The following is a 72,089-nucleotide window of genomic DNA, read 5'->3' on the forward strand; positions in this document are numbered from 1 at the left end:
CATCACAGTCAGAAGGGGAAATGTCCTGTGAAACAAGTTCTCTTGCCCATGTGACTTAGCAAAATTTTAGAAATTCCAGCATGAATAGTTAAATTTCAATTCCTTCAATTTCTTCTGAAGTTTCAACTGGATGTACTAATTTCACTGCCTGCTCTGGCCATTTATACAGCAGAGCTCATCCCATTTCAAGTGGTGTGTCTGCAGGGACAAACACCCTTTTCTTCAAGTTACTCAAACCTATGTAAACCAGTTTCCAAACATGAAGACAACTGGAAAATGAGACAAGTACCACCCAAACATGATCCATCTCACTATCAGAGGACACGTGTATGGTAGATTCTTCACACCTGCATTGGTTTCTTTGGCCACTGAAACCAAGCCTAACCCAGACCATGATTTAGTTATAGGTCATTTAGCTTTAAAATGAGAGGGGAAACTCTCATAGGTAAAACACAGTTTTGTAAAACACAGGATCCAATCAGCTAGCTCAGAACTGTGCAGGCCTAGCCACAAATTCTTACACTTCCTGGCCTTCCATAGCCTTGGCTGCTATTCTGGATGTTTTCCTTTTGTTGAAGATTCACTTTAGCAGTCAAGTCAGCAAAACAGAACACAGAAGATATAAAATTGCCTTATAATATTTACAAAGAGCAGCCTTACAGATAGGTTTGAATAACTTTTATATTCGTTCAGAAATTTTTGTGAGAATTTCTTTAGAGTCATGGAAGAGGTTTTAAAGTTGCTCTTTTCACTTTGTTGGGTATTTCTTAATGTCTATCATAATATATTAAGGGCATAAACTTTTCAATAGAAAAAAATGCTGAATACTGCAAATCTCATCAGTCAGTTTGACAAAGCACGTGCATGAAGAAATCCACTGGATCCCTACCACAAGGAGTTTGCTCCATATTTTCTGAACACTAATACTCCAAGCTACAAAAGTGACTTCTTTGGAAGCACTGGATGTTTTGTGTTTCCTACTCAAGGAGAGTGTCCATTATCTTTAACATGTTTCAACAGAACAAGTAATTTTCTCTTAAAATGGTCAAGATTGAATGCTTGTTGTAATAAGCTTCAAATTGAATCAGAGTTTTAAAATTTTCCCAGTAAGCTCCTCAGTCTGCCCATTTTTTCCCTTTCTGTGTGACAGCTTCCAGTCTCCATTCCATGCCATGAATACCCAGAGGTCTTCCTCTGCAGAACAAGAGGCCATCGTGATCATTGTCTCTTAATAAAACAAAGTTCAGTGAGGGTGCTCTGGGAATCCTAACTGATTAAACTGTAATCCATTTTCCCCTTGATTCATTCTGACAGGGATAGTAATAATTTTCTCAGTCTTGAGCAAGTCAAACCACACTGGTCAGATGCTCTCAGTCCATTCTGCAATCATCTGCCATTCAGAATCTACTCTTGTACTTTCCAAGATAGGTGAACTGTTTGCTTGCTTGCTAGCTACCTACAATCCAGACTCCTGACTGCACATATCAGTACCACTTTCCTTTCTTTCCCACTGGGATATGATTATACTGGATCACTGATGGTTTTTAATTCCAATAGTCTTGGTTCTCTGCAAGGCTGAAATAGAGAAACACATGGGGTCACAACAAAATATGAAAAAGCACCTGTTTTTTTCTCAAATAAATTCTAGATCTTTAAGCTGGTGTCTCACCTATGAGGAACCTGAGCACATGGTGGTAGGCATAACCTTGGGCTACATGCAGTCCCAAGCTATGATGTAGCAATCTTCCACATTATTCCCACACAGAAAAGGTTAATTTGCTGCATCTTTATGCTGTGTGTTCCACGGAGCACTACTCCATGGGAGCTTATTGGAGGCAGGTACTTCCCATAGAACACACTCCACCAAAAGAAGTAAGTTAACTTTCTCTTAAAGGTAAGAGCCAAGTGCTTTCTAGCAGTTACCTGCTGTGCAGGTGCCTAAGGCAGCCCTGTAAAGGCACAGAAGTACCACATGATGCTCAAGCACTGCTCATGCTGCAACAGCTGTGACCTGGAAAAGAGGTTCTTGTTTCTAGCCTTTTCTGGTATTTAATGTAGATGGAAACTGCATCTTTCAGAATGAGATTTTCCAGGAGAATTTAGCTAAAAGATAGATAATCTAGCAAAATGGAAGATAACTGCAAAATTCCTTGCAAATGGAAGACAAAGTCTCTGGGACTTGAGTGAGCTAGAGGAAATAAATGAATGAGGTAGTGGGGACAGAAGTGAAACACCTACTTAACTGAAACCTCATTTCAGTAGTTTGCTCCAGTTAATTAAGTATTGAGGAAAATGGATGCAGAAAGTACATTTTAAAGCAATCAAGTACTGCCAGAAATCAAGCCAGCAATTTGAAAAGAGAACAACACTGCTCTCTGGCATCTGACAAAATAAGATATTTGACAGGGAACAATGTGTGCAGTACTGGTTAATTGGGAGGCGAGGAGAAGAATAATCATAGCTGCATTACTGAATTTATAGAAGTGTCTCCAGTGTACCACAGGGACGATGTGAATTTGTGGAATCCTCCTGCCTGCTACAGCAAGCCAGCAATCACTTACATTCCCATCAACATTTTTTTCAATGTACCCTAGACAGCAATGCAGAAATAGCAACTGTGGTGGCTGAGCCCAGGAGAATTGCCTTTAAAATGACTGTAAAATCCCCCACTTTCCTCTATTGATGAAGAGATATTAGATAAGAAACAAGTGGGGAAGAATTAACCCTTGGTCTCCTATGCTAAAGCTCATCAGAGCGGGGTACAACCCTTTCCCAGTTATTAGGTATGGAATCTGGCTATTCCAGCATCAGTTCTGCAACAGGTTAGGTTGACTGTGTGTTTTTGCAAAGCATCATCTTTGGAGCAAAGACAAGACCTTAATTTCCCTCTCTTTTACTTCTAAGCTGTAGCCCAACACCATGGGAACTCAACCCATAAACTCAGCTACATTTTGGAAGCTCTTGCAGCACATTCAAGGCTGTATTTTCTTCCCTGCAGCTGGCTCACTCACCTTCCATTTTTAACATGCCATTTTGATCACATTTTAATGATGCTTTCAACACAAGAGTGCTGATTTGTCAAAGAAGTCAGCAATGGGGATGGAGACACCTGAACAAACCAATCATTTGATACCCTTCCCAATCATACTTGGAGCAGTGTAAGGGGATGTGCACTTTGTGGGAGATGATTATTTAGATACTTTGATATAAACCAATATTTTCATGTGTCTCAGCAATAAATTTGCTGGCTTGAAGACAACATCAGGAGCCAGATACCAAACACTTATATAAAAAGAGAAGTAAAAGAGCAGCTAACCAAGTTAAACAAGCAGTGAAGAAAGTAGGAGATCTGGGAATCACAAAATAGATTCTTTCCTCTGTAATTTTTCACAAGAAATTGAAGAGAAGGAAAAATCCCAGAGGATGAAGTATCAGTCTTCTCCATTACTACTTTTAGCCTCCATGATTGGAATCTAAGGCAATTACATTCATCCAAAGTTAAGTTAATCCAAACTATGCTTCCCTCAGAAGAACTAAAATTTTCAGTCCCTCAGCCTGGCAGTGTCTAAAACCACACATAAGTTTAAATATCAACAAGAGTGCTGAAAACAGACTATTTTTCAATTTGAGGTCAAAAGAATACAGAATACTTCCCTTTCTCTATACTGAAAAAAAGGAATTGAAGCAGTCTCTGACCACAATGAATAACTTCCAACTTCCCATTTTGCCTCTAGAAGAAAAAAAATGAGTAGTCAGATGTGGATACGCAGCCTTCATGAAAATGTGAATCTTCCTTCACAAGATCAAATATATTTACACTGTATTTTATGTGGTACTCAGCAGGCCACCTAAATAAAGGAGCCCTGAAATAAAGGAACCTCTGTATCTAGCACAGAGCAGATACTCACTAAGCTTCCATCTGTTTAATTTATGAAGCACAGTAGCAGAAAAGCAAAATACAAAGAGCTGCTGATTTTTCTATGCATCCATCAGACCTTTCACTGAAGTATTTCAACAGCTGTATTGTCAATAGAGATCGTGATTTGTCTGCTGTTAAAAAAGCTTCCAGGAATAAAACCATGCAAAAAGCCAAACAGATTTAGCTGTTACATAGCTACATCCTGTTTTTCTATGTTCCACAGAGTTTTTCTATACTGAAGTGCTTGGGTGTGCATATAAGTATGTCAGAGAACATCCACACACACAGATATATATAATATTTATATATTATATATACATCAATCTATCTATTATATATACATCCATCTATCTACTATATGTACATCTATCTCTGTCTATCTATCTAATCTATTTACAGAGATTATCTCCTATCTCCTGGCCCTGGACTAGTCCATATATCAAACAAGTCCACAACATTGCCTTTGAATAGTGCTTATTGCAGTCTGCTTTCACCACAGTCCACCTTGCATCCACTTGTCAACATCATTAATTTCAAACAGCTGTTTTCAATTGCTGTTTTCTGCAGAAAATTGCTGGCAGCCTTTTGTAATTTATGGCTATTTGGGATAAGATAGCCAAAGCAGAGGGAGGTGGAATGATTTTAAGGGTTAGACAGCTGAAATCTCAAACGGCAAGAACAAGGCACCTGAAACTAATTCTGGGACAAATCAGGAGTGTTCTCCAGCACCTGGGCCACAGGGGCATTGGGGTTTTTTTCCTACAGTGTTTACATTGTTCAGCAATGTTACCCTGTGTAACATTGTGGCATGAGTTGCATGGGGTGTTGCACACCCCATTAGATGTGTGTTGCACTGTTTTCTGTCATCACTTTCAAGATTTTAGGGCCACTATTTGCTTTGTTGTCCAATACACACTTCTGAGACCAGGCATTGACCAGACATTTGGATTCATCACTGGTATTTTTCTTCCTGCTTAAAAGTGTATTAATTTGCATCAACTGTAGGGCACAGCAAGAAAACTAGCTGGATAGTGAGAGTGTGATTCTTCTTTTAGCTCCATCTCTCCCTCCCACTGGCCATCACTGAATAAGCAGACTCCTCCAAGTGGTCCCAGTGAGACGACAAACATAGAACTGGCAGCACTGTCCCCAAGGGTGGAAATGCAGGGCAGTGCAGAGAACTTGTGATCACCCTGCAGCCAAGGGGGCTCCACAAATCAGGGCAGGATCTGATATTTAAATATTTTAAATTCTGACACCTGAGAGATCAGTTCAAGCATTAAGCAGCCCACAAACAAATCCTCTCTTATGTTTTTCTTTCATTACTAGGTAAAAATGAGAAGAACAGTTCAAAGTCTGAAGAAAGAGTTGAACATCACAAACCACCCAGACCCTTCCATCGCCTGTGTGAGAACGTGGCAGAAGGATGCCAGCATTCCTGCAACATGCTTTTAATGTACAGCTCTGGGCATTTCAGGGAGCATGTCCATTTGGGACAGCAAACTAGATTTTACAGCAATCATAATGTAAACCTTGGGTAAAGAGGAAAGTGAAGAAGAGATCAAGCTAATGCACCTTCCTGTGATGTAACACTGTATCACTATGGCAACAACCAGGTTAGCATGCTAAGAACAATAGCAGAGCACCAGAGACATTTTTACAGGGACTTTTACAGTCAGAGTAGAAAGCCACATACAAGTGTCCTTTCATTCATTACAGAGAGGTGACAAAACACATCCTATACAATCCTACTAGGAATCCTGATGAGGCACTCTGATTTTTTGTTCTGCATGTTTGATATACATATAGGTTGGAAATTATGTTCTTGATAGAGCTTTCTTTTGTGGATTGTGACATGAAGTCTCATCAGTTTGCAGGGGAATGTAAAATATGAAGTCCCACTTTCAACAGATTCAGGCATTAATCAAAGACCTCTTTAAAATCTTAACCTACAGCAAAATACATACATACTAGTACTCCAATACATACTAGTTGCTAAAAAATCACCAGACATTGTAACATTTCAAAATGCAAATAACTCACACTTAATGAAATATAAAGACTTATAAAATACAAATGCAGGCATGTAGGAAAATATGTAACAACTGAAGTCTCAATGCATTCTTTTACTGATGATAGTCACTTCTTTCACTATAACATAGTTGTTCAAATTTGTCTGGTTAAGATTAGACAGCTTTCTAAAGATAGATGTTTTTTCCACACTCTTCTCCAAGTGGGACACTTTTCAAGGCATCAGATTAGAATAGAAAAACAGTGATTTGGCTAAATAAAACACCAGTTTTGTTTGGGTTTTTTCTATTATCGGCTACCAAAGCCTCTTCATACCCATGTTTCTATCTCAAGAGACTTAATTTTTTTTTAAATTGCTAATTCCACAAATGATTCCTTTAAGATACAAAACTTGGTCTGAAACAATTTAGCTTTTATGAACTTTGACAGTATCCTGACATAAGCTGAGGTAATAAAATGCATCCTTTAAGATAGGTCCCTTTCAGTTTACAAGGATTGTTTTAATTACCTAACACTTGAGTTAACAAACAACTGGAGATGTTTAAGAAAAAGCCACAAGATCTACAGCTGTGACCCCAAGCCCTGGTATATCTAGTTACTGAAGGATAGTTTTGTGTGGCAAAATTTTGATCTTTTGAATAAAGAAAAATATTTTCATTTGCCTGATTCTGTTACACATATTTGATACAAATGTTGAATTTCTTTCAAGATGTTTTGGTTAGACTGATGAGTAGATCATTTGTTCCCCTAAACTGACTGCATTCTAACAGACAGTACTGTAAGAAAGGCAGAATAATGGTGTGTATGCATATGTAAAAAAGAGAACTCTGCTTTGAGGGTAAAACTAACCATGAAGTAGAAGGTATCATTACATTTTGAAAGTTCAGCTTGCAACCTAAGTATTGTCTCTTAGTTTAAAGAATTTTTTCAAGGTGTAGAAAACATTATTACATGCTTTTGTTGAAAGAAGAAACATCTTTCTGACACAGTAACAACAACAATGTGAAAATGCCTCTCTGCTGTATATCTTGGAGATTTAGGGCACTACTGCTCATGTTCAGGAGCTTGATTTCCCTAATACCTGGCCAGGCCAGGTGAGCATAAGCAATATGAATTATCAGCAAGTCATTTCTGCCTAGTTTCATAATGACTGGTGTTGATGTCACCTTTTTCTATTGTGTTAAATTGGTCTCTGCTGCTGAGCAAGCCCAGTTAGACCTTTGAAATCCACAAGCTGGGGTGAACATTTTTGTAATGAATCCTTCTAAATTCAAGTGCACTGTCATGAACTGGATGGAGTTATTTCTCTTGTATTGAGGATACCAGAATCTTATATGCTATTTCCAGAAAAGTCACTGTCTTTTGATATCTCAAAGATCTTTCCTGAATGAAAAGGAAGTAACTAGAGCATTCCACACACATATTTCTTGACACCTGAATGTTTCCCAACACATCCATTCTCCTTACATCAGGTACAGCTCTTCAATGATTTTCATAGAGACAGACTTGAGGTTCAGCATTGTCAAAGTGAAGAGTAACCTGCAGCAGAGCAGCAGCCAGCCCCTGCTGGCAGAACAAGAACAAAATTGTTATGATAGGGCCCTTTCTGGCCAGGTACAGAGTGCTCACCCCCATCTTGCTGAGGTTTACTGGCTGGCCAAGGGCCAGTTGCCAGATGTGCAGATCAACATACGACCTTCAGCTAGGGAAGTACACTGTCAGATGCTTCGTTTCAGGGAAACAGGCAGTCCTCTCTGGCTTTGTTTGAATCATGTCTCACCCCTATTGCAGTGTTATTTCATCAGGAAGAAGGGATACCAAGACAGAACACTAGCTAGGCCTGTGCACTGGATGCACTTTCTATCTGGTTCTATATTTTAGTGTTGCACTTAGAAAATAAGTCACTGTTTCATTTTGAATCATATAATAGTGTTTGCCACATTTTTCCTAGAAACTGTAATTTTTAGATACTTAAGTAAGTTTATTTTCCATTAGTAAATCAACCATTGGTAGACAATAAAAACGACAACAATTAACTACATGGCACTTTTTCTATATTTTAATTTTTTTAACAGCTTTATAAAAAGAAGTATTTACAGAAAATTCTACAATTACATCTAAAAGGAAGTTGTAGCCAGGTGGGGGTTGGTCTCTTCTCTCAGTTAACCAGCAACAGGACAAGAGGACACAGACTCAAGCTGCACCAGAGGGGGTTTAGGCCATTAGGAAGAAGTTCTTCACAGAAAGAGTGATTGGACATTGGAATGGGCTGCCCAGGGAGGTGGTGGAGTCACCATTCCTGGAGGCATTTAAGAAAAGACTAGATGTGACACTCAGTGCCATGGTCTGGTTGACAAAGTGACATTAGGCCATAGGTTAGACTCAATAACCTCAAAGGTCTTTTCCAACCTAATTGATTCTGTGATTCTATAAAAAGATCAGTTATATCTGTTCACTATTATTTCAAAAGTTTGTGTGACTATTGCTATTAGTAAATACTCACAAGGAAGCTCTGCAGAACCCATATATCGTTATTCATTGGAGAAGAGAAAATGGTGCCCTCCAGATAGTTCTGGTATTTATTTTACAAACTGGTTTTGATCACCAGTTATTCCGAGTAGTGACTAATTCAGATTTACTGCACCTTACAATTTTCTTTTTGCTCATCTTGCTCAGATAATGCTTGTTCATTTAGGGAACTTTTTGCTTTGCGCATCGTGCGACTCTCCCTAGTGTTATCAGAGACAGGTTTTGGGGATTGTTTCTGCAAGCAAAGAGGTGACCTTGGTGTAGAATTCATTGGTGGAAAAGCTTGGGACCGCTGCTCATCATTTTCCTGTAACACAAACAAAAACATCCTTGTTTTACCGGTAATGGAAAACCATATTAGCTTTCCGCCTTGGGTTGAAAGGCTGGCTGCAAAAGACTAAATATTGGGAATTTGCAAAAGACATAGACTTATTGGAAGCATAAAAACATATTTTTAAGGCACTTATCACTCTGAATACACAACACAGTGAGGCTTGATAACTCTTGCTTTGTTGTGGTATGAGATGAAATATCTGCTACACTGCTGGCAAGCTATTTTCCAGGAGCAGAAAACAGCTACACAAGGAACAGACAGTACTATTAAGCTGTTTACTAAAGTACCTGGTAGTGTGTATCAAGAGCTGTATTTAATTTTTTCTCTACATATTCTGCAAATGTAAAGCACAGGTGTCACTTTTTTGCTGACATCTGGGCAGAAACCACTGCTTTCACATTTTGACCGATATGCAGTCAAAGCACTCAATTTAAATTCTACATTAAATTCACACAGAAAAGTGAATAAATTTGCATATGAACATGACAGGCACTTTTTAAGCACCTTGAGAAATTTGCAACAGTTTGAAACTAGGTATTTGAAATAAAGTAGATGCAAGTATCTATCAAAGAGAAGGAAACAAGGTTTACTTCACTTTTAAAACAAGACACACCATTTACTGTATTAATATAAAGCATGGAACAACACGTTTTCATGGTTTCAACAAATGATGAAACGATATGAGCATTTCCTCCAGAAATTCCCAATGTACATCATCTTGAAATAAAACCAATACACATTCAGCAGTGTCTGAGAGAAGAGCACAAATTCCTGGAACTGATGACTTTGGCATATTTACACTTGGGGGGAACAAAACCAACACTGAAATGTTAATAACTGCCATATAGTTGAAGGTGAGGAGTAGCCTGTCCTTGGACCTAGACAATACAAGTTTAGACAAAGAGGAGGAATGTTTGGGAAATCCCTCCTTCAGTTAAATGAGAAAATATTATTACTGATTAATTGTTTCTTGCTATAACCCTGACTATGGTCAGCAAGAGTCTACAACAAGCTTATACCATGCTGGCAGGTGATTACTACACAACTTTCTCTGACTGAGGCTTCCTTTCTTTTTTGCACTACTCAGGTTCTTTACAAGCAACACCATTTGTTTCTAAGGTTATAGGGAAACAGACAGGAGTATAAATAAAATTTATTGGCATCACTTAATGAAACAGTAATAAAACACAGACCTCCAGGCAATGTCTGTAAGAAGCAGCAACTCTTGGCAAGTGGGGTAATTATCACTTGAAACAACATACACAAATTCAGTGGACTCACTTTCACTGCAAAATACCAATTTTCTATTGCTGTATCTCCAAAAAATTATGGGTCTGATCTGATTTGTCTTCCCAATGGTGCTTTCTGGCCTCAAAAGCTATACATCCACTAAACTATGTGGCATTTCCCTTTACTTACTTTTGGTATCTTGCCACATAGTTTATGTACTAATACAAAATAACTGGATTAAAAAAAAAAAAAAAAAAAAAAAAACAACAAAAAAACCCCAAAAAGCGATGTGCAAGATTCTGCTGATTGTCAAGAGAATACTTTTGTGCAACCTGGCAAACTGGAAGGATTTTTATTTACTGACATATTTCTGTGTAGCCCTCATACAAAGAGCTACCAATAACTACTCTTTTATTGCTCAACTTGAGATAACATGGTTACAAACTTTGGAGGAGGTTTTGGACAACAAAGGTTCATTTCTGTCCTAAAGTTGGAACAATTTTCTATAATCTGCAAAGTATTTGCATCATCTTAGAAAGAACACATTGCTCTGATGTACTGTGAAGCATTCAGCAATGTGTCTATTACTGAAAACACAAAGCTAATGTAAACTTCAGTCACTAACCTTTTTTTAATAAGAGTCCACTTTCAAAACATAACTGTGTAGTATTTATTTGTTTTGATAGCATCAAAATCTGGTAAGCATGACCAAGCTGGTCTAGTGGAAGGTGTCCCTGTCTGTGGCAGGGAGGTTGGAATTAGCTGATCTTTTAATGTCCCTTCCAACAAAACCCACTCTTTATAATCCAGATGTTCCCTATTTACACATTTAATAGCCTCCCTTCTATCTGTAGTTATTCTAGAAATTCCAAGAAGAGCTGTGTGCAGCAAACTTCAAGCTCAAACTCCTAAAGGTTAGTCTTTTTGCTGATTACTTTCTCTGCAACCTAAGAAGTCACAGTATAAGGAATATATGCTCTTTAATATCTGTTATAAGAAATTGAAAACATGCCTGCATTGAATTTATATTTCCCATTGGCTATTCCTATGAGCTCACAAATAAAAGCATATGAACAATTTGCACATTGATACTATGGTAAGACCTATGTCATTTTTCAGTCATTCAGTATTTATGATCTTCTCTCCACTCTATTGTTGAGGAACATAAAGAATGCTATGTCCTCAAATTCACTTGGCAAGATGAATATGTTTAGTGAATGCATTAAGTCTTCCCATGACTTTGATACCCAGATAAAATTTTTCCAAGTTACCTTTTGTGGTTTGCTGCCACCAGGTGTCAAAGAGCAGCGCTCACCAAGATGGTCTGGTCTGCATTTCTGTGAGTCCTGGGCAGGCAAAGGCCTCTTCTCACTTGAGGAAGCCACATGGGGACTGGATCTGAGGTGCAGCGTTGTTCTACGTAAAATGTAAGGGCTGACCTTGCCCCTAGGGATGTCAGCAAACCCTGAAAAATAAACAGCTTCTATAAAAACCTAAAGCAATCACACTTCCTGAAATAGATTTCTTTTTTCACAATAGGAATAAAATAGCTGATTGAAATAAATCATCTGTTCCATTGGAGAAAATGGAACAAAGAGATTGCTGAATAGATCTTGCATATTCCAAAATTCAAATGCAAAACTTGTGTATCACAGAAGAACCATTGAATTACAAGAGCAATTCTATAGAAAAATAAAAAATCAAAAAAGTGTTTCATCTTTTTCTTTACAAGTACATTATTATGTGGAGAGTAATTTCAAACTGAAAACCAGTACTGGTTAATTCCTGATACCGTGGCATGATGCTCTTGATTTTTAATACTTTTATCTGTGTAGAACTATTTATATATAGACTGGTTATTATCTCTCTATCTAGCCTAGAAGACAAACATGAACTGGCACATATGTCCTCAGAACAGGGCTACTTTTAGAAGATATAGTAATGCTGGTAAGAAAATGAAATGCAAATAATGTTCAGCTTTAGAAATCCTGACTTCTGGGAGTGACCACCAAAGCTGAGGCTATTCAGTATCCTTATGGTTTGTCCTTTAACAATAGCACATACATTAATTATAAAGGGCAGGTTAATGGGTAGTTGAACTCACAAGACATTTTTCAAGCCCTGATTCGTGCAGTCTTCTCCGTTACCCTCTGCTGCAGCAAACCCTTATATGGAGTACCAGGCTGCCTAATTTCATGGCATTCACAGCAGACAGAAAGTGAACTTTCATGAAGATGAGAGTTAATTAATTAATCTTCTCACAAAGATGAATGTCTTACTGCTGTGGGCAAGTCAGTTTCAACTCAGGGGATTTTAGTCGATTTAATGTTTTGCAAATTAACCCACTTTAATTATTGGTATTGAAAGAAATAAAAGCCCACAAATAAGCAAACACTTGGAGAACACACATGGGCTTCCCTCCACACACCACTCCTTCCCAGTTTCTGGTCTTCAGTTGCCTCACTGCACACTACACCTGTGAGTGAGGGGATGGGAGCACAGGAGACTGCTGGGACCACTTAACTGTTAGCAGAATGGGAATTATTAATCCAACAGAAATGTATTCTGCTGGCTAACACTGGCACTCCACAAAAGCTAACTTGGCACCAACTGCCACATCTCTCATTGACTCCTTTCACCTTCCATCACTATCACCAAAAATGTTTGCATAGTCACCAACTCAGAGTGAAAGCCATTCAACAAAAGAGAAAAGCACACCTGCTGTACTCAGAGAACATTTGCCTTTACAAGACATAAATACCTTTTTGCACTATTTCTGGAAGCCCATCCAGCTCACAGTCAGTGTTGTCCTGACACTGCAGATTTTGAGAGATATCACACTTCCTTTTCTTCTTCAATGAAGTCACTGGAGCAGGAGATCTTGGTTCTCCATTGTCTTTCCTGCTGTCTTCACATCTTTGCCTTTTACTTGAAAGCTTAGTGGTACCTTCATCTGACCTTCTGTCTTTGACAGAGTGTTTGCTCTTTTGCGTTAATGACTTCTCTGAATTCAGCAAAGGAGTGCTGACAGCATCACTCGCTCGCTGTTTCAGCTGAGTACTCAACAAACTGACTTGTGTTTTTAGCATCTCATTTTCTTCCTCTAGTTTATGATATTTAACAATAAGAGAGCAGTATTTCTCCAAGTTCTCATTTGCTTCTCTGGTCTTTGCTTCTGTAGATTCCTGCAATTCTTCCAATTTTAATTTAATTTCTTCTGTAATGGCATTATCATCAGCATCTTTTCAAAGAAAAACATGATTATTCATATAACTGACATAATAAAATAAGCATATGTAAGAATTTATAATGCAATGGTCACACATCTTTTAATTACACATGTTTTGTAACACTGCAACTATAAAAAAATGACTGTGAAACAAATTCAGAAATATGATAGACATAATAATGTCCCTGTTAAATAGAGCACAAATATATAAATTGTGAAAAGAATCCTGACCAATGCATGGGGAAACATTTTCCTTCTCATTTTGTAATTTCTGAACACTCCATTTGTACCCTTAACTTGCTTTAAGTATCATTTACAATACAGTGCATCTCATGAGGTGAACTAAAATATTAAGAACAGAGCATGAGAATCAGAGGAAAAAGCTTGCTGGAAAATGATAAAAGAACTCACACACAACTTCATAAGAAAAACATCCCTTTTCTTCCTCAAGTCACTTACACCAAAAATGTAACATTTAATAAATTTATTCAGAACCTAGTGTTGTTTCTGAGAAAAGAAACAACACCTTTAAGATGAAAAAGATTAGCTAGTTTTTAAAAATGTTTGACATTTGCACTTGTAATTTTTTATGCTAATTAAGAATCATGCTCTGTATTAGAGCTGCATATGCAAGTGGACATTTTAGGGAACAAGAAAGTTTTACAGATTAATGCACCACTATGAAAGCATTAAGACAATCTAGATTCAATTACCTTCTTTATTATGCTTTGCCATAGCCAGATTTTCCTTCTTTAGCAGCTCATCATGTTCAGCTAGTTGTTTCTGCAACTCTTCCTTTTCCTGTTCCAGCTGCTTGCAGGATTTCATCCACATCTGCACTTTACTGTGGGCATATTCATTTTCCTTCTTCAGCTGAATTATAATGTTACTATTATCAGCCTAAAAATAAGAAATTCAGTTATCTCACCAGAAACATAATTCCTCCTTTTAAACATCATAATATCAAACAGAGTAACAGTAAAAGATCTCCAAGACCATCAAGTCCAACCTTTGGCCAAACACCACCATATTAACCAATTCATAGCACTAAGGGCCACCTTGAGCAGTTCCTTCAACCCTTCCAAGGGTGCCAACTCCACTTCCCTGGGCAGCCCCTTCCAATGCTTTACACTGTTTTCTAAAGGAAAGAAATTCTTCACAGTGTCCAACCTGAACCTTTTACAATCCCATTGATCTGGTACCAACCTGTGTGCAAATACCACACAGTGAGCACAGCCAGAAGCCTTCTCTGCTACACTGACACTACCTTGGGTATGTTTTCTGGCACACATCCACAGGATTTTATCCTTGGACTGCTCTTATTAACCAAATTAACACCACAGTGGAGAGCCCTAAGAAGAAAGAACTGTTGAGCAAGATGAACATTTTGTAATTCAGTGTTTACTTGCATGTAAATTGAATTGACTGTTTCTTCAAGAGTGCATTTATGAAGACAGTAATTCCTGAAGTGGGAGTGCTGAGCTGGAGCCAGAAATCAGACAAAATAGACCAAAACCACCCAGAAACCAAGAAAAATGCAGGGATAGGATTATTGGTACAGAAGTACAGTGTATGTACAGTGAAGCTTCACCTGTGCTACTAAAAAGCAAACCAAGAACATGAAGAGCTGTTCCCAGTCATCAGTAGCTCACAGTATGTGGAGCTCATATTCCAGCATCCCTAAGGACAATTCTGTCAGAGAATTACACTAGTTAATACCTGTAATGAGAATTCTATATAAAATGGAACTGAAAAAGCTGAATCAAGAGCAATCCATCAAGACTAATGCTTAGGGATAGACCATGGTACATTTTACCATCAAAGTAATTCACAAACACAAAACAGAGGCACTGCAAAGTCTCTCTGAGTGAATTCTAACCACATTTTTGCGCACCTACAATGCTCACTGTAGTCAATGGACTGCGGTGTTTAGGTCACGCAAACCAATTCTAGGTGATCTCAGTCATGGCACACAGAGCAGAATTTTTCTAATGCACATCAATAGTAACTATGTTTTCTCCAGGCTCTATGTTCTCTTTAGTGAAACAAAGGCTGCACCAAAGTCAAGCCACAGTTCTGAAGCACTGGTTCCCAATCCTATGTTTATTTTAGTACACAGTGTCTGGAATCTCATGCAATTGGTCATACTTCAGGGTTTTTCTTACCTTAGTTTTTAGGAGTTCTCCTAAGGACTGATTAGCTTCTTTAAGGGAATTATTTAGCTGTTCTTTATTTGACTTCAAATGCTCAATTTCCAATTTTTGTGAGCTGATAAAGTGCTCCAGTGAACTAATCTTCTCATGACAGGCCTCAATTTCTACTTCATTCTAAAGAAAGAAAATGTGCCTAATTACTATGATACCAAAAAGGACACTGAGTTTCATTTTAAAGATGTACCTAACAGCATATCACAAACCCACAGGAATTCCACAGCAAATTTAATAATTATGTTTTAAGGAGTTGAACATTAAAAGGGTAATTTGTCTCAAGTACGTATTTTCAATACTACAATCTTGCCTCTAAGAAGACTGTCAGAAGAAAACCCTTATATTTTACTATAACTTACTTTTACATCTATTTTATATTAATAAGAATGAAAACTATTAAGAAACAATTATACTAAGTTATTAGCCTGCGTTCAGCTGGCCTCAAGTTCACAGACATTTCTGCAGTAAAGTTGATGGCTCTTTGCATATAGCACATCTGACAAATGTATTTCCAACAAATTTGTCCTTATATCTTGAACTGGTTAAACTTTCTTCCCTCTTCCTACCAAAAAATCCATTTCCTGGATTAAACATACTGTTGTTTTCCCTTTTTCAAGGTTATAGTCCTAGTGAATTTTTTTATAGATCAAATGCATACTGAGTTCTGAGATAAATTAACTTTTTAGAGCTTGTCATGTGGAAAAAAGTTAACACATACTGACCTCCAAGGTAAGTATATGTAGATTTTGGAAATATTGTTAGCAAAATAAATTCTTTTGCAATAGGATCAGCAACGCTTAGTAAAATACATAGAACTCAATTAAAAACTCACAGCAGTACTCTTCCTATTTTCTGACTCACCTTTCGGTTTGCTTCTGTTAGAGCACCCTGATGCTCTTTCTCTGCTTGAAGTAGTCTGTCTTGGTACTCTGATATCTCTCTTTTAATTTCACTTTCTCTTTCTTGTAGTTGATTCTGGACCATCTCCAAACACCTGGCCAGTTCATTTTTTTCTGAAGTTGTGAGATGCAGCTGAATCTGTAAATAGTAATAGTACATTCTTTGGTATTTGGAGTTATCTCAATGGAGAAAGAGTTGACCCATTAAACTATTTGAATTGGAAGCATTTTTGAATTTTCCAAAGTTTGGTAAGAAAAAACATTCAACAGTGGCTAAACACAGTGTAATCAAAGAAAAGAACATCTGAACACAAAAGGTAGGACAAGAGGCAAGGAAGGTTCTCGTAAAAGAAAACAAGTGCAAGTTTGCCAACAGCATTAAATCAAGCAGCACGGCCAAAATCAAAGCTTAACCTCTCCAAATGTTGCTCCCTCTGACAGTGACTTGAGAGGTTAAGGGTCACTTCCTCACCCTCTTTAAGATGACAAAACTTTCTAAGCATTTTCATCCATTGTTATAACTACTTTTTGGAGAGCTGACTTGTATTTCCATTTAGGATTTCTAAAAGTTGCAGAAATCTCTGTTCTTTTCCCATCCCACTCAAAATCCTCAATGCCACATTAGAAACAAGCCCCTGGTTATAGAATTTTTAAAATAAAGTTAGCAGGTCAGATGATCATATAAACTGGTTTAAAGACATACACAAATAAGACCTAAAGTTTTCTAGATGATAAAATAGCCTCTAAGAATGAAATGCAAACAAATTATAAACAAAGGCTCCAAAAACTGTTTCTTCCTTGACTACGTCCTGATTAAATTAGCACTGAAAGTAGTTTTGAGAAATGCTGAATATTTATCTGCCCTCCTCAGTCTGATGATTGAAAACCTGTAGTAGAGAATTTCTCAACACTGACAAATGTCTAGATGACCAGCAGTGGCCTTTATGCTAAGAAAACATAGTTTGGATGGATGGAAGAGGGGGAAAAACAACTAAGTAATCATTTTATCTCAGAAGAGAACATTGGATTTTTTTGAAATTTGGAAGCAATAACCTCTAATACTGTACATTATCACAGATCCCCTTGACTAGCCTCCAGACAGATACTATACTTGAGCATATGGCTTTGAACACAGAAATGATGCAGATAGAATAACTTACTTTGGTCTTTTCTGACTGTTCTTGAACACATTGCATTTCTTCAGCAAGCTTATTTCTTTCTTCCTGTAATATGGCAATCTTCTGTTCAGTATTATTTAGCTTGACTTGCAGCTCAGTTTGACTTTCAGCCAGTTCATTTACCTGAAGTAAAATTCCCAGGATTATTTTTAATACATGTGTCATGACTGCCAAAGAATGTACTTCTATGTAACAAGCAGTTTTTAAGATGGATTATTTTATTCCCATAGTTGGTCAAGTTTTAAGCAAGAGTCACAACAGGGTAATGATGTTTTCACATGGCAAGTGCACTATTGTTACTTCACTTTCTTTGGAGCTTCCAAAACACTTATTCTTGATATGAAAACTCAGTCACGCAATATCAATTTGTTCTTCATCCTTTTCTTCTACAGGAAAGAGGAAACTATTCTGCATTATTTGATTGCTTAAACTTCTACTTTCAAGCTACCTTCTCATTCATCCTACGCAAAACAATGTCCTGCTTTCCAGCTCTGTAACTTCAATGAAATTTTATGATTGTATAGAAAACATAATTTTAAAAATAGGATGTTTCCTGCAAAAGTTTGAGGTTAAAATTATTTTAGGATTTAATTTATTAAGGAAGTGGTAAACCCAGAGGAGACTTTATCCTTCCTCCTACAAAGGGAACTCTGCCCTAATGGAAATGACATTACCTTTTTACATAGAGTGCTCTTTTCACAAAGCGTAGATTCCAGTTCCTTCTCAAGGTCCTTATAAGACATTTTTAGAACATTCAGGATATCCGGAGAGGTTTCACCATCAGAAAAACATTGCTCCTTCAGCTTCAACTCAGCAATCAAGTTCTGCAGCCTCTCTTTTTCCTGGTGCCAGCATTCAAGTTCATGCTGCATGTGAGTCAGCTGCGAAGACAGTGCTTCTGTATCTTTCACCTGCTTTTCAAGAGCACCATTTTCCTGCACCTTTTCATCGAGTTTTTGTTTACAATCCATCAATTCTTGAACAAGTACTTCCCTTGCTTGATCCAATTTGATGTTTTCATTTTTTATTTCCTGACATTTCTGTAACAGCATTATTTTATCTTGCTCAAGATGAGCCAACTGATCAATCAGGACTTGTTCTTTTGCTCTAGCATCTTCTTCCTCTTTGCATGAAAACTCTAACTTCTCACTCATATCTCTGAGCTCAGATTTCAGCAATGCCACAGTATTTTCAAGCTCAACTTTGATTTGTATCTTTTCTTCCTCCTTTTCTTCCAACTGTTTTGCTGTAGTCAAATTTGAAGACTCTAGTTCATGGAATCTTCCTTGCATTTCTTTTAAATCTTTAGCCAAACATTCTTTTTGTGAGGTGAGGACATCAATTTGTAAGTTGGAACATTTCAGCTTTTCAGACATCTCTTCCATCTCTGTTGCTAATGTTTCTGCCTCTGCTTTGGCAGTCTCCAACTCAATAACTGTATCTTCTAGATTTTTCTCTGACATCTCCAATTCCCTTTCAAGCCTCTCTATTTTATCCTGAAGAGAGTCAGCTTTCCGTTCATTGTCTCTCAGCTTTTCAGCAATGTGACGTTTTTTCTTCTCATCAGACTCAATTTTTACTTTCAGCTTCTCAATTCCACATCTCAATTGGTCTGCTTCTTTCTGTGCTGCGCTGAGTCTTGCAGCAAGTTCTCCTTTTTCCATTAACAAGCCTTCCAAAGATTTGGAAAGCTTTGAATTTTCCATTTCTGATGAACCTAATTTATGCTGCATCGTTCCCAACTCTCTTGCAATCAGCTCTTTTTCTTTCTTTGAATCTGCTGCTTCATTCTGGAGTTTTTCTTTTTCTACAGTGAAAGATACAGCATCATTTTCTAAACTTTGCAGCTTCTGAAGAAGACTGTCTTTTTCACTGGATAATTGATTTGCATCAGATTTTGCAGCCTCAAGCAGAATTGCTTGTGTCCTCACTTCATCCTCTAACCTTCTAATGAATTCAGTAGAATCCATGTTAGTTAACTCTAATTGTTTCAATTTCCCTTGTAGCTTTTGGTACTTCTGATCCAGTTCTTTTTTGCTTTCAGACAAAATACTCAGTTCTTGGCCAATATAGTTTCTCTCAGCTGTGACTGAAACAAGATGCTCTTGAAAACTAGAAATAGTTTTCAGATTAACTTCCCTCTCCCTTTCTAATTGCTGACATTTCGCCTGGAGCATTTCAATGTCAGGCTCTATGAACAAGGCATGGTTGTCAATATTACCTCGCTCAGATTTTGGACACCCCTGTCCATTTTCAGCTGCAAGAAATTGTTCCTGACCAGCTCTCTTGGTCATTTCTACATCACCCAACATGACTGCTGCATTAGGCAATCTAACTTTACACATCTCCAGCTCAGACTTGAAGTTCTCAGATTCTTTTTCTGATGAGACTACATGAAGAGATAATTCCTGCTTGACAGAAACAGATCTGGGTTTTTCATTTATGCCACTGTTTTCTTCCTTAACAGCTACAGTAGCTTCCTCCAGTCCTGCAAAAGCTGAGCTATTTGAAATTATTTGTGCCTCCTGGAAGTTCATTTCCGAGTTTGCTTGCTTAACTCTTATTTTCAAACCTACATGGCTTTGCTCTTTTTCTGTCTCATAGATCAGCTTCAAATTTTCATCAGTCTGTTGTTTTGCCTCTTCCTGAAGCATTTCAGTGGTTATTTGATTTTCACAGAAATAGCCAGCACTCAAAACCCCACTACTGGAAAATGACAGTGCACTGGCATGGTCTGAGGGGCTGGTTATTTTTCCTGACTTATTTCTACACTCATGTTCTCCAGAAACTTTCTCAGTGTAATCTTCCATTAATCTTGCTTCCACAGTCTCAGTTTCCTTTTCACACACAAAGGCATCTCCTGCAGCCATTTTCTCAATGGGGATTATTTTAAGATTTTTGTTTTTCAGAGCTGAGTTTTCAACAGGCACTCTTAATTTATAAGGAGTATTGTTTTCTTGTTCTATGTTCTGCAAGGGGTAAGAATCAACCAGTTAAAAAAAAAGGGAGAAAGAATTCATATAAGAAAAAACAAGGTAAGTTTTAAAGCTTCTCTTAAACTAGTAAAGTTCCCACTCTTGCGCAAAATAAATAGATACCCCTCCCTACTTCAGTCTCCTTTCTTACAGAAACATTTGACACTTGTTTATACACACATCTTTGGCCAAAAAGGTTTTAAAGGTATTGAGGGAGAAATTTTAGATAAATTTGCTGAAAGACTGTGCAAAGATACCACATCCCTCTGTATTTTGGGAAAATAGCTGTCTACATGACAAAGTGAATTACCATTAGCATTTCTAAAAGTTCAAAGATTACTGCTCAAGTATGGATTATTTTTCTTCTTTCTCCAAAAAAATAGTACTGCTTCTGTGAGGGACAATTTTCAATAGAATTTTTGCAGTAAAAAAAAAACAAAAAAAAAACAAAAAAAAAAAACAAAAAAAAAAACAAAAAAAAAACAAAAAAAAAAAAAAACAAAAAAACAAAAAAACAAAAAAACAAAAAAAAAAAAAAAAAAAAAAAAAAAAAAAACAAAAAAAACCAACTTTCTGGGTGACCACAACCAAAGGATTTACATAAAACTCATTTGCAAAAACTCATGACAGCAATTACTTACATTTTCAATATCTGTGCACAGCAGCGAATGAGAACTTAAATCAAGGACCTGTAGTTGGAGTCTTGCTGCTTCCAGCTCCAAAAAGAGATTCTCAGTTTGTTTTCTTTCTGCTGCCAGTTTGCACTCCATCTCCATAGTCACATTATTCAGCTTCTGCTGCCATTCTTCCTTTTGAGATAGATTTTGCTGTTTGAGATGATCTATTTCTTTCCTTTCAGAAAGTATAATTTCTTTCAGCTCTTGTATTTCCTCATTTTTCATATTGTCTTGAACATGAAACTGATCTTCAAGCACCTTGATGGACTTCTCATATGTCTGACAGAGCATCTGAAGTTCTTCAATTCTATTTTCAAGGTTGCATTTTCTTGGAGTAATACTCCTGAGCTCTCTAACAGAATCCAAATTGTGATCATTATGACACTTTTCAACCAAAACTTCTGTTGCATCCTCTGAAATTACTTCTACCGAACTGTCTGTCTGATTCATTTCCTCTGTCCATTTGCATGAACCACTGTTATGAGAATCAACCACCTCACTTAGTTCTAATAAACAGGGGTTTGCAGAAAGGTCTGAGGAAGAATCTGTGGCCTTAGTTTCATCCAATTTAGGCAGTGTGTCATCTTGGCTGGATGACAGTGACACCTGCACAGAATCTGCATGAGCACTGCTCTGACTTGTCGACAGTGAAGAATTTTCTGCTTTCAGTATTTCAATACAAGACTGCAGCTCACATATCTTTGAGCTCATACTGCTGTGCTGTTCATATAATTTTAGGTGTTCATCTTGGAAAGTTAAAAGCTTCTCTCTTACTTCTGCAAAGTGTACTTTAACTTCTTTGCTGGACAATTTTAAATCTTCATAGTCAGAAGAACTGCATTCTTTAAGTCTGAAGGACAATTCCTTATTATCAGAACACATTCTCAGGTCACTGTTATCACTTTGATTCATAAGTTCATCAGGAAAAACAGCTTTCTCAGCTTTTAAATTGCTATCTGCAATCATTATATCATCTGTCTCCTCTTCCTCCTTATTAATACTTGTGCTACCATTGGTTTTAGCATCTTTCAATCCAGAGGCCAATGCAGTGTTTTCATTCTGCAACCTCTCACACATTTTCTCAAGCTCGCTCAGCTGGTTTATTGTTACCTGCAAAGAGGATGCCAGCAACACTGATGAGGGACTTTCATCTATTCCTCTTTTGCTACAATCCTGGGAAATGTCACTGCAATTATACTCCAATGAGTGGCCATCTTCCTCTAATACTGTAAGCAAAGAATCTGCAGTTTTCAGTTCTTTAACAGACAGTAGTTCTTGCTGCAATCTCTCTTTCTCTCTCACACTTTTCTCAAGTTCTACTTCCATGCCTTTTAAAGCTGTCTCCAGCTGCATCACTTCTAACCTGCAGTTCTTTAGAGAGATTTCGCTATCCTCAAAATCCATTTGAAGAAGCTCAAGTTTAACCTGGTATTTATTCAGCTCAATGTCCTTTTCTTCCATGGACTTTCTCAACTGTTCTGAACAGAGTCGTTGCTCACAATTAACATTGCACACTAGAGGTTCATTTTTTAAGGGTAGTTCCTTCCCCAGTTGCTCCTTTTCTTGAAATACAAAGCCACATTTCTCTTGCATCGTATCTTGTCTTGTGCTGACATTTAACCTTTCCTGGCTTAAACAGTCAAGCTCCACAGAAGGCACATTTTGGATGTTGGAAAATTCTGACTGCAGTTGCTGAAGTTCATGAACCAAGTCCTTTTTTATTTCTTCTGAGGCTATTAGTTTATGTAAGATATCTTTGTTCTCACTAAGTACCTGTTCCTCTTGTTCTAATTTTGCTTTTTTTTCATCTAATTCAATTGTCTGCTCTCTGAGAATGTTCATAATTTTTCCATTTTCTTCTTCTATTGATTTATACTTCACCTGCAAAACTTCAAGCTCTGTTTTGATTTCTTCTGTTCTTGACAGAATACGCTGTCTTTCCTCCTCATGTTTTCCAGACATTTCAGAAATCATTTCTTCTTTTTCCTTTAAACTATCATAAATATTTTTATTTGCCTCTAGTAAAGTTATTTGTTCTTGCTTTAAAGCACTGCTTAAATCCCCAAGGGCTGTATTTTCTTCAGCAAGTTCACCAATTTTTTTACTGTATGAGCAAATCATTGCAGTCATGTCCTTCTTCTCTGAATCCCATCTTTCAGACATGAGTTTCAGCTGTCTTAGTGACTCCTCAAGCAATTTATTATTGATCTTTGAATCCTGAAGCTCAACTTCTCTGTTTTCTAATCTTTCATTCAAAGTTTGCAGTTGCATGTCCTTTTCCTCAAGAATAGCTGAAGTTTTTTCAGCTAATTCCTGACGTGCTGAAATATCCGCTTGCAAATTACTGATGTGCTGCTCATTTTCTGTCATGAGGCTTGTGTACATCTGTTCTACTGCAAATAACCTTTGTTCTGTTTCATTCTTTGTTTGCAGCAAGTCTTCATACTGCTGCTGCTGATTTGAATTCAGCTGCTTTTGAGCTGCTAAAGAACTCTCAAGAAGAGAGATCTGCTCTTGTAAATCGGCCAGATCTTTAGTTTTTCCCATTTCTAGAAGAGCTCCTGCACATTCATGATCCAGCACTCCAGTGTTGGAGTTAGTTGCTGCAAATTGCAAATTCTCTAAAGGAGTCTTATCCTGTCTGCTTTTAACTTCTCCATCTTCTGTCATTTCTGAAGTATCTTTTGCTTTTACAAGACAACAGATTTTTTCATATTCACCAAGTAGATCATGATAGCACTGCTCCCTTTGCAGTCCTTGACTTGCTTCCAATTGTAACTTTTCTTCTACTTCAGCAACTTGGTTGGTGAGCTGGAATATTTTACAGGACATATTTTCTATCTCTTTGCAATACTTTTTATCAGAACATTCTGCTTTCTGCTTAAATTCATCAAAAGCATTTTTTTGTTCTTCTAATTCTGCACTTTTACATTCCAGCATATCTTTCAGTTCTCTAATCTCTGTGGATTTCCTGTCATTTTCGGTTTGCATTATTCTAAGTTTCTCACTATGCTCATGATTTTTGCTTTGCTGATTTTGAAGGGAATCCTCCAAGTTATTAATATGAGCCAGCATACCTTCCTTTTCAGACTTAAGTTTATTTATAAGATTATCAGTTTCATTCTTCCACTGAGAAAAAACAGCAGCCTCTTTTTGCAATTCTTCACATTCTCTCTGCTTTAATCCAAGAAGTCTCTGCAAAGCTTCTGATTCTCCCTCCATCTTACTTATTTTACAGTCTTGTTCTTTAATATGATTATCTTTTTCCTTAAGGAGACCTCGAGTAGACTCTTGTTGCTTTTCCATGTCAGCTAAAGCTATTTTCAGGTTCTCCAGTGAAAGTGAGCTCTCTTGCCTTTTAAATTTCTCTTCCAGTAACTTCAGCTCCATTTCCAGAACAGCATTCTTATCTGTAGAAGAAAATACCATCAAATCTTTGTCAGTCAGTCCAAGCAAGTCTTCTGATAACTTCCCAGATGAGGTGATACTATTTACTTTTACTATTTTCAATTCTCATTCTACTGCAAAGTATGACTCTTAAACTAGATCTCTGGATGAAGGATGTTTATATTACTTTAGGCTACTGGGCACTACATACAGTCAGCTTTCCATAAAGGAACTGCTAAACAGAAGTTTTCTATTTAAAAAAGATTCTATGAAAACAAATTTGCTGATAAGTTCAGTACACTTTGATTCTTTTCAAAACAGCATCTCTTCAGGAACCAAACATGTTTACAGACAAAAAAAACTCATTTTCATTGACAACAAACTCAATGTTCTTAAAAAACACTAATCATGTTCCTCAGCAGAAACTCTTTACTTAATTCACAATGAAACTTACAGCATTGCAGGAAACATCCAGAAACGGTTCTGTAAATTTAATATCATAACTCACTTTTCATCTCTTCTGCAAGATTTTGGCTTTGCTTTAGAGATTGCTTGATCATATTTAGTTCTTCCTCAAGGTGGTGGATCTCTCGTGATTTCTTTTCAAGTTGACAATTGAGAAGATTTTTCTCCTGCTTCACTTCCTAAACCAAAACCAAATAAGGCCATATTTCATGTAAATTGATAAGGAGATCAACAGACTCAGTTCATTTAAATCAAAGTAAAGATATTTCACTAGATCCTGTTAAGACTTTGGGAATCCATGCCTGGGTTCCTAAGCATTGCTTGGAAACATAAGCTGAATTTTTTATTCTTAGCGAATTGACAGCATCAGAGAGATGCTGCAGTTGATGCAGTCAGCATCACCTGTTAGCACAGAACAAACAGCTCCACATGATTTCACAGAAAGAGATGGAACAGGACAGATTCTACAAAATCTGAGCTGATTAAGTCAGGCTACTTTTCCAAAGTAGCTCAGTAAACAAATCCCTGCAATGGCATCAAAATTAACATGAAATGTGTAGATCAGATTTCACCTGCCATCTCATGTAGAGACAAATTCTCTTTCCACTGAACATCAACAACATGGCAACACAGGCCAATTTATATTTAGAAGTGCTTACACTTTCAGATGGTTGTTTTGCAATTAACAGCACTTTCTTTCAAATAAATTCATTTTTAAAAACTCCAAACAAGCAAACAGAACACACTATGACCACCACCAAAGAACACTGTGTAACTACTTGGCACCCAGGAAACAAAATTCAAGTTCTTCTAAAGAGACTCATCCTTGTTCTCCAAACTCCTGTGCTCTGGACAACAGATGCCATGGAACTGGCATGGTCCAAATGGAAACAGACTGTCAATTATCCATCCATTTACTACTAGCAGATGGGCATAGGATTCACAAAAGCCAAGCTCAAGAAATGGAAAGGTGTGAATGGAAAAATTAAAAGCTTGCTGGCATGGCAGGGTTGTTTTTGCAACAACATAAATAAGTTACCCTCAGAACATGATTAAAACTGTCACTGTCACTAACAGTTGTCTTCCCTTCTACTCACAGCCTTCCCTACCCACACCTTAAACAAAAAATCCAGTTTCATATAAATTTAATTAATAAGCTTTCTAGCAATCTTAATAAATCGTCCAAGATGTCCAAGCATCTAAACCCCTTGCATTCAAAGCTGCAATGCAAGTACATGAATTAAACTAAGCCATTCATTACAAAACCTAGGGTGGTCTATGGAAAGAAAAACAAGTTTAAGGAATTAAAATGGCTGAAAGGTTATTGAAGTGAAGGGAGACGACCATCCGACTGATGAGCATCGACTCTCATTTATTGATCCAATCAGTCACTTTTTATAACCGTGTTAATTAAGTTCATGCATATTGCAAAATCCGAGCTCACGATAGGCTACAGAGAAAACTCTAACCCCTCCTTCTGTTTACAATACCTGTGGTTTGTTTATTGAAACCAAGATTTGTGTTCTCACCGTGATATGAAAAGTTCTCAAAACCTTCATATCTGTTCCCAGAGCAGCCAAGGACAGAATGTTTACCTGTTATGAGAAGACTGCCTGAGAATCCTGCTGTTTATAAAAATGTGCCTGAGAACCTAATTATTTACAGAAAAAGACTTGGGAACTGCTGCTTTATGGCTGCTTTTTACTTTTCCATCAGCTGTATATTTTCATGGCCTCTTTCTTTAAGCCATGTTTGAACCAAGCTCTCCACAAAAGGTCCAATTATTTCAATTTGGTGCAAACATTCCCAATATCCATAGAATTATACATTGGGTTGGAAGAGACCTTAAAGGTCATCTAGTTCCAACCTCCCTGCCATGGGCGGGAGCCTCCCTTGCTAGACTGGGTACAGAATTTTTTCCTAGTGTCCAATACAAACTTACCCTCTGTTAGTTTGAAATCATTTCCCCTTGTCCTGTCACCACATGCCTTTGTAAATAGTCTCTCTCCATCTTTTTAATAGGCTCCCTTCAGAAACTGGAAGACCACAATTAGGTCACCCCAAAGCCTTTTCTCCTCCAGACTGAACAAACCCAATTCTCTCAGCCTTTCCTCGTAGGAGAGGTGCTCCATTCATCTGATCATGCCCTTGGTGGCCTCCTCTGGACTTGCTCAACAAGGCAATGTATGAGAGAGAGCCAGTCAGCTGGGCCAAAACCATGCAAAGTGCTGTTCCAGCAACAGTCACATTCCAATAGCTGGGAATGTTCTCAGACATTGCAATCTACCAGCAAAAATGCACCTACATTTTCACACTACATTAAACCCCTACAAATGTTTGTGACAATCTGAACAAAAATTCACTATTTTAATTTAGACTTTTGCTGAGAATTTTGAATGTAATTTTTTGGCAGAGACTATGCCAGGTTATTTTATATCTGCTGATGACAACTGGTAACAAGCAAAATGAGAGTGTTTAACAAAACCAAATTGCAACACGGATTACACAGGTATCCAGCTGGTTTTCCTACTACTGCTGATTCTCCAAATAAAGGATAAAATTTGCATCGAGAGGTCTCCAGTGGCAAAACTGGAACAATTTCAAGTGCAGCTGTTCTGGCTGCCACCAAAGCAAAACAATGTAACTGAGAAGACAGAGGAGACTTTAAAGTGAAAAGCTTTCTGCATGTTTAAAGCATACAGAAACTTCTCTGAAATTACCTTCATTTGGGAGAAAGTTTTTCCAATATTGCATATTTATTAGATTGTCTTATTCTAAGACAGATACATGTTTTTAAAAGAGGAAATAATACTTGTACAAAAGTCACTGTGTTTAACAGTATGAATCAAAGCAGCAGTCAATAATTCTAGAATTTACTTTCAAAATCAAACATGTATTTACTATTTGACTTTTATTTCAGAACCCAAAGCAAGCATCTCTTGAAACACAATTCATTTTTTTTAAAAGTAAGTCCAACATGAACTAGAACCATATCATCAGCATTACAGCCATGAATCCTAACCACACACCTAACTCCAGAAACTGCACTGATTTCCATGATGTTAGGGAAGGCCTCATTTTTTGTTACAACTAGGATGAGTTATTAAGATGGTCCACAAAAGTGTTTAAAGATTGCTTATGGGGAAAAACACAATTGTGAGCACATGCTCCAGAGTATCAAGTGTTTACAAATTGCTGATTTACGGTATTAATTCTGCCAAATACTCCTCAGCATTGCTCACCTGAAAGCTTCTTGTCAGGTCAGCTTCCTTAGCCTGTGCTGCTGATAAAGTCTGCTCTGCTCTGCACAGCTTCTGGGTGAGATCACCAGTGTCATGTTCCAAGCGTTGTTTTGCTGCCGTTACCTGGAAAACCAACGTTGTAATCACAGGAACAACTTCCTTTTTTAAACTCCAGTTCTTGAACTCAACATTCTGCTACAAAACGAAACTACATTATTTTATCCCACCCTGAACCCAAGAGTTGCTTTACTGGTGTTTAGAGAAAAGTTGCTGTTTGCCTTTCCACTCCTTTGCTTCTGACCAAAAAGATGGGATTTCTCTAAAATACATCATTTTCTAGACTGTCTGAAACAAGATTAATTCATTCAACTTGCAGCTACATCACCACAATGATATCTGTAGGACAGAAATGAGATTGAAATACAATTGGCTTTTTGCTAAGCTGTGGGAATCAAAGTCAGGATCATAACTGCAATTACAGCTCTGTTGACATAGATTTTTTAAAAAATGAACAGGTTTTAAGTCTTTCAAAAGAGTTCTAAAACACTCCAGATTAAAAAGGAAGGAAATTACACTAGTGGGTCAAAAAAAAAAAAAATCTATTCTGAGGTCATCAAGTAAACTACCTTTCTTTGAAAAGGCACTTACTGTCCTCTCAATTTAATCAATTTTTCAGTAAGCATATACAAAAGAATATGCATATAATAAAGAAGCCTCCAGTAAAAACTTTTGACTGAATGTAGCCCCACAGCTATATTTCTAAAATAAAACAAGACTGCAAGAAATCTGTTGGCAGTTTTAGAAATGATGTTTCAGTTTAGGATGCCTGCAAATGGGGCTTCTCAATACAACTTTCAAGAACATGTGGCCCTTTTTAGAAAATCAGTTACTCTTGAGCTCAAGGGTTTTTGGAGGCTTATAAACGTTCCTTTTTTCTGGTCACCCACTCTTGAGGCTTGTGCTGCTTTTTAAACTACTGAAAATTGGGAGTTTGTGACAACTGATGTGTTTTAATAGGTACCTGCTGCCAAAGCTGTGGAAGAGCTCCTTCATACTGATCTTCCTTACACAAGCCATAACACTCATCTGATTTGGTGGAGAACCAGTTCAGGGAGTTAAAATGATAGCAAACATTTGGTTCTGCATACACATATGCTAATTTAAATGTAATATTTTCTTTGCTTTTTTTTATCTCCTCTATCAGCTCTCTCCAGGATCACATGAGGAGGGCATAGGTAGGGTATATGAAAATGGGACTGTTTTTTCAAAGGGCTACTGACCTGTTGATCAGTATCTCTACCATCAAACTACACCTCTGCATGGGGGTTCTTTGGGTTTTGTTTTGGTTTTTTTCATAAAGTGATCAGCCTTAGATGTTCCTTTCTCAGATTTATTTTACCTGCACTGCCTGCATTTACACTTCCTTCCCTGTGAGAAGTGGACTAGTCACAAACTTTTAAAAGTCTATAATTCACATGTAAATATATAATATTTTGGTAAGAATATCTATCTATTTTGGTAAGAATATCTATCAGAACATCTAATATATACTGTAAAAACATTCATACAAGACAACACATGAATTATTTTTTTGCTTTATGTATAATTACAGTGTTGTTGAGACAACTAAATGCCACTCTAGCAGTGGACTTTAATGCTAAAAAAAGCCTACTTTGTCAAATTCTGCCTGCAGAACGCTGAAGTCACTTTTGGCTTGCTGTAGCTCCTGGTTCAGTTTGTTTCTTATCTGGTTGCACTGCTGATCCAGTGTTTGCAAGGCACGCTGCTGACAAGAGAATTCCTAGAATACAGTGGCAGAGAAGCAAAGAAATAAACACATGACCACAAAATGCCTCTATTTTGGTTACTGCAGAAATAACAACTGATTTTTATCAGTAGGTACTCCCTGCTCAGGGACACTTGTCTTACACAGCAAACAGTTTAAACACAGCTTTAATTCATGAGGCAAATGCCACATAGGCAAGAATGACACTAACCCAATTTATGTCATCTGCTCAAGAACTTAATTACTGTAACATTCCTGTCACAGAAAGGGAAAAAATTGAATCCAAAAGTAAGAGAAGCAATATTGTTAAAAATTTTCATACTAAAGGTATATTTCATATTAGAATTAGATTACAGTACAAGTAGAGAAGTTCATCTCTGCTATTATTTACCATACTATAAGTTAGGGTTTTTCTCACAATATTGCACAAATTTTGTTGCAAGAAGATGCAAAACAGAGCCTTTAAATAGGACGTGACAGACTAATATTATAAATAAATGAACATTAAACAAACATTTTATGAACCTGTAACAGCTCACACATCCTAACCACTGCAGAGTTCTTCTTAATTAATGGCCTTGCTGAACAATTTAGAATGGCAGTATGTGGGCTAACATATTAATTTTATGAAGGCCTTTATTTAGCTAACTTAAAAAAAGGGAAAAACCTGGACATAAGGTTTATAGGCCTTCAACCCATCTTTTGATTAATATAATGATGCTACAACTATTCAAATGCAAAGATCAGTTGTCCCAATTTACCACTTCTAGACAAGGCTCAGTATCAGTTTGAGATCCTAAGGTAGCATCTTGACTAACAGACTTTGTAAAACCACTTTTTCATTCAAGAGTGCTAGTAGCAGCACTGTTTATTGGCTACCCCACCAGCACTTCTCTGCTGATTATTTTATCTGTCTGGACATACCTTAGAGAAAAGGTTTCAGGTTAAACATTTGACACAACAAGCAGTCTTCCTCAGGGCAATGCCCTTACATTCAATCCCTAAAGCAAACTTAAAATGCCCATCTGAAATAGCACTACCACTTCTGAACCTGTGCCTTGGATTTCCTAACACAGATTACTTTATTAAGCTTAAAAAGAAAAATACAAAGAGTTTAGCCCTATTCCAAATCAGTATTAATGCTGTTAATACTAACTATAACTTCATTGCAGAAAAATTCCAGGCATAGTGCTCTACTTCTCTCTGCAAGAGCTGGCATGAAGGAAATGAAAGACACTTATGTTAATTGACTATATTAACACCATATGAGCATGAACCAAAATTAGAATAATAGAGATATAATACTAAAGAAATTATTTTCTTCTGTGTGAAATGCATGCAAAATTAACTCAAATTCCACAGAAATAATTGAGTTGGTTACTAAGTTTGAGCTCACATGTACATAATTTTATGAAAAATGGAGCCTAGTTTCTCATGGATTTGCATCTCATTCTATCTCTCACACATATTCTCTATTTTCCAGTGAATACTATCCCCACTATTGCAATGTTTGTTTTCCATTTTTTCAATTACCTTTGCAACTTTTACCCCTCTGTCAAATGTGATTGCAACTAACAGAAAATCAGATACACAGCATAAGCCAAGTAATTTCATCCCCTCAAGAAGTCAAAGTTAAAAGTTCTCCTTGTCTTACCTGTTGGTATTCTTTTTCCTTGGCCTTTATTTTCTGTTCCAAAGACTGACGAGCGCTCTCAGCATTTTGTCTCTGGCAATGCAGCTCTTCTGACAATCGCTTCACCTTTTGCTCCAACATTTGGACCTATAACAATTTAGTTATCAATCGTAAGTGTTAAAGGTGCAAGTGGTGTTTCATTTAAATATATAAGCTCTCACACAACAAGTTCACTGCTGTCAGCTACTACAATTGTTCTAGCATTCATATAACCACAGTAACTTCAGCTGGTACCATATAAATTCTTAGTAATCCAAAGTACAAAACTCATTCATTCTTCTTTATGTTAGTGAGAATGTGTGTGTATGTATAGGCGGAGTATATATACTTTAATATATTATGTATTAAGTGTGTATGTGTATACATGAGAGTACACACACAATAATAAATACAATGTGTATTTTTTAGTGTACACACACAATAATAAATACATCTTTAGATGATATCTTTATATATATTTAGACAATTAGAAAATCAATGTTTTTGACAGTCTGCAGAACAATGCTACATCTGGCACTAGGAATATATTGCATTTTCAGTACCTCAGGTTGCTACCAACTAAAGAACAACTGCTAACTGCTAAGCAACTACATGTTTAGACTGAAAATAAATGGATATTCCACCAGATTTCAGAGTGATTCAGCAAGTTGATTTAGACAGAAATAAGAAGAAAATATCTTAGTTTATAATAACAGTATTTTTTACAATTTAAACTTTAAACAACCCCCAAAAACCAGCAAGCTATGTCTACGTTCACCTCCACACTAACTTGTTATTTAACTCAGTTGATTATGTCAATATTATGTCATCCAAGAGAGTAAAGCATTGTTCACCTAACTTCCTGAACAAAAAAAAATGTAAACTTTATTCCAGACCAAATCTGTTAATGCAAAATAAGTACTTTATTTTCCCCAGAGAGTAAGAAAAAATGGCAAAGGGTGAATGGGACATTCTTTCTTCAGCAACAAGAGCTGTTTACTGAGTAAATGAAACAGTAGAAATAAGAACATAAGAAGCAGGTAGTTGTATTGGGATGTCAGGTATTAGGCAGAAACTGCTGGGACTGTGAATTTCCATAAGATCACATGGAAAGGTGATTGCAGAAAGGCTGCAGATCTCTCAAGGAGTGAAAATACTTGAAAACACAGAGGTGCTGGGCTTGAGGTCTGGGAATAGTACCAGTGACAGAGAAGTGTACAAGGGAGGTTGCCAGGATTAAATCCAGGCTACAAGGCACAAACTAAGTGTAAAATCTCAACACAGTTCTATTTTCAAAGTCCAGAGTGGGCAGGCAGAGATCCAATTCCAGGGCAAGAAAGAAGAAACAGAACAGAAAGGAGTCACCTTCAGATGGCAGGACCAAAGGAACCTTCTGGGGCAAGATGCTCTGCACCTAAAGGATGGGCTGCACATCAATTCCCATGGTGACAAGTCCCACTTCTCCTTGTCCTTACCCAGGCATGTTCACTGCTGTGAACATGCACCCCCTTCCCTTGGGCTGCTTTTAATGCCCTTGGATTCTTTAGAAAAACAATTCCACTCTCTTAAACCCATAGAAATTAAACAAGGGAAAATTAAAAACATAATACCCTAATCTTTAGGAAGTTGAATCAAATAAATTAAAATTAAGCCCTTTACAGAGAACTGAGCTGTCAGACTGGGTCAGCTATGTCTTCTCACAAACTCACCATGATGACAGTGCCTTTATGAAGTCAAGGGACTACGTCAGGAGTTTGATTATCCCTCACCCACTTCCCCTAAACTAGTTCCTCACAGAATTATCAACAGGCAAATGGTGCTGTCTCTCTGAGAAGGCAGAGTGATCAAGGTTTACATGCAAAGGTTTATTTTTTAAGGGCCAATACAGGAGTTGTGGGAAACATTAGCTCACCAATGTACTTAAGTAGCATGCAGAAACTTGCTGACAAACATGGATAGTTATTCTACCCAGGGAAGACACACACAGAAACATCTTTTTCCCTATACTGTAGATGAATCACTAGTAGAGAAAAAAAAAATTAAAAGATAGAAGATTCTTTTAAATTCTTTAAAATATGAAGATTCAAGGAATTATGACATCTGTGCACTAATTTCAAATTTGTTAAGTGTTGTGAAAAGGAACTTTAGGAAGGTAATGCAACTTGATTAATCAAGGAAAACACTTGTTGCCTTCTGCAGTTTAAATTACTTTAAAGGCTGGCATTCTCCTTTTGATTACGAGCAAAAATCTGAACTATTTCAGATTTTTATTTGTATTTACTTACATACACTCTGTAAATTCTTGACCAAGCAAGTGTACTATTCTCTTGATTTTTACTATGAATTCAAACTCCCTAGGATTAGGCTGTGAAATCTCATTTAGAAATTGCATATGTTCTTAATCTTGCATTGCATTTTTACCTAGACATTATTTAAAACAAGCAATTTACAATACAAGGACTATGCCCCCACATCATCCTGCAGTATAAGCAGCAAATTCTGATTTTCAGCCAAAGATGTGACAGTATTTTTCAGGTCAAAACTTGCCACCAGATGTCATTGTTGCTCTATGCAACTTGATCAGGAAATATTTTTCAGAATTTGAGTCAATCTTAACAGAGTATGAAAGTTATTTCTTCAGGTGGTGTAAGAACCTTCCAGAAAATGGGCAATTGCTTACATATAATACATATCAAACTAGCATATACTTCTCAAACCTTGATCCTCAGTAAACTCTCGAGAAACTTAATCTGAGAACCTTGATTCTCACTAAATGGCTGCAAACTGACACATAGGAATACTGACAATGAATTGTAAGGAAAGTCAGAAGATGTGTGAGACAACATTTTACCTGAGTGGTAGCTTGATCAAGTTGTGTACTCGTTTGAGTCAGTTTATCTCTGGTTTTGTTCAGAATTTTATCCTTCTCAGTTAATTCCAACTTCAATCTGTCCAGCTCCAGTTCAGTCTCTTGATGTTTATTCATATAGGACCTCTTCAGTTTTTCTTGAGCTTGCAATTGCTGTTCTAGGTCTTTAATAATGGAATTTAGTTCTGAATTTAAAAAACAGTAAAGATTAAGGATACTTTCTGCTTTGGAAGGCACCTCTTCCAACACACTTCCACTTCCTATTTAAAATGTTTGATAACAGCCCAACTTCCTGGCACAGGCAGACACCCTGTACAATTTTCAGCAAGTTAAGACAAGCTTTAGCTGTCTCCTAAGAGCACAAACATGAGAGCTCAGGAACAAGCGTTGCAAAGGCAAAGACAATTTGTTCCTCCTGCTGGCTTATTTTTTTTTGTTTTGTTATTGTTTTTAAACATGCAGAAACATGTCACCTGAAATAACGATTACATTTTTTTTATAAGCATATCCACTACAAGCATTTCCTTAGCACAAAATACAAAAAAATACAAAAAAATTTTGTGCTTCCAAAATACTTTTCAACTATTTGGTAATTGTAAATGTCCCATTTTGTATTTTAATCTTTTTCCTGTCTCAAAACTGCATACATATAAAACTAGACAAACTAAGATTCTCACAGTATAGATCAGTAAGAGTTTAGCTTCCAAAAATCACAACACAGTAGAAAATGTAAGTCAGCTACAGGAAGTATTATCCAGAATTAATATTAACTGGCTTTGTGGGTTTTTTGTTAAAAAGTCCTGTCTTCCTGATTCTGAATTTATATGGCTTCCAAGCTGAAAAAGCCACCAGAATTGAAGCTGTATGTGAGGTATTTGAATGAAGAGTTTGGAGACTTGTAGAACAGTGGAAAAGTTGTCCAAAGCGTACAAATAGCAGGCTCAAGTGAATGCTCAACAAAACCACAACAAACTAGCTATTTCCTTTCTTAAAACTATCAGGAATGATTATTTCTTCATGTCAGTATGTGCAATACAAGACCATATCTTGGGTTTTGATCGCACTTCATTTTGTGTTTCCAGTAGCGTCCATCATGGACCAACTCAGTCATGCACTAAGCATGTTCAATCATCACATTTTTAAGACATTACTGCTCAGTCAAAAGTATCAATAACATAGAAAAATAAGGAAAAAATATAATTAAATTTATAATTATATAAATATATATAAATTTATAATTAAAATATAATTAAATTCAATGAAATTCTGAAGAGTTTTTTTAGCTGTTTTAAGAAGATTGTTCCAGGATTAATGGGATTAATGGAAAAAAGCATTTTTTCCTTTCAGATAATGTCCTCTACGCAGCCCAAAAATACAAACTGCTCCCTTCTAATTCTCATATCCCTTATGCAAAAGATACTACGGCTTGTGTAATCTCTGTGTATGATCACTGAAAATACACCAGCAGCCAACAGGGCCAGCTGCCAAAGGCAACAGCAAGTATCTTTCTCTTTTCCTTGCTAAAGCACTAATTTCAATAGCCTGCTTCTATCTGCAAACCAGCTTTCATGAAACCATACAGGAGACTGCCTCTGGGTCTTAAAGAAATGCATCAGATACCTTGGTTCTGTGCCCTTAGCTGGATCATGAGGGAAGAATTTGAGTTCTCAGCAAAGCTGTTGTCAAACTCGTTCTTCTCTGATTGAGTACTTGAATTGGTTTCTTTATCCCAAGGAAAGGAGGATGCTGCAGAACTTCCCCTTGCAGGTGTTTCTGGGTTTCTAGAAGGTGCCTTTTCCTGTTGCCATGAAAACACAGATGAGGAAGCCTGATGCCGAGCAATCTCTCTGTGACTCAAAGAGCTTTGAGGATGAGGCTGGTTTATTTTCTGTGTCCAAAAAAAGAAAAGAATGTACCTTTACACAGTTCCTTATCAACATAAAACAAAAGAATTAATTTAACATTAATAGCTAATAGGTCATCATCATTCCACATAGTTATAACATCGCAGCACTCACCAGTGCAAAGCCCTGATACATGGCATTAATTTTTATGCTATGTAAATTAAATAACTTCAGCCCAAGATTCCAAGCATAGCTGCTATTTATAAATACAAACCAGGATGTCAAAAAAAGAATTTTGATCTGTGTATCTTTACAAGTAACATACATAAATTTTTAGTTTTTTAAAGAGGAGTTTTCAAACTCCAATATTTTAAAAAATCAAAGCCTACATTTTTACAGGCAAGTGAAGACAAGTAAGTTGCAAAAAAAAATAAAACCGAGAAGTCCAGATTAACATATCTGATATTTGACCAACATTTACTTCTACTGCAGAACCACAGGAAAATTCAAAACACATTTAATTATTTAAACTTATAAACACACTCCAAAATTTCTATAATGAAATCTGCCAGGTACAAGCTTTCAATATTTCCCCACAGAAAAACTACACCGAGAAAAAAATTGACACTTTTTTCCTCTTTCTTAAGTGAAAAAAACCCCAAACAAACAAAACCACAAACAGTAAAGCCCCTATTGCTTTTTTAATTGGATTTTGAAATGCAGCTCATTTGAATTACTTTTTCTTAAACTAAATCCCTAAACCATGTAATACCCAGTGTGACTTCTCAGTCAAACCAGAGAATGTGCTGTTATCTAGGAACAGCTGTGCCAAGACCAAAAATCTATATTACATTGTCCAGAATACTGTGTCCAATCCTGTAAAATAACTTGTTAACAAAGAGGAAAAGAAAACTAATCATGCATGTGGTAATCATTTCCCCTAGATGCCATTTAAATTTACAGTTTCTGAGACAGAAGTTTGAATCCAGAACTAGCCACAATGACAAACAAATGCTTCCTGGAATCAGACTAGAAGTCTGAATGTATCAGGTATACCTTTTTCAAATTATGTTTTCCTGATGTATTATTTCACTATTCTTTTTTAAGCTGAATTTTACTCACCATCTTAATTATTGCAAGTGTTACAAAATACTGTGTGGTATTAAACTCTATTATTTAACTCTTTTTCAGAACATGAATCAATGTGCTGAATAGCACAGGTCTTTTTACGAAGCCTTTTCAGGCTCCTCTGCTCACCATTCCCCAGTAAAAATGGACCACTTTTTGCCACTCTGCACTCAATCTTTTCCTTTAAACTTGCAAGAACTCCCTTTAGCCAATTTTTCCCTTTCATCAGTGTATATCCAACAACATTACACTGAGTTGCACTTGACTTATGTATTTTATGATTTGCTCTTAAAAGAAAACCCCCAAAAGGTCTGAAATATGAGGCATGATTTGCCTTTATCAGCAAATGTTGACCTTTTCTCCATACGCCCACACATGCTTCAATAAACATATCGTGTCATGTTTCTAACAATTTGCCCAGGACAAAATGTTGGCCTGACTAAACTGTATTTCCAAGAAGCAGCATTGGAAGTGTTTTTCTCTAATGCCATCATCCTTGTCCCCTTCCAGTTTCAAGGGAAGAAGAAGGCAACATTGCACATCACAGTGATTAAACAGTCCCACACTGCAGTGCCCTATCAATTAATGGGAAAATATTCTCTGTATCTGGTGATTTTTTTTAAATTACTATCCATTTTATCAATCTAATTTAAGACTACTTCTGATTTCCAATTTGAGGTGTGCCACAGATTCAAAAAAAGGTTCTGACATGGAAAAGTTTTTAAACCTTTACATAGTAAGTACCAAAGATAAAATTATTTCACATTTTCTGCAATGGCTTTTTTCCTTGAGGGCTTTCACATCTTATTCATCTTGTTCTCAGAGATTAGCCAACACTGTTCCTCCTTCATATATGCTTGAAAGATTTATGGGTTTCTATTTTCTAGGTGTGAATTATTACTCACAATATTTTTCAAGGCTATTTTATTATCATATAGTATTTAACTTGGCATAACTGACACTGTTTTATCTTGTCCTTGCTTGCCGGAGACTTCCAGTTTGTAAAGGATGTGTTCTCATTTTTAATGTCCTCCTTTCCTTTGCTATTTAAAGAGGATGGCTTTTCTGAATTCTCTAAGATTAGTTCTCAATGGCAGTTCAACACAGATTAATTCTCTCTCTTTTTCTTTTGAAATTATATTTTATGTGATGCATAATATTTTTCACTAGTCTTCCATTTCATTTTCCAAGTTCACTCAGTGGTTACTTTCTTAAATATCACACAAACCATTCCTAAGAGATACTTACCTTAAGCTGGATGGTTCTCAGTTGTAACTCCAGCTCTTTATTTTCTTGTACTTTTTTCCTGTATTTTTCTTCTAGTTCTTCAAACCTAGCATCTACAAAGACATGATGAATATCTGCCTTAGTCCGACCAGTTTTTCACCCAATCCAGCCAGGTTTTCTTACCCCTATGGGTCCCTTCCGACTTGAAATATTCTAGGATGCAATTATCTTAATGAATTTAAGACTCCAGCTTTCAAAGGAAAATATCTCCCCAGAAATATAATTTTAAATAGTTAGGTAAACTTTAATCAATTAATCATTTTAATCTTTTCCCTTTTTCAGAAGTGCCATGCTTAGTGGAATGCTTGACATTGCCACTAACTGCACCCCTTTACAGATATGCATAAAGAAAGTAAAAAGAACAAGAGCAAGAGATTATCTCAGATTTCCCACTGGAGTAAGACAGATATGCCAAACTCAGAACATTCATTCATAGCACTGAAAGAAGTAAATAACACATATAATATATTGAACACATCAAAGTTTTTCAGCACAAAGAGCATAAGGGTGTCTGACTACAGAATTCTCCACTTAAGGAAACTTCCTGTCGTTTTTCCAGTTCATTTAAATATTTTTGATGTCCCTAATTTGAAGATAGAAGTGATGCTTTGAAATGGATATAGAGCATTAATTGTGTAGATTATCATATACAGTAACAGTCTGTGCAAAAAAATCCTCTCCAAATAAATAGCACATTTAACTATTGACTGCATTTTAGTTAAAATACCTGTGGTACAGGGAGGAATTTGTTCCCCACAACATGAAGGGAAGAGCTGACACCAGGAACAGGCATACAAAAGATTGCTGCAGCCTACTGAAGGATATTTTATTACTATTCCATGTCCATCCAGCATTGAAAAAATGTAATGTTTGTGATGTGTTGAATCTGTACTAATAATTTTGAAATTTAAACCTAGGGCGCTACAAATTAGATGCTTTCAAAATAACTTACATGAGAGGGGCTAGGCAACTCAGTACAAGTGTAGTGTTTAAAATACTCAACCTTCCAAGAAAACTGACATCCAGCAACCATCTGTGCAGGATGAAGAAAAGGATCATTTACCATTATTACTTTGAACTGGTGTTAAAGGAGCAGTAAAATTTTTCTGTGGAGTGCCACTGAATGATACATCTCCTGCAGTCAATGTTTGCTGACTTCTCTCAAGCTCACATTTGCATCTGTTTAGGAAAGAAGCAGCAGCAGAAGTTAATAATGGAAACTAAAAATTAATTATCTATTTGTAACAGCCTGACATACACTAACAAATTATATGAGTCTAAGGACTTAGTTTAAAGATCAAGTCAAGACACATCCACTGAAAATTTTTAGGTGGTATAACACAAACATATAAAAGACATATTTTGAGTTTCAATATAGTTAATCAATTACCCAGGAGTCATAGCTAAAAAACAAAATCAAACCCCAAGTAGAAGGAATTGAGGTCTTACTGTATGAAGCTGTAGTTCAGCTAAACACACCCAAATAACTGTAAGCACTGAGAATATCAAATCTTACTCTTCAGCGAGCATCTTTCTGGCAGGAACACAACTTTCAGTTGTGCTGATACAGCACACTTGCAGAAAACTATGCATACTTCATCAAAATGCAAGGGAATCCTCTCCAGTCAGCAGTGTATTTGTCATGTGTTCCATTTACATCACTACCCAAAACACCACAGCAGACAACCCATTTGAGGGAATTTTGGGAGTTTGAAGATACCAAGGCATCCAATGAAACCATCTAAGGAGTTCAGAGGCCATAAAGTAACTTATGTCCTGCTCAGTGAGCACAGGTTGATGACAGCCCCAGGGTGTAGCCCACTGCATCAGTGACTCCACATTTCCCTTTTTATCTTCCCTCTCTTTTACAGCTCAATGCCAAGAGCTCCTCTTCCAGAGGACCATCAGTTGGGATGAAGTGGCAAATGGTCATGTACCAAACAAAAGGCAGACAAACACAAAATCACAAACAATGGCCAAGAATGAGGTACATGCAGTAACTGATATTTTGTAATGAACAGTTACATAAATAATATAATGGGATGGGGAAATTCAGCAAACTAGACTTAATTTTTGGGAATAGATAAATGGAACACACATATCCTCAGCTCACAGTCTCTTTATCCCAACATTTGACAGCAGATAGAGAGAACATCAGTGGGGTTCTATCAACCTTGTTGAATCTCACTAGATTCTTCACTGATGGATCTCAGCAACTCCTTACACAAAGTTGGTATTTCTACATGCTATAAATTGTGTTGCATTATTTGTCACAGCAGTCAAATACCTCAACTCTCTTTAATTTTCAGAAAAATCAAAGAGAAAAAAAGCAAAACAAGAAAAATTGAAAGAGCAACACAGCTTCCTCTTTATTTGCTTTTATTAGGACATGTACAAGGCATGAGGAAAAAAAATTATGAAATAACCATTGTAAATATGTTAGAGACATACAGCAAGTCCTCACCTTTTCAGTTCTTGTTCTAGCCTTTCAATATCCTTCTTGCAGGAATTCAGCTGACCTGACTGAATGTTGACCTGAGATTCTTTTACTTGAAGATCATGTGAAATTTTCTGCTTTGCTTTCTCAAGATTATCACACAATTCCATCAAGCTCTGGTTTTCTCTTTTGAGTATTGCAGATTCATTTTTTTCACTTTCAACCTAAATGGAACACAGAGACATTTTTGAAATTATCAACTCCTCTCTATAGTTGGGTGCACTTATTATTTTAGTAACACAAAGCTCAGATGTTTGTGGTGGGTTCAGCACAATGCTGTTATTTTCTTCCTCACACTTCAAAATCCTGACAGCTCTAAAAACCTCAAATGTACACATTGTTTAAATATTCCTGGGTGTGAACAAAACCCACATTTCCAAAATTCAACTCAGTGAGATTAACAGTTTCTATTTATTAATGAGATATGAGCTCTTCAAAAAAATTAAACAATCTAATAATCATCATTAGTCCACATTCTTCACTGATCATCTCACTTCCCTTTCCAGCTTATCTTTAGCAGCCACAAGGCCTTGGCTCACTCCACAAAGTGTGCACAATAATCATTAAAGGTCACAGCTTTGAAGACAGAGTCTGGCAGGAAAGATGTCCTTCTCCTCCCTGGAGGAACATCCAAGGGGCATCATCTTTGGCACAGTGTTGTTCTTTTGACTGACAATTGTATTACCTGCTGCTTCTGAGAGTTTTAAAGCACCCTTTCTTTCTGTTTGGGGACTAGAGCAGTTCCTTGGAATGGTTGAAACAATTTCCTGAAAACTCACAAGAAGAAACTCAAAGAAAACTGCTAGGCTAAAGATTTCCTAGAAAGTTGCAGCAATCTAAAGGGAGTAACAAGCAACCTTTGTAAATTGTCTCTGAGCTGTAGTCAAAGAATACAAAACAAAATTGAACCAAATGGGTCACTGCTGACCTGAAACTTGGCAGGACTCTACCAATCAGGTCTTTAGTCCCCTGGTTACAGGGCTGACAGGGTAGAGTTAGATGAGGTGTAAAATTATAGTCCAAAAAACCAAAAGGAACACAAAATCCTAAACCCCCAGTCTCTACAAGGAAAAGACTAAGGAATAACAAACTAAGATTATAGGGATCTGTAGGCAAGGTAAAATAGGAAGAGGCTGCCAACTGTGCAGCTCTAGTATATAAAATAGGCCCAGTTCTTATCATGGATTGTAACGAGAGTAACAATAAAATGTTTATTTTCCTAATCATAAAGAAGTCTAGAAAAACCTCAAAGTACACATAAATAACTAGAAATGGACAATCATGCCAAACAGATAGGAAGCAGGAATTATATTAACAACCAAAAAGAACTAAACAGAGAGAAGAACATGATGAGTATTAAGTAAGATGAAGATGAACAGCTTATAATTCCATGCTACCTTTCCTTTCAGTCACGGAGAAGAAGCAAAACACTAACCCATTCCCTAACAACAACTACCAGAAAATAAACTGTTATGACAGTGTTTGGCATGGAGAATGGCATTTTGGGTTACCTTCTGCTTCTGTTTCTGCAAGGCTGCCTCCAAAGTCTCTAGCTGGTATTGCCTTTGCTGACGCTCCTTTTTAAACTTATCCACTTGGCTTTCCAGCTCATGGATCTTCTGCAGGACTCTGGGGGACAGGCCCTCTTTCCATTCCTCCACAGCCCAGCTCATACTGGCCAGATTCTCGTTTCACATACAATGGAGTGTTATGCCTGAAATACAAAGATAACTACAATGAGAGCTTCCAACAGGTGAACTAAGCGTCCCTTTAAAAAAAATTGCATCTTTTAAGCTCAGCAGCAATTACAATACAGCATTCCACAATCTTACAGGCTTCCTGATCTAAACACCAAGCAGCACCTTAAAACATGAAGGCCTACTTTGACACACTTGTATGCAGTAAAGAGCAGATCATAAAACCTCGCTGTAACAAATCTCCTGGCAGAAACAAGGTTTATACCCTTAGACCTGAATTTGACAGCTCTACCTGAGGTGGCGTCTCCTTAACAAAACACACGGCTCCGTAGGAGGCTCCAGCAACGCTTCTTTATTTACTTTCAAAGCAACGCGGCTGAGCTCGGGGTATCTCAGAGTACCTAAAACCAGAGACCAACGACAGCGGGAGCTGCCCTCACAGACAGGGCGGCTGCCTGCCACCGTCAGCCCCGCGCCCGACCGCTCACTCACTGCTAAGCCACGACCGGAGTCCGGCGACAGCGAATCGAGCCCGGCGACGGCTGCCGCCACAGCCCGGTACCCGCAGGCAGCCCCGGTACCCGCAGGCAGCCCCGGTACCCGCAGCCCTCAGGGCGGCCGCGCTCCCGCCGCGACTCAAACCCGGCGCCGCCGCCGCCGCCCCGCGGCCGTTTACGCCCACCCGCGCCATGCCGCGGCCCCGCGCGCTGATTGGCCCGCTCACCACGCCGCTCGCCACGCGGCCGCGGCTCCGCAGCCAATGGGAGCGCAGCGCTGCGCCTCCCGCCGTCCTGAATGGCTGGTTCGGAAGCGTTCAAACTCCATTGGAGGCGGCGGCGCAGGCGCGCGGCAGCCCCGAGGCCGTTGCCCTCAGCTGGGCGGGGCGGGCGGTGGGGCGGGATGGGGATGAGGATGAGGGCGGGATGAGGGATGGAAACGGCACTTGTGGGACATAACGGTGGGGTCACATCTTTATCCAAACCCACTTTCTCGACCCCAGAGAGAAACTGTGTTTTAAGAAAAGGAACGACACGCTGTCCCGGTCGTCAACCGTTCACTGGGAAAAATCAACGGCAGTATCCTCAAGTGCTTTCGCATTCAGTTCTGCTCCCGGGGATTGGGGTTCGTTTCTTCTTTAGCTTTTTTTTGAGGCGAGGGAGGCAATTTGGCCCAATATTACACCGTTTTCTGCTCAGGAATACAAACTCAATCATATGGTCTAACACAGAGCATAGAATGGACATGGCAACAGTGGAGGCAGAAGGATTCTAAGGTTCCTGTGAAGTTCTCTGGGTACCCGTGACAGGTTTTTCAAACCCCCTGGTATTCCCCTCGCTACCCCTCTGATCGCCTCTCTGAGGGGAGTTTTGGATTTGAAGCACAATGTTCCTTTCCATCAGAATCCGTGATTTGTGATTCTGTGATCTGATTGTCATTTTACCTATTTAAATGTTCTGCCTCTCATAATCGTTCTGAGAATATTTACTCAAGCACTGTTCTTTTAATCATATTTAGGAAATCGAGTTAAACAAATCTTCCGTGAGAAGTTAAACAGCTCAGCAGTCAGCTGGTGAGAGCTCTGATTATAAATAAACACGGCACAACAAACCCACCAGCACATTGTTAAAAAATCTCCCAACTGTCTCCTTAACAAAACAAGCCATTGCAGTGATGGAACTGATCCATCATAAATATCTCTTCTCAAATAATGATTAAAAACCCCAAAACAACCAGACAGACTAGAAATTTCCATGGTGAACTTCATGCAGGTGTTCCTGGGGGAACAGCACAGAACAGCAGTGGAGCAGGAACTGCTTTAGAAGAGTGGAAAACCCTCACACTGCCAAATAATTAATGAAATAAGTACTGCCAAATAATTAATGGAAGCTGAGAATCAGTTTGAACTGAAGTGGATCCTCTGAGTGGTGGACAAGGGGCAAATGTTCTGTAAGAATAAAATACTCATTATATGCTACTTTCAGTAAGTGTTTCCCATGGGACAGTAAAAAATACTATTTAATCAATTGTAGAAGTTGAAGAGTTTTCATTTTCTACAGATGATATTACAGTGGGACTACTGATGGACATGAACCCCTAGCATTAGTTCATCATGATTAATCCTTCAGTGAAACAGCTTCAACTTCCATGACTGGTGGTATATTTTTCAGAAGGGGATGAATGAGTACAGACAGCCTCTAGTGTTCTTACCAGGTATGAAAAATGAAAAATCAGCTGGTGTGTGCAGAGCTTTCAAGATGCAGTCTGATTAATATCTGGATAGAGACTAAAGGAAGGGAACCTGACCACTGTTGTCAACTTAAATATGAGAAAACACTTTTTCTGAAGCTGATTTCTAAGAATGGTCAGGTTTGTACTGGGTTAATGATTTACAAAGTAATTCTTTCATATTTGAAAACCTTTATGTACCTATTGCAGGAATTAACTAATTATCAGGAAAGATAAAAAGACTCATAAAGAGTACAGAAACTTGTTTTTTCTTTTGGCACATTAACTTATTCTGCACAATACCTTTGTAAGTGTCAACACATTAATTACCAGAAGTAAATATAAGAATAAAAATATTAGTAAATGTAATATTGAATTCTAAAATACAAGAATAAGATCAAATACTCTGAAAAAATAACAAGCTATAAAGGATGTTAATAGTAACCATCAGTTCCTCAAACACTTGTAATTATTTTCATTATTCTCTACCGGCTAGAATTCTTTAAGTCTTTCTAAGAGGCTCTCAAAATTCCCTATGTTTCATTCTATGATTTTGAGCAAAGTCTACCTCAAGTCTTGTGAAATAACTTTTCTCTGTCCTTGAAATTCCATTCAGTTTTTGCCAAATGCCAAACATCTCCATTTGTATTTTTTCACCTGAATTCCTTGCTGCAATTTCTAGTAAGGGGCCAGAACAGTAAGTAGAATACAAAACCCACTAAAGGTTAAATTTGTATTGCTACAGCTTACGTCAGAACATGTTATGGAACAAAACCAGAAGAGGAGAAAGGAAAATAAGTTCTGATGAGAAAATCTCTGCATTCTTGAATACAGCAAGAAGGGGAAACCAGATGGAGCTTCTCCTCCATATTCCCCCTCACTGGACTCAGAGTCCATCAGGAAAGGCCAGATTCATGTAAGTGTATATATAAATAAATATGCACATCAAGGAGCACTTGAGGAGCTGGAGCAATCCCGTTCACCCAGGGAGAGATAAATGGGCTGGGTGCTCTGTGTCTGATGGGCTTCCACCTTCCCAGCTTCCCTGGGGCAGACACTCTGCCAGCCTGGGTGTGAAAGGGAAGATGGAGCATTTTCCTCTGCCTCACCCAAACCCCACCCTGTACTAAGTGATGCCTCTTGCCTCTGGAAAACAAAATTCCCCATCTCTGCCAAGCAGGAAAGTAACTGAGAAGATGGTGGCAGTTTAGGTGTCAGTACTGCAGCTGCACAGTTAACTCTGCACTAATAGAACCAGTGAGCTACTATTGGAAAATACAATGTTTGGTTGTTTGTACACCCTTAGATTCCCTGTTCTTCATATGGTTTTTCACAGAACACATGGCTTGTTGGGTGAACAGAATAAAGGTTAAGGTGGATGCCATTGGGATGCATAGAGAACCTTACACCTTTGATTTCCCAACTGCCTTTTGCTCTTAAAAAAAGTTGAAGTGACCTGCAAGATCTTTTTTCACAGTTTATTAACAAAATCAGGGACCACAGCATATCACAAATTGTAACTCTGTTCCCAGTGGAGGTGGGGCTGTTTCTCTAGTGAGTATTACAGTATTTTTATGTACCAATTGAAACTCTTACTGAAGCACCAATGCCTACCCCTGTGCTAGGGTCAGTTGGGAGAATGTATTAGTGGATCAAATACCTACAGTTGCTCTATTGTTTGGGATCACACTGGCCAGTACAGCCTACTAAACACCAGTGGGGAGGTTTCCTGGCACTGAGAAGGTGACTGAGCTTACCTGGCTTGTCTAAGGTGACACAGTGGATCACATGCAGGTGCTGGATAGGGGCCCACAGCTGCAGCAGTTTAAAACACCTCCAGGCAATGTTGCCGCACTGCCACCCCCCCTTCTGTCCCCCACTGCTCCTTTGTGACAACTTTGGTGCTGATCTGAGCTGCCAGGTGAGAAGGTTAAACAGGTAAGGGGTATTATGTTAAGCAAAGACCTTTCTGGTAGCATCACATGTACACATATTTATTAGGCTGCACACTGCTGCATTGTGTGGTGAGATAAATGCCTGTTCCAGCTCAGCAGGTGGAGCAGGGATATGCAGGAGAGAGTGAAGAGGGCTGTGGGGACACCAGCTCAAATGAGTTAAAGCATCACGTAACAAGACCCTGAGTCCCTGTGCTCTAATCTGTAACACCTATCTGTCACAAATGATAGTGAGAAACCTTTACACAATAAATGAATTCTTGGGATTTATAACCAGTGTGTTTTACAGGGATAAAACTGTCTTACAGCTCCTGCTTTCATTTAAGCCCCTGATATGTTTAGGACAATTACTCTGAATAATTTTCATCACAGCAAAGTATTATCTGACCTTTATATGCAGTGTAGTATTATTGTGATTTTTTTAATAATCTACAAACTTCTGCATAAGTGTTAACTGCTGGATTTAAAGCTGTTTAGCAGTTACAAAGATAGACCCACTACAATAAAAAATAGTAAATTATTTACCCATATAAAGGATTGAAAACCAGGGTGCTTGTTAGTTGATGTTAGTAAATGTTAGTTTTGAATGTAAAAGTTACTTGTTTAATGCTTGTTAGTATATTGGAAGTGTGGAGGAAGAAAGCAGACATCTAAAATGAAATGTTTTTCATGTAAGTGAACACATACCCTCCTACCTGAAGATGGGTTTGCAACTCTAGCAATAGTTACACTAGTGAGAAGGTATTCATGTCTTTCTTTCCTGTTCTAAAAACATTATTTTCAAACTCTAACAGCCATTAGCATAATGCTTAAAGGGCTGATGTACAGTTAAGAAAATTATAAATAATTACAGCAATTACATTATGATCTAACACATCAAGTCCATATTGTCGAGGGCTTCAAATTACCAGTTGCTAAACTGTAAATAACATTGGAACACTTTTCTTGTTTAATGGTGATTTCCCTCTCTTTATAGTTCTATTGCCTACCAGAAATGACAATACCAAGCAAATGTTTCACGCTACATATGTTAACACAAAAAATACATCCATTATACTATCAAACACTGTTGTATCTTATGGGCAATGAGTTATCAGATTTCAAAGGGCATTTGGTAAGATGGGAACATGTATCCTTCATGGTCCAATCTTCCCTAGCTTTCATGGATGTATAGCTGGCATCTCCTTTGGCCTCTATTTTTTTAGAACTGTATGCTTAACCACACACAAGTACACCTACTGTGAATATCATCCTCTTCTAACCAGAGAGAAAAGCAGTTAAGAGAGACGTGTACTATATGTAAACTAAAAGGCATGCACTTTTTTATAGCCATCTCTGACTCCTGCCACCTTTTCTACCACCTTTTTAACAAGGGAAATTTAGAAAATGCCAGCTGGTAAGTTAGGTTACTTCTACTTCTTGTCAGACCTCGCTAAGGCTTGCTTTTTCTTTGGCTTATATTCAATAATTTTTTCCCTCTATCACCTTTAACTACTTTATTAACTTTTTTTTTTCACTTCTTTTTAATTTCCCTTTTCCTCAAAGGCCATCTCTCCCAGTGGTACCTGGCCATGATATCTGCATGATTGCCTTCACAAGCCTGAGTTTTGCTTCTTTGTTGGCTTCTCTGTTCTAGGTTCATGATCATTTATCATAGCTGCTTTTGCTATGCTTAATATTCAGTCTGAACATCCCCTTCCTATGAACTACCCAAATTAAACTCTTGAGATCATACTTTGTTTCTCCTTTGTTATGATCTGGAATGCACACAAAAATTCAAGTTTTGTTGCTTTCTAATCACTGGCCCAAATTTCAGCTTTTTGTCATGGAAGTTGATTTGTGTTTCTATTATTTTTTGAACATCCACGTTGCCCAAGAAATATACAAATCCAAACCCTTTGGAAACACCATTTCTGACAGTAATTACTTTCACCTCACAATACACAGTATTGTATAATTTAAAGAAACTCCAAATTTCTACTTCATTCACCCTTAACTAAATTCTACCAACCAAGACTGTGTTTGGCATGGTTTTTCCTTCTGGCCAAACATGACCCTGACTGACTGTTGACAAATGGGTGTTACCTTCTGGAGTACTTGCACAGTGGGTCTCTGCTTTTGCACACATCATTCACAGAAGCTGAGGTTGTGCCCACACACTAAAAAATAAATGAGGCTTCTAAAACAAAAACAATATGGACTTTTCTGAATAAAACCCAAAACAAACCAAACCTGCAGACAGGGTTTGTTTTTTGGCGGGGTGGGGGGAGAGGGAAGTGGGTTTTGGGTTTTATTTCCCCACAAGTGGATAAAGGCAGCTGTGTACAAACTTCTGCCTCATGGGTTGTGTTCAATGGATCTCATCTGGATTTACACAGGACTGCTTTCTATTTGAATCTGTATGGGTTACCTAGAGCCCAGGTAATTCCTCAGGTACTGGACACTCTTCTCCATGGCGTTCCACCTGCCTGGGCACACTACTAGATCATCCTGGAAAGAATTCCTTTCCCTCATGCTTGACAGGAGTCACCAGAACACTCAAGGACATGTTCAGCACGCTGAATTCTTTCCTATATCAGATGGCTTATCTGCTGGTATCTCCTGTTCAGCTTCCAATTCTTGCTCAGTGCAAGACTCAGAGACTCAGATAAGCCTTTCCACTCATCATTATCCTTTTTAAAAGGTGAAGTCTTTACCTTATTTCAGCCCTGCTGACTGCTTGCCATCTGACTTAACCTGGCCACTGACAGAGGGCTTTAGGTCCACAGTGTGTCTGCAGCCTGAAACCCAGGATCTAAGCTGAAATATTGGCCTTCTGACAACCAAGAATTCATCATGAGGAAATTCCACTGTTATTTATCATACACATATATTTGTTATATATATATATATAAAATTATATGTATATGTGTATTTAATGCATGTACTTATCTGGGAATATATACTTGCTTTGTGTTGTGTTCACTTATCATTCAAACAATTTATTACACAGTGAGTTAATTAAGAGTATCCTTACACTATTCATGGCAAATTAATCAAGTCTCTACCTATCTTAATGTTGTCTCTAAAATCTTCCAGTGTTTCTCTGTGAAAAGTTTGTTTATTTAAGACAAAAGTACACTTCCTTATCCTACCCTCACCATAACCACCCCGACATGAGTTCTGCTATTGTTACAGGCAAGCTCTACAATGAGTTTTCAGTCACCCAAGTAATTGTAGTAGGAAACCCATCTCAAACAGCCGTGGTTTGTGAGCCACTAGCTGAAATGATCCAACAGACTAAGTATGGAAGGAGGAAACAACTGCTCTCCACATTTTAATGACTTTGGTTATCATTTTATCTCCTCATCTCTTCCAAGTCTAAATGTCAACAGTTTTATTGATATTTCCTATACTATTTTTGTATTAATCCTTTCCAGGATTTTTTTAAATGCATTTCAAGTCTTTCCAGAGCATCTAGCTTATCATGCAAATGACAGTCAGCATAGAAAATAATATTTATATATACACATCTCAGCATCCCAAACTGCTCTAACTCAGAGCAAGTTCCCTGTTTGTTTAGACCAAAAGTGAGAATAAGAATCACAGCTTTTTTAGAAATAATATACAGATTCCCAAAAGCTGAGACACATCTAGCTGAGGTTTTATTCTTTTACAGTACACTTCAGAAAATAATTTCAGAAAACTTTAAAATCTGGCGTGTCAGAGTGCTCTCATATCCAAGCATAGTCTTAGACCCACTTCACAGAGACAAGCAAATATTAATGGCTCAATTCAAGTTACACAGCTTTGTGACAGTCCCAAACCCACATTTTAGATTATGACATTGGCTCTTTGCTTTCTCAAGAAACCATTTATCTCTGAGTGGCAACAAAGGATTTTTAATGGGTGTCCACAGTCAGACACATAAATCCACACTGAGATGCATGAAGATTATCAGGACTGGGTGTATACTGTGTATACTGCTTCAGTTGTGTATACTTACTTCAAGGCAAGCTGAAAAACTAAGTTCTGGTAAAAGCTAGTAATATTTTTTTTGTTTGGGTTGGGTTGTTTTTTTCATTTTTTTTTCCAAGAGGCCACTTTTTTCAGAAATTTGAAGGCCTTATACCATGCTAAATGGTACATTCAAAAATATCCAAATTGGTAATACATGAAAACTGTAAAAATGTTATTCATTCTGTCATTGGACAGCAGTAACAGTTGCATAGTAAGCTACATTCATTGTCCCAAACCCCTTTGGAGTACTGGCAACCGTGGAATCAAAAGTTCGTTACTTTATTCACAAATACTAAAAATTTTTTTGTTTTTCTGCCATCACTGGAGACCTGAAAAGAGACACAGGTATTAAAAAAGTCCTCAGGCAGAATATAACCCTAAGGAAACTAGAATATTCAACACAGCATAGTTTATTTGCACAGATAATCAACCAAGACTTACTACAAGACTGGGTGCTGGCTAAGTTGTGATAAGCCATAGAGTATTATAACATGTTAGCTCATGCTTGGTGGCAACAGGTTTGTTTTCCAAGGTTGTGTAATCCAAATTCCTTTTCTAAGAGATGATTTTGAGAAGCACTATTAAATGGAGTAGTTAATGAGAGCACTGAATACTAGAGAAGTTGGTTTGGTGGTTGGTGTTTTTTTTTTGGTGGTGAGCTTCAAACATTTAAAGTATCAATTTATAAAGAACTAATATGATTTTAGGAATGGCAATTTCTGCTAGTGCACTAAGTTTCTGCTTACATTACAATCAGGTCAGTGTACCCAGCTGTAGCACATGACAGAGATTTTAGGAACACAGTTAAGGTCACATTTACAATACAAATCGGGAATGTGTTGCAACTGCATTCTTTGATTTGATTGTAATGTAGATGACTGTAAAGCTAATTAAACATCATCTACTGTTCACAGGAGAAACCACCAGATGTTGCTTAAGCACATTTTAAAGACAGTTTTGTATGAAACAGATTATGACATGGTTTCATCAACCAACAAGGACTGAGTTTTTTCCATGTTATAACAAGATTCTTTAACACACTCAAAATATGTTTAATACAGGTTTTGCTATCGAGGTGCTAAGCCACTTCAAAATTCCTTGTACAGTCTCATAACAAATGTCTCCTACATTTTGACATAAAGTCAGTTTTCCTCTGCTGATAGTTAACTATTTGATCAAGCTCAATGGTGTTGGGCTTTATTTTCATGAGGGTTTGAGAAAACATTCAGGCCTACCAAATCCAAAGTTTGGGTTAAAAAAAATTAAAAAGGCTCTCTCCTTTATGTTGCTTTCATCTGGAATAAAAAAAGCACCTTCTTAAGATCATTATCATTATCTCAGTTTTCAGACAAGAAAACAGACACAGGGATGTGCTGCTACATGCCCAACATCAGCCAAAAAACTGGTAGCTAAGGTAACTGAGGTACAGTCCTATGTCAGTGAGTTATTTCCCATTTGTTGAGATGTTTCTATTTGTATGTTAGATATTTTATACTATTTTGTAGAGCACTTAATACAATATTCCTGGTTTTTGTACAAGGATACAGTGTAAAAATTTAATTATACCAGAGCAGAGGAAATGTTCTTGAGATAGAATCCCTAAGTCATTACAAGTCAATAAAATCTCTAAATATAATTTAGAGGTGCCGTGTTTTCAGGTAAAAATAATTGCTGTAAAATTCCCTAGCAGCATAGAAAGATAGTACCTAATCCAGCTCACATATGACTTGGTACAAGATTAACCATCAAAGTTGGCTGGATGGTTCAAATTTGAACCAGCACAGGCATCTGGAACCAAATCAATAATTTGTATCTTGTAATCTTTGTCATTTGTAAAAATAATTTTTTACCTCGAATTCTTGAAACAGTTTAGGTACCTAAGATAGTTTTAGTCTCTTATTAAATCACTCCCCAACTAGCAGATAAGAGCAGTCAGTTTTAATCCTAAATTCATATACTCCTGACTGCTCTTGAGGAACAAAGATATACATAAAGATTGGAGGTTTTAATAGTTCTAGAAAACTGTAGTAGCACCAACACAGCAGATTTGCATATGGAAACCTCTGTGCAGGAACTGGGAAGTTTGGTGTTTTAAAGCACCTACTGCTACAATCTCTGAAAGGCTAATACAGATATCAATCACTGCATTAAGTAATCTCATGAAAAGTAATGATTGTCACAATTCCCAGTTTTGGGACTTGTTCTCTTGGTTGGGTAAGTTTGCAATGCATTTTAATTCGCAGAGTTTGTTGAGCTGACCTTGCTCTTGCTGAGAAGCAGTATGATTTTAGTTATTCTAGTTACTTTCATTTCTTCTAGGGGATACGGGTGACCAATATTCTAAATCTCCCCCCGGAAATCTTCCCATCCTTCAGCGTGTCAGTGACTCTTGCAACATTGTTTCTTTTGCAGTTAAGCTCCCTAAACAAATTTATTTCAAATGCTGAGAGACCTGAGAAAGTGAAAGCGACCAGCTGCAAACCAGGAATCCGACTAAAAGGCTTTAGGGAGCCAGCTCACCACCTTGAGGCACAGATGCAAAAGTCAGTATTTACTGTGTTAAAAACAGCATCCTTACTTACACCTGGCCCATCATGGGGAGGACAGGACAGCAACCAAACAAGTTAAATCCTAGTTTTGATGTGTACTACCCTCATTTGTAACTTTCTACTCAATAAGGTAATCCCTTTTCTATCAGTTCAGAGCACAGCAGCTCCATGATCCATTTTATCATCTCATTCTGACACCTGATATTTTTTCTAGATTGTTACACTAGGCTCTCGTATCTACAGAGGGTCAAGTACAATTCTAGTTTAAATCTTAAATGGTGTCACTTCTTAGTGCCTCAGTGTAGCTGTATGTAAAATGGGGATAATTACTTACTTCATTAAGGTGTGGTGCTTGTAAAATGCTTGAGAGTCTCAGATGAAAAGAAGTGCTTGCAAAATGTAATTGTAATATTATTATGCCAGAGGTAAAGCATAGACTTGTGATTCCATGTACAGTGTTTAAATACAATTACTTATCTATCAAAATCAAGAATCTGTGCTATTTCTCTTTCTCTCAGCTCCTGATCCTCTTACCATTAATAATCTGAGTAATCCTGACTCCAGTGAATCTGCTCACTTACTCCTTCAGTAAGGTGTACAAGAAACAAACAGTAACAGCAACTCCAATGCAGTATTAATTCTGAATTATCACTGTTTTTAATATTTTCCCCTGTTTGCAAGAGTCCTTAACTTTCTCAAAGTGTCACAGTTGTTTTAAAGGGATACCTGCATTTGACATTTCTGCAGGGGTGCCCATTGGTACCAGAGGTATTTGTACACACTTTCTAGAATGTGCATTATTTTTGGGAAGTGGATAATTTTAAGTAAGTGTAGTTTTTCAGGCAAAAATAATTTTGCAAATTGTCCATTAGCTATGATGCACAACAGTATCTACACATAATTTCTAATATTCACATTGCTCTTAAGCCTACTTGATTTGGTGCGATATGTTCAACACTGTTGGTAGCTTCCTGACAGTATTCCTACAGCGCGATGTGTTCCCTGTTCCTTTTGTCATCTGCACCCCAAATCAGATGGGCTTCCCCACATCTGCCAGGTCCTGGGCATTTCGTGTAGTTACAACCCACCACGTTCTAGGCCAACTTCACGTTTTCTCCTGCTTGCTTTCCAGCAAAGCACAGAGGCATGACGGCGGCATCATGAGTGCTTTCCCATCACGGGTATTTTACCCTGTGTGCAGCTGGAAGAGCAGGGGTAACCACACTTCTCCAAGTGAGGGTCACACAGTAAGCAGGAGACCGAAAGTGCTGCGATGGGAAGAGCAGAAGCAAACACAGGGAAGAATGGAGAGAAACGATACTGTCGCGCAAGGCTGCAGGAGATGGACAGGGAGTTAAGGGAGGGCAGAGAAGTGGGTACAGAGAAGCAGGGCGGCACCGCGCCTTCCTACGGGAGGGCTGGAAGGAGGATCTCAAGAGCTCCCAGGCCCACGCGTGCAGAGCCTGTCCCAGCTCCCTACCCGCCCATTCCCAGAGCCTGTCTGGGGGCGCTTCCCCCGAGCGGGCCGGGCCGAGCCGAGCCGAGCCGTGCGCAGCCCCGCGGCGGGAGGGCCGGGCCGGGGCCGGGGCCGGCCCCGCACCTGGCAGCTCTGCCCTCCTCGGGAGAGCCGCCGCCGGCACCCGCCCGGATTGGCAGGAGCCTGCGCCCTCCTCTTCCTCCCTCCTTTTCCCTCCTCCGCGGGGTGGGTTTCAGCCCTCCTCCGCCTTCCTTGGGGAGGGGGTAAGAGTTAGAAAAGAAAAAAAAAGAAAAAAAAAAAAAAAAAGAAAGAAAGAAAGAAGGAGAAAGAGAAAAGAAATCCCAAGTCGCGTCCCCGACGTCTCCGGGCCCCGCGGCCGCAGCGGCCGCCCCACATTCCTGGCATTCCTGGGCCGTGACTCCCCGCGCCGCCCCAGCCCCAGCCCGGCCCCGGCCCCGCCGCCTCCAGCTCGCCCGCCCGCCGGCCCCGCTCGCCCCCGCGGGACACCAGTCTCCTCCTCCCGCCCTGCCTCCCTCCTTCCCGCACCCCGCGGCCGGCAGCAGCAGCTCAGGGCGCCCGGCCCTCCGCGCCGCCACCGGCGGCCGCAGCGCCCTCCCGGCCGCCCCGCCGAAGTTCCCCGCGGTGGCCGGGCCGGTGCGGCGGAGCCGCTCTCCCTCCGCAGCGCCGGTGCCGGCGGCGGCCGCTGCCCGCGGGCCGGGACCGCGCCTCCCGCGGGCGCGCACAAAGCCGGAGCTGCCGCGCTGCCCAGCAGGTAAGGAGCCAACGCCGCCGAGTTCGCTCGAGTCCGGGCGCGTCCCCGCGCAGACTTTGAAAGAGCCCGAGCAGCGCCTCGCACTCGCAGTGTGCGGCCGGCAGCGTTCGCATGGGGCTGGCCGTGCGCGGCAGCGGGCTAGCACAGCTCCGCCGGGGGTGCCCGCTGTCTGTGAGCCTCCAAAATAGCCATGCTGGGGTCACAAATGCCAGTCGGTGACCTGCGATAAGCGAGCCTTGGACGGTCCGTCCAGCCCGTGAATTTAATCTGTTAGACACTCAGATAACACGGCATTTGTCTACTAAATAGCGAGGATCGGCTGTTTACAGGGCTCCGTGCTGGGCTGCCTCTATTTACATCGCGGCATGCCCGTGTCTGCCTTCCCTCCGCCCGGGGCTTTACCTTGCTCTTTGTTAGTTACAGTCAAGCCTAAACTGGCCGTCTTCAGCAAGTCTGTAACTCTGCCGAGTGCTGCAGCAAAGATCGCAGCGAGGCACAGAAGAGTGACATCTGCTCTTGTTTCTGATGTAGCAAAGTCGATGAATTGTTAAGATGTCAAACCAGCTCACTTTATTGGGGTGTATTTGGGACGAGCGTTACATAATGTATGTGTGGTATGTGGATATGATGTGTGCTGGAGTTTTCCTATCGAGGATGTTTTATCTCTCTGATTCACATGAAATATTCATATGCTTCCATTATAAGCAACTCTGGTCGTTTGTAACTTTAACAAGTGGGAACAGTGACCTGTAAAAGGCTCAGATTCGATATGTTGTTGCCCAAGAAGTTTTCAGGGATTTTGGCACGTAGCCTGAAACCATAGAAGAAATGCTTTTACTAGAAGCTAGTTCTTTTTTCTTTAAACTCTATGCAGATAGTTGCTACAGGGTTTGGTTATTCCAAAAACAGTTACATGCTGCAGTTCTTCAGAGTTTGGAAAAATATCCGTAAAAAATGGCTGCCCCCCAAAATCACAAGTCACCACCTGCCAACTTCCATATTATGAGAGGAGATAGCTCTTTTTGAGGAGAGATGTGAGGGGAGGCAGTCCCAACAGGGACTATATTCTCATTATCCAGCTGAGAATGTCCCATCAAATACGAGTGACAAAATACAGATTAAACAGCTTTTGCTCTTGGCCTCTGGAGGTTTTGTTGCTGACATCTAGTAGTTGTTACGTGGTATAAAATAGAGCGTGTGTTGACATTATAGTAATGCCAATAAGCTTTAGGACCTGTTCTGTTACTGGCACTACTTGAACTCTTTCTGGTATCTTTAAAAGGCTGTGCCAGAGTTACTTACAGACAGAGGGCACTTGTGTATATCTCACAGGTCGTGATACAAAACTTGGGAGCTTTGCAAACTTATGGGCTGAAGCACAGCCCATCAGCTAAAAGATAGTCCCTGAAATCTGTGGCAGAGCTTGTGGGCCATCAGTTCTGCCAGTGCGTTTGTGTGTGAGGAGCTGTATAAAGTATGTCTGCCTTGATGCATGCTCAAGGAATCCAGTGGTGCATACCAAGGCCAGAGCGAGGGCTGCTGAGCTGATCTCTGTACTGAGCAATAAGAGCTTTTGTATGTACATTATATTTAGAGTTTTACACGTGCCTTTTAAATGTTTCTGTAATAGTAGCAGAAGTAGCTTTGGTGCAGCGTTGTTCATGAGGGTTAATTAGCAACCAGTGTTAGTACTAATGACTGACTTTTCTCCTGGTCATTCTTGTCCAGCAGAAGCCCATGAGTCAGTTATTGTAACTTAGGTATGGAATGGCTTTCTATGAAATGCATCTACTCCTGTGCACTTAGCAAATTGCTCTGGCCAATTGCCAATTGCTTTGGCTCCTCCAATCATGGAGAAAGTATTTTACATATATACGCACAAATAGAGTTGTGTGCATAGTTCTGATAACTCTATGGCTTCCTTTTTCTATGTTTATAGAGCTGAGCCAATCTGCTGCTCTTTGTTCTGTTTCTCATCATATGCAGCGAGGCTGTGTTTGATTAATTGTTACTGAAGTACTCATTTTAATACGGATTTACATTTAGCATAGGTATATGCAGTATGAAAAGTGTACTTGAACTCCATCTCCTCAGCTGGAAGCAAATCCTCTGTTGCAAGGGTTTGTCAGCTGAGGGGGAAACGTATGAACTGCTGGCAGTGTACAACAGGTACAAAGTTTTCAGCAGGCAGTGCTGCTCAGCAGCATATACATCCTAGTCCTGCAAAGACCCACCCATGTGTTTCAATTTACCTTGCCTTTCAAATGCCTTTGAAACCATGGGATTTCTTTTATATATGTAATAATAAAGGTGTATACAAGTCCTTGCAGGAGCCAGGCTATAATACTTAGTATGCAGTATATTTGTGCATGTGTATTCAGCTCAGTTGTAAGAAGATTTCAGTAAAGGCCTAATTTTTATGCTGAGCAAATGCCATAGATTTTTTTTATGTCTAAGTCCACTGTGAAGTACAGCATACCTTTGCCTATTATGCTTTGTGGAGTTCCATTGGAACAGATCCTGATCTTTGAAAATAAAGCAGTACCATGTAGATTTTTCTCCTGTGAGGAGGGGGAGTATGGTGCAAGATTGTCCACAAGATTCTCTGAAGTTTTATGTGAAAAAGTCAGGTTCCTCTTTTAAAATCTACTGGTTTTCTATTCAGAAAGCTGCTGCCTCCACCTATGAAATTGTTAAAAATATATATTAAAAAGCAAGAATTAAAGCGTAGCTCCTAAAGGAATGGAGGTAGACTGGAGCTGAAGTCCATGTTTGTGGTAAAAATGCGATTTTGTTTTCATTCTCTAAACCCTATCCTCCTGTGCCTGGTGCAGGGGACCTTAGAATTCAGTGGGCTGGTGCAGCTTCCTCTGGCAGTGCTGGATCCAGTCCATGTCCAGAGCAAGTGTAGCCTGTCCCATGGGGTGCCCCTGCTCTCCTTAAAGCCTTTTGCTTTGCTGTGCACGTGGAGCTGAAGAGGTGACCGGTGAGGAGACATGTCACACCTTCTGAAGGAACAGGGCTCCTCACCAATGTGGAGATAGCCCCAGGAGAAGGAACTGCACTCCATGACACTTCCCCTTTCCTCTGGGCTGTCAGCAGGAATGAGGGGAAATCAGGAATGTGAAAGGAATTAAGGACACAAAATTATGGTGCAGCACAAAATATGTAAAAAGAAGTGCATATTTGTTCTAAAATGTATTTCCTACCTTATCATGGCTGCCCTAATAAGCAGTTGAACATGTTATTTTCAGCTATGTGTGAATACCTAAGTGGCTGTAAATTTAGCTAATATTAAGAAGGCTTTCTGACCAAAGGAATTTTCTGGAGGATGTTGGGTATATGACATAATGGATGCCTGCTGGATTGGAAAGAAGAGAATGCTGGCCCCTCTGATGTCCTGTGGCCATTGTGACAGTCCTATTTTCTGCTCATATAAAGAGTTTAGGTGCCAAGCTTTGCTCAACACCAAGCACATCTTCTGGAAACTGCAACTCTTCTTTCTAATTCTCACTCAGTCTACCTGTCCTTATGACTAAGAATACTTTTTTATTTTGTCAGTAACAATGTAAACCTAAAATTACATTATGTGATGTATAAACACCTCTGAAAAGAGGGTGGTGAACATGCATGTTGGTGATCTAATAAATTAGATGAATGATGGTGTGCCAAAACTTGCTAATGATGCAAAAGTATTTGGATTAGGCAAGATTGAAGAAGACTGAGAAATTGTAAAGGGAATCCAAGAAAGCTGGGTGAAGGGGAAGCTTAGCAGATGATGTTGATAAATTCAAGAATATGCATGTAAGATGGAATAATCAAATTACTTGTTCATGTTACTGGATTGTAAATTAATTATATTTATTAAGGCCGAGAGGAAGATTTCAACAATGTTTTATTTGAACTTGTGCACCTTCTTAATGCTTAGTGTTGGTCAGAAGAAAAATGCCACAGTTGTTTTGCAATATTGTGTTAATGACACAAAGGATGTTATTAAACTGGTGCTCAAATTCACCTGGAATAATCAGTTTGTGGTCTCCTATGTGATTGAAAAATATTCATATGATGCTGAACAGAAAATATTCCTGTAGGACTCTTTCAAGGGGGTCAGTTAGAGGAGGTAGGATGTATATGTGCAAAATAGTGCTTGACCATTACCCTTTGATGCAATGACTTGTTAGAGGGAGTAGTTTGAAAGACTAAGTGTATAATGCTTCTAAATCACCATTTCCGGTGTATATGCCGCCAAAGGAGATCTTATAAACCAAAGCCTGTTAGGGTGAACAGGATAGGTGTTCCTAGGGACAGGAAGAACAGTCACAGCTACAGTGAAGGGATGTTAGCTGGCCTGCTCTAGGGTGTAAATCAGCCCTATCTGAGGGACTGAGAAATTTCTCTTAGGACAAATGATGCTATATGTGCCTGCTGTGATATTTTGTATGTTTTCTTACAGGGTGAGCTGCTCTCAGAAGAAGGGTATTGGGCTGATGATTTAGTAATCATCACTCTATAGTAATTTATTTTCTCTCTTGTACTGTGAATGATGCTGATTTTAATTACATATTCATGCAGGGAGAATTTAAAGATTAATTTATTTGTATATGCTCAGGTTTCATGGAAAGCATGTCTTAGACACCAAGTCTAAAACACATCAAGTTTGATGTTTTAACTTCTTGAGATGTGCTCTGCTGTGGCCTGGGTTGGCATAGAGAAGGGCAGAAGTGATGGTTAGGCTTCATTTAAAAGGCAGATAGCACTGCATCTGTTATTAGTCAATTTGGTTATGATTTCTAGTATGTTTTCTGGTGGACAAAGGGTATTTTAAAATTTGGGTAGTTAATATAGTTTCGATTTCTGTATCAGAATGATAGTTTTGTGGCTGTGAGAAGCACAAGGACTGGTTTATGGAGGTAACTACATCTCTTGCAGCTTAGTGGGTGTTTCAAAGAAAATGCTGTCAAAGCAGTAGTATACCCACACCATGGTATACTTGATTCTTGCACGCCTATCAGCTGGGGGAAAGATTGATTTAGTAGCAGGCATTGTGATTGATCTAACAATCAGCACCTCATTAACAGATCAGTGTGTGTAGTGTATAACATAGTCAAGAGTTGTCTGTAGAAGTTTCAGGAAACTATGCTGTAGCTTAAAAAATAAGAAGCCAGGACTTGTGCAACTTTTAGGTGGTCTAACCAGGCAGAATGAGCTGTCTTACAGCCTCCCTGCCTTGCAGCTATCTGCAAAATAAAATGTGGACTGACTTTGCCTTCCCTGTTGAAAAAGCTGAAGCTGTGTGAAGGGAGCCTCACACTGCTTTTTGAACTTAGCGAATAAAGTTTATGGGAAGGCTGTCATTTGTAAGGGTGCATAAAAGTGATGTTCTCTCCTGGGACATTCTTTGGCCATTGGGCTGGATTCAAAGCATATCTCTCTGAAGGACAAAGGGTAGGGCCTTAGCCCAGGAGAAGTTGGCAGTGTAGGAGAAGCAGGAGGTTACCAGTAGTTGTTTTAACTTGTGTTTGTGAAATTCTTTCTTGTTTTTACAACTGAGAAAATAGTTTGCATTCCTAAGGTTTTTGAGATTAGCTCTTATCATGGAACTCCCTCTTTTGAGAGGAGGCATTCACTACCTTGTAGATAAAATGCCTTTAGGTTTTTATTGGTGATGATAATTGAGCCAGGTTTTTGGACAAGCTTGGGCAAAATCAGGGGACTTTGCCAATCAGAGATTCAAGAGATAGAAGCCAGAGATCCTGTTTTTGATGTCTATCGCTGGTGCCATTTTTATTTTGACCTCTTCACACAGGATTTTCATTTGTCCTTTTCAGTGCAAAGTGTGTCCTGTTGGTGGTGGAAGCCCTGCATTTTCTGGCTATGTGATATGCAGTGCTTATCTCAGGTGCTTTCAAAGGGAGACAGTGTGTAAAGGAATTTCTACACAAAACATTGTGCCTGTTGTTTACCAGAACAGAGGGAGAGGAGAGGGGAAGGCAATGGTATTTAGCCTGAATTTGCCTTGTGCTGAAGTGGAGTGAAACTTCTGAGGTCTTCAGATGGATCAGGCCTTGAAAGTCCTACCCCAAACATAGAAAAGAGGCATTTCAGGGCCAATCTGAGGTCTCCATTGAGAGCTTTGCAAAATGCCCATATGAACAGACCTGCCTCAGGAAGAAAATCCCTCATGAGCTTTAGGGGTGGGAATTTGAAAGGTTCTGGAAAATGAGCATCTGAAATGATGATGTTTTTTCTTTTATTTTTCTTGTTTTTCCTAGTTTGGCATACTTTTAAGAGCTACTGAGTGTAATTGATGTCTTTTTACATTCCTTATAGTGTTGTGAAGATTCAGCCTGTTTAGGAGGATGCTTTGGTCAGCTTAGCAGATAAAGAAATCGTCTGCTAATTGAAGGGGATAGCTGGTGTAGTCTGCTGCTGGTAGACAGAAATATTTATTGACAGATCTTCAGAGCTCCCTCAGTTTCAGAATGGAGGGTGCACAGGGCAAGTTTCTGCTTGTGAATAAAACAACTCATGTAGACGTATTTGAGTAAAGTTCCTGTGATTCCTCCCACCTCTGCCAAGACTGTGCTGTGGGAATCTGTGACAGCAGAGGAAGCTAAATCACAGTATTGGTGTGCTGCTGTTCCCCACTTCGTTGTGGTTGACAGTGACAGGGTTTTTTTTGCAAGTTCTCTTCCATGTATCCATGTTCCCCTTTTTTAGCTTGGTGCCCCAAAAAGCATCAGTGCAGAGCTGGAAATCTTTGTAGAAGAGAACTGAAATATTGCAGGAGAGCATAATTGAGGTGAGATAACATTTAAGATCCAAATGGTAAGTATGTTGATTGCCAGCAATTTCACTTCCTTTTTTAAAAAATATCTTTCTTTCTGACAAGGGGGAAATAAAAGCTTTAAATAAAATTTAAAGATGAATGTTATTTTAAATTTTTGCATATTTTAGGGCTTTTGCTATGCAGTTTGATGTTGCATGCTACTTAACATTATCTACAAAGTGTTTAAATATAATATTGTATATGGAGAAATACATCTCAATTTATAAGTAATGTTTTTGCATTCCTTTCTATATTGTAGAATGTACTGGGAAGTTTACAAATAGAAAAAGACAAAATACATGTTTTGAATTCTATCCTAAGGAAGAGGAGAAGAAATGGTTTGATGCAATAGCAAATGGTGTGTTGGGGAATGCTGGCCCATATTATTAAGGATTTTGGTTTCTTTGGTCATAGTCTGCCCTCTGAAGCTGGTTCACCTCTTGAAAGCTTTTCTGGTTTTTTGCATTTGATTAGGAAATTGCCATGTGCATTTGAATATGCAAATTCAGAAATTCAGATTTATACTTCAGTAATTGAGACAGTTGTTTTGGAAGAAAATTACTGATACCACCTCAGGACTTGCTTGACTTTGTGAAGTGATGAGTATTTCTCTGAAGCTGGAATGAAAAGAAGCACTGGTAAGGAGAATGCAGTAGTGGGGGTAGGAGATCTCTGCTAGCTGTGTGTTAGTTTTGCTCTAGCTGCTCTTGTTCCTTGCTGCTGATGTAGTACCCTAAAACTGTTGGTCACAGAATGGCTCTGAGTTCTTGTAGTGTACATTTGTATATAACTTTTCACTGCTGAAAGGGTAAATTATTACTCTGCATAGGTTGAGCTTTCAAAACCTTATCTAATGATGGCCCAGTTTTCTCTTTTGATGTACAGAAGGGTTTATCCAGAGAGACTGATGTAGTCATGCAGTTTTTCCTTGAACCTGACTCAGGTATGAAGACTGCCACCCATGCACTAATTAATCTGTCAAAACATCTGACAGATTGGGGTGGGTGCACATTGGAGACAATTAGTCATTTTGTCTATTAGTTAATAATGTCAGCTTTAGTTGATGTTATATAAGGTTTCTTACCTACCTTCGTAATAATTTCAGCTTGTGTTCCTGTAGAAGTTTGTTAACACATGGCTTAACTTGCATGTTAGCTTTGTGTGGCCAGTGTCCTTTGCAAGTATCACCAGTTCTCTGCATGCAGCTGTGAAATTCTGCATTTCCTACCCCCATGCATTCAACAATACACTGCAATGCTCATGACTGTCTGGACCATGAGCTGGTGATAATAAAGTCCTCTGCATGTAAATGTGTTCAATAAGAGGGGCATTCAGCTAACGTCAGGTAACATTGTCCACTGTTAAATGCCACTTAATTTTGCTTTCTCTGCTCCTTTAATAGTGTGGATTTATAAAGTAATTTATTGTTTTACTTGAGGCAGAATCAGAGCAAGCCCATTTGTCTCTTCATGTTGTATGTTTCAATCAAAGAGAGCAGCAGAGGATGGGACAATGGCAGTGAAGGATAATCTCCATTATTCCAATAGTTTCTTATGATTAAGAAAACAGATTTGTGTGTGTTTATCTAAAGAAGGCTTTTTACCACAACCTGAGTGCCCCGTGGCAGTGGTTTTGAAAGCAGATCGTGTTCATTTTGTTGAGTGCCTTTTGCAAAGGTTAAGATATGTGAATGAAAATAACATCTAAAACTTACACGTTGAAAAGGACCCTTTGGTAATACAGTTAATAAAATAATTTTATAAGTTCAAGGCAGAATCTAGATTGTTTATTAGGAAAACTTCCCAATAATAAGCTCTATGATTTCTAGTTATTAGTTTCTTAGGAATAGCTCTGTTGTGGGAACTGTGCTAAAGTAAGATGCAGCAGTCCACTGAAGCATTCACTGAAGAGTCAATGTCTTTGTCAGAAAAATGGACTAGGTTCTGGCTTTGTAATCAAAGAGGTCACTTTCTCCATAGTGGTTTGAAATAATAAAGTATTTTTTAATTTAAAAACCTGTGATATTAGCTCAAGTAATTGTTATTTTTTGCCATTCTTTTAGAGATGAAGATGAATGGGGTTACTGACCTTGGGAAAAAATCAAGGGTTTTTGGTTGTTTTGTGAGGTTTCTTTTTTTGCTTAAGTGTTGGAACCCATTTTTTAGCAAAGGATCTGGTAAATGGTGGTATAAAACCAATCCAGAAATCTTTAAGTAAGTACTTTTGGCAGTGCAGTGTTTTGGGGCCTTCATGAACAAAGTGACTCCTTTGCAATACTTCATACCTGTACTTTGGTAGACACATTTGTTTTATCCTGAGGCATTTGACAGGCCATGCATTCATCCCCCCGTGTGTGTTCCTGCCCTGCCTGTGGCTGTGTTGAGGTGTGATGCCCAGGAATGTTTCACCTTGGCCACGCTGGGTGCTTTGTACACCACGTTCCATCGGGCATCATTTGACCTCCTCTCTGCAACGTGCTCCAAGCAACGTCCGTCCTAAATGCCTCTCACAGAGAGCCAGCGTGGATAGGAACTGTTTGGGTGATGACTTAAATGTAGATTTCCTTCACTGTTATCTCGGTGAAGCTATTGTACTGGTGTGTGTGGTGATTTCTGTGTACAGCGGTCAAACCTAAAAGAATTTAATCAGGGTAACAAACTGATAGGGCTGAGTATCACGTGCTAACTGCACAGAAAGGGACTGCACCCAACAGTGCAGAATCTCTTCTGGATGTTGTTGTGAGTGATGGGTGTTCTGTTAAGTCTTTATGCGGTGATTCCTCTACCCATTAGGAAAAGAGATGGAGGAGAGCTTGAAATGTTTGTGGGGGTTTTGTGGGTTTGTTTGGTTTTAAAACATATCCCTATAATGGTAGAGATATATAGGAAAGGTAAATGAAGTTTATAAAATAACAAAGGTATATGGCTTTTAAGAGTAGTTCTGTCAACAGATGAAGACCATTAATCCATAGTCTCCCAGGTATGATTTGCTTTATTATGGACTGTGAACAATTGTGCTGCAAGCTGCCTATCACCAAAACAGTTGTGGCACTGTGCACTGGATAAGTGGTGTCTAGACATGACCGTGAGCTTTACCTCTGCAGTTTGTATCTCTCAGAAGTTAGAAATGTTTTTGGGACACTTTGAAATACTGGAATCAATTATGTTATTTCATTGTAGCAAGCCTTTAAAGACTATGTGTCAAATCTTTCATATTTTCTGTGTTTTCTATACTTTTATATCTTCTTGTCTTAAGGAATATGGCAATGAGTGGTGGTTTTGAAGATTTGGTGGAATGTTGAGCAGAAGATGTTATCAAGTGTGTGGAAGCAGTTTGTGTACTAAGTTTGTTCAAACATAGATGCTCATGAACAGTGAGAACTTTACAAGGACAAAGTGCAAGGTCAGAGGAAATTAAACACAAAAGAATGCCTGATTGCCATGTCTGCTGAGACTGAGCACTGATTACACTATCCTTGTCCTGCCAGGATCATGATGATGACAACTGTGTCCTATGTCCTTTGACCAGAATCATAGAATGTCCTGAGTTGGAAGGGACCCACAAGGATCATGGAGTGCAACTCCTGTCCCTGCACAGGATGAGATCCAGAATTACACCATGTGTCTGAGAAGTTGTCCAAACACATCTTAAATTGTCAGTCTCAGTAGATTACAAGGCAGAGGTAACTGAGACTTTGTTAGGTTAAATTCAGCCCTCCTTTGGTGGAGGAGCAGTGTAATTAGACTAAAGGGGCTCAGAGTCTTGTGCAAGAGGAGCTCTACAATACACATGGCTTCTAAGATTCAGAAGGTGAAGTGTTGCAGTTGTGTACATCCTGGCACTGTAGGACACCTCACATGATTTTGTTATGTGCCAGGAGTGCGGAAAATTACAACTCAGTTATTCAAGTCCATAGTAAATCTGGTTAATACCTCATACCTCTGACACATCTGTCAGTGTGGTATCACAATTATTTACCTTGGCACTGTAAGCTCCAGGCAGGAAGTCCAGTTGGTGAGCACTGCACCCCCAAGCCTCCAGCGTGGGCTTGCCAGCCCTGCTGCCACTGGCACAGCTGGCAGCCCTGCTTACCTAACCAGGGATTCGTGTGAGCTGAGGTTTGCAGCATCAGGACACCAGTTTGCAACAGGAAATTGCACTTCCAAAGGTGAGTGTGTGAAAGGGATCAGTAACTCCTGACAGCTTGTACCAAACTAAATTCTGTTGGAGGTTATTACCTGCCAAGCTGGGTGCTGTGATTTTATTTGAAAACAAGAGGCTGTAGCAGTAAGTGTGGTGTGCTTACCCCAAGTTCCTTTCACACACTTTCTAGCTTCGTCTGGGAATAAGTAAACACCTAAAATAATCTATGGTTTTGTCATCTCTTTGGTAGCGTGCTTGCTTCCTGTATTGTGGAAGTTATCGTTAGATTAGCTGTGTTTAAGCTTCCTGTCTCACCAGGGTTTTTTCCATTATTTTTACAATCTCTTTCAGGAGATACTAGTATCATGTTTCTGTAATAAAGGTTTCACTTAAATTATGCGTTGGGGTTTTTTTTTCCTGTTGTTTTTTAAAATTTTTTCTCTATCCACTTTCCTTACTTTGTCTGAAATATCTTTTCAACTCTGATACTTAAACAGGTTTGTTTTTTTTTTTTTTTTAATAATTTAATGGCAGATGCTATTGTAATAACATGCAGGCCAAGAAAACATAATAGAACTTCTGTCTGCAATTGGTGTGCTTACATAAATGGTAGAAAAAGCTCAACCACCTGTTTAGATGTATTGCCACTTAGTCTTGCTCTTGTGAAGAAAATGCTGTTGTTTAAATAGGTGACCCTGAAATTGTGAACTCTGGCTGAGAAAATAAGTAACTGAGATGGACAGTGTCATGTTTGGCTCTTCTAGTGTAGAAATTGAATACACAAGTCTGGAAATACATAATCTTTAGTATATTCTCTTACCATTAGGCGTGAAAACTGTGGCCGCTGAAAAGAATGGAGTTTTGGAATTTTACATGTGCTCATTTACTTATCAAACTAAAAGGTAACACTCAACCTGAGGTTTTTTAAAGCAAAAAGTGGAGTTGAATTTTCAGAATGGTGAGGTAGAACTTCCTCAGGTTGGTTCAACCTTAGTTAGATCATGGGCAAACATTTTGCCATTGCTGGGAACCCTGCTCGACCTTCTGCATGTCCCTCATGGTTAAGTCTCATTTCCCACTAAGAGATACCATTGGCTTGCTAGGGTGTATGTTTGCCTGTACTGTTGGGTACATTTGCACTTTTTAGTGTAGATGAACATTGGATGTGAAAGTGTTTAGGCTTGTCTTTTGCTTTTACCCTTTGATAAAACTTTTTTTGGCTTTGCAAGTGCAGCTGTTGTCTTGCCAATTGATGTGTCTTTATGGATTGCACCTCAAGTCTTGTGTTACTGCTGTAGAATGTACAGTAGATCCTTTTGTGTTTTTGCCTTCAATTGTATTACTGATTTTGGGAGTTACTAGGTTAATATTTAGATTTTTGTCATATTCTATTTTTGGGGGTGCCAACTACTTTCTTGATTCATTGCAAACTAATAGATACCTAAAATGTTCCATAAGAGTTTCTTTCTGTGCTCATTGATTAATTTATTGTATCATCTAGGCTGTTGCTAAATATGTACCTGTAGTGCATTTGGGAGAGTTTTGCCCAACTTAATACCAGCATTCACATTAATTCACTAACTCAAGTCTCTTTTTTCCTAAGCTTAGCAGCAGTTTTGTGCAATAAAATCTTGATCTTGCTTCATAATGATGAAGCTTCTCCTTTATAGTAACTGTCATTTAATTTATTTGCTTCTAAAAGCTATGTGCTATTTTAGTAAATGGCATGTTTATATTTTGAATTTCTGGCCTATGACTGCAGTAATGAGTAGCCCTTTCCTTTCTCTTGAACGATAGTTTCTGGCTTATCCTAATTGATTACTTTCACTCATTTGCTGATGTTGTGCTCTTCATTTGAGCATCATTGTCTTGGTGGTAATTAAACAAAAGCCCAATTAAGTCTCCCGCTATACTGGGAAGCAGCTTGCCAGAATTTGACAGTACAACAAAGGACATTTCAGTGACCAATTTCTTCAGAAGGAAATCTCAGTGGAGGTCTGGAAAGCAGCACATGTGATTTTAGACACTTTATAGCTATAATTTTAAAATTATTTTAAATCCATGGCTGAGCCTTCTGCTCTGTTCAAAAGATGTGACTCAGAACACTACTTGTGCTGGAGAGCTAATTTCCATCCGCTGACAACGTGAAAGCCCTCTTGAAACATCATATTTCCAAAGCAAGCAAAGTGAGAGCAAGTAACCTCTTAGCTTCTTGGAGTATTTTTCAACATAGGGCTTATGATAAAAAGATAGGATTAAAAATTTTCTTTGTTTATCTGAAATACAAGCCTGCAAATCCCACTTAACTGAAGCTATTGTAGTTATTGCTCTTAATATTTTTGTTTCAGAAGCTGTAAATTGGAAGAGCCACTTTAGAACTGGAAAAAGAAGAATTAATTAGAACCATGTTTTTCCAAACTGAGCTGTGCATGGCTGTTGGCATTCATACTGCTGAGTAAAGTGACTTGAGAAGGGGGAAGGAACACACAAGATGAAGAGAAAAATGACCCAGAAGAGCCTGCTTTGACAGGACTCTAAGATAGTCACAGGTCCACTGCCTCACCGCATGAAAACTTTTAAAATGTATGAAAAGAGAATTTCAATTGAGTCCCCAGCTTTCTCTCTCTCTTTTACTGTTAACTTTTTCTTTAATGCCACAGCTCTGTATCATTGTATATCAAGACCAAGACAATAATTGTCAACAGTTCCAAGTACGTGTGTACATTATTATGTTTGATTTCCACCGAGCTATAAACACTCTTTGTCCTTTGCCTATTACTAGCTATTGGCTTGGCTATTCCTTGTGGACAGGAAAGCTGTGTTTAATGCTTTGTAAAGTGGCCATCAGTTCCTTGCTTTTATCTCTATTCAGCATAAATTATTTTCAGCAAGGCCACAGAAACGTTCTGGCCAAGATTTGCAGGTGCCCCTTGTGGAGAGCTGTTTCAGGATAAAGGCTTAATCTTGCTGTGTCTTTCCTCCCCTTCTCTCATTTCTTCTCTCCTTGAAGAATACTAATCCTGAATGATAGGAGGGCCCATGGCTGGTGGCTGGTCTCCTCCCTCCTCCATGGCTCACTTCTGTTGTTGTTGTTTTGGGTTTTTTTTTTTTTTTTGTCATTTTCAGAATTAACCCTCAACTGGATAGGCTGAAGGATATTCTTTTACCCTTAAGCTTGAAAACTTTGTGTGCGCTGCCACTGCAATATTTCTAAGAGGAAATTCAGCCCCTAATTATCAAATTAGATGCACATTCTGGTTCTTTGGCATGACTTTACTTCTGCCCATCTGTTGGGTTGGCACTCTGCCCTCTCAGAAAGTAGCCGACCAGTTTCAGCTGAGCAGAGGAGCCAACCAAAGATGGGTTAAGAGAGGCAGCCCGCAGAACACTTTATGTTCTATTCCTCTTGCCAAAAGCTCTTCCTGTTTGCAAACAATGTCAGCTTAAGCCCATATGCTTCATTACATGGGATGACATCTGTGGAGACAGATGCAGGGATGGCAATACAAATGACATTTGATAAGGAAGGGCATATGTTATGAAACCAGACACCACTATGAGTTTAAGACCTTGTCTGTACTGCACATGCATACAGAAAAATAGATTGCATCTGTATTTCAGTGTGTGAGTGCATTCATAACCCCCAGGGCTGGGCTTCTGAAGTGCATCATTGTTCAAGATTTGTGCAAGGTGTACCTGCAGTTTTGTGATTTGGTTGTTGCACTTTATTAGCTGAGGTCAATATTTTGCTTCAGCACTCTCTGAATGGTGATGTGCATTAAGGGTCCAGTAGTTTGCACCATGTAAAGAAACTGGACAATGCCAGTGTAAGAGGAGCTTGCTGTAGCAGAGGGTTCTGCTGTGAAATGTCTTTCTGAAGGATTTCAGCATTACCTTCCAAAAATCCATTTCAGCAATTAGAAATGAATTATTTGTGTGTGAATGTTACATGTCTGGGTAGAAGAGATGTAAAACCTCTTCCTTTGGCACAGTCTCTTTGCCCCTTTGCTAAATTTTCCTTTTTCACCAGGGGTCAGCTTTGTATCTAGAGCTCCTCCTCCTCAAACACCTCTGCTTTTAGCACCCTTTTCTTGTTCTTCATATTGCTCAGGCTGATGGAGAAAGTAGCAAGTTTTCATTAAACAGCCTTTGCACAAAATCCGTTTTAACACTTTTAAGAACAAAGATTTACATTGAGGAAATACATTCTATTGGTTTGGAGCACAAACAAAAATAAAAAGGTGACATATTTGAAATATATGCCTTATCAGTCATACTTGGAGACAATATTTTCAGTATTGAGCTGAATGGAAAACACACTTTTTAAAGAAAATGAACAAGTATTGGCAAAGGCCACTCTTCCATTAAAAATAAAAGTAACTTGCACATGAGTATGTTTTTCATACCTTTTAATGGAGTTAATATTTGTTGTTTACAAACCTGAGAATGTTTTTTGGTGCTTTGTCTGGCTTTTTGTTGAAAAGCATTTATCCAAGTCACATTATGTATTTGTTAATTCAGATACTGTAGGACTGTAATAAATAGTTGTAGGTGACTTGTAATTTTTCATTCATTTAGATTTATTTCTTGAGCATTTCCTGGAATGGTGACACTCTTTCCTTGGTAGCTTAAGGGCGATGTTATATTTGCTGGCTAAAAGACCTCCTAAAATGTATATAGCTGTTAAAGACTTGGACCAAATGTGGCTTGTTGAATTTGTAGTGTTGTGGTGGGGAAACCCATCTGGAGGAAGAGGATTTCCTTAATCATAGTGATACAGTCAATTTCTCTGCACAGCTTTTTTGTTTTGCACTTCAAAAAGGATAATTTCACTTCTAGAATGGATTAAACAAAGGAATTCTCCAAAGCATTGAGGAGTGTTGGTTTCTCTGGTTGGGCTTATTAAGAAACTTTAAGCACCTCATTTTCTTATACCTCTTGGTTGTTTTATCTGTAATAAAGGGTTAATAGTAATGATGATAATAATATCTGGTTTCTATTCTCCCTGTCCCCTGCATTCTGTGAAATATTTTTTTCTATATACTCCAAGGTATTTC

At 38.6% G+C, this 72,089-nt stretch overlaps 1 protein-coding gene across 1 annotated transcript; it reads right to left on the minus strand.

The window, feature by feature from the left end:
• Positions 1-8,516: 8,516 nt before the first annotated feature.
• CENPF (centromere protein F) lies at positions 8,517-43,058 on the minus strand. The gene is made up of 19 exons (XM_058020792.1): positions 42,897-43,058; positions 41,353-41,549; positions 39,952-40,067; positions 38,850-38,941; positions 36,250-36,517; positions 34,612-34,814; positions 31,743-31,868; positions 29,975-30,103; positions 28,303-28,425; positions 25,104-25,239; positions 21,173-24,618; positions 18,231-20,525; positions 17,539-17,679; positions 16,341-16,517; positions 15,438-15,599; positions 13,986-14,172; positions 12,805-13,284; positions 11,315-11,508; positions 8,517-8,786 (listed from the first exon to the last, which is right to left on the minus strand). Exons 1-19 carry the CDS (start codon positions 43,056-43,058, stop codon positions 8,586-8,588), a joined length of 8,835 nt encoding a protein of 2,944 aa, XP_057876775.1. The 3' UTR covers positions 8,517-8,585.
• Between the last annotated feature and the right edge of the window lie 29,031 nt (positions 43,059-72,089).

Source organism: Melospiza georgiana, chromosome 3 (assembly GCF_028018845.1).
Source record: "Melospiza georgiana isolate bMelGeo1 chromosome 3, bMelGeo1.pri, whole genome shotgun sequence".
NCBI classification, from domain to species: Eukaryota; Metazoa; Chordata; class Aves; order Passeriformes; family Passerellidae; genus Melospiza; species Melospiza georgiana.

Excerpts from the sequence above, each read along its gene's own strand:
- CENPF (XM_058020792.1), bottom strand. The coding sequence starts at position 43,058 with ATGAGCTGGGCTGTGGAGGAATGGAAAGAGGGCCTGTCCCCCAGAGTC. Across the intron at positions 34,815-36,249 it reads GCTAAGGGCACAGAACCAAG|AACTAAATTCCATTATTAAA; the intron begins GTATCTGATGCA and ends TTTTAAATTCAG. Across the intron at positions 17,680-18,230 it reads AGAGCACTCTATGTAAAAAG|GTAAATGAACTGGCTGAAAG; the intron begins GTAATGTCATTT and ends ATTTTACTTCAG.